Consider the following 56,203-nt stretch of genomic DNA (forward strand, 5'->3'; position numbering starts at 1 on the left):
GAATAAATTATTGATGCAGAAGTAGAACAGCCAGTTACTATGGCCATAGTAACTGGCTGTTCTACTTCTGTATCAATAATTTATTCTTGCAACAACTCTTTTAAAACACAGGTGCTATGCATGTGAAAATTTCATATTTTACAGTCACTGATTGGGTTGACAACTGACAAGGTATTTAAAAAGAAGACAGTAGCATAGGATTTGGAAAAAATCTACTACATTTTTTTTTTTTTTTTTTTTTTTAAAGAGAGGCTGGGCCTGGTTGGCCCACGAGAGGATAGCATATGGATGCTTTGCCTACCTCTGGGGTATGGCAGTCCTGTGGGAGGATGCCAGCGGAATCAAGATGTGTAATCACGGATGATGGTAAGTGTTGTGGGGTGTGTTATAGATAAACGGTTAGGTGGTGGTTGAGTGTGGAAGAGAGGGGCGAAACAAGACGGCGTTAAAGTAGTCGCTATGTTACACCTGTCTGGTCCAACTCCTCCGGCACCACTAAGCGTTTAGTGTGGTTTGTAAAGTTGACAATGGTGGAGATGTGTTGGTTGTCGAATATGTCATTGACAGAGAGGTAGTAGTCCCGGAAATATTGACCTCTTATTTGGGCAATAGCCGGGCACTGTCCGAGAAAGTGTGAGACAGTCTCCTCTCCGTCGCCGCATTTTGGACAAGCACTTGTGTCTGATTTGTGGATGGTGTGTAGGTGTTTGTTGAGGCCACAATGTCCCGTGATGAGGTGCACTGCAGTTCTGTAATTTTGTCTGTTGTTGCTGAGTGTAGTGTTGAGATTTTTGATGATGTTGATGTTTTTATGTCCAAGTGTCAGTTTAGTGTGTCTGGGACCATTAGTAATCCATGATTCTTGATTAAGTTTTGTGACTTTGTCGTTGATCAGGCGTTTGATGTAAGATTGTGGAATTGGGCAATTCAAAGTGGATTCACTGGTTGTGCCATTTTTGGCCAGCTCGTCTGCTTTTTCATTACCCCACAATCCGATGTGTGCTGCTATCCATCTGATCTCTAAGGTGTTAGTGGATCCGAGTGTATTGAGGGTGTCGTAGCAGTCTCTAGTGGTTCTACTCCTCGTTGAAGGTGAGGATATAGCTTGAATAGAGGAGAGACTGTCTGACCATATGATGATATGTGTGTTTGTGTAAGTTGATAGATATTTACAAGCTTCGATGATGGCAGTGAGTTCAGTTTGATAAACGGTGCAATAATCAGGAAGCTTGACTGATCTTTCATCTAGTGTAGTGTTGTTGTTGTCTGTGGTGATAATATAACCAGCCCCGCTACCTGAGTCTGTGCGTGACCCGTCTGTGTAGCAGGTGATGGTTTCACTGGGGATGTTGTCGATGGTGTTTTGGAGTGAGCCTCTATATTCAATGTTGTCAGCTCAGGAGTGGTGACCGTGAAGCGTCGTTCAAGCATCATGGTTGGTATAGATAGGTCTCTCTCTGCTTTGGGGTGGTATGTTGAGGTCTACCATGAATTGTTTGTTGATAGTGGTGTGAGTTGTGATGGTACCTTTTCTGGGGGCGATAGTTTCGAGGGTTAGGCTTCCATATGCTTGAAGCCTGGCTGTGCCCTTTGCTGCTTCAACCTCTCAGGAAAAGTATGATATCTGGAGTGTTAGTGAGGTGGTTCAGTGCGATGAAGGGAGTACTAGGCATGGCACCAGACATCATTCTCAATGCCAATGCCTGAACTCGTTTGAACTTCCTCGCGTTGTGTCTGTTTGGGTTGCCCTAATCCATATACTACAGCAGTATGATAGAATAGGTCTGATGACAGCGGTTGTACATCCATTTGCATGTTTTAGGGCCTCATACCCCAAGTGGGGCCGACAGCTCTTCTACATTGCATAAGGGATGCCGTAGGCTTTTTTGGTGGTATTGGTGATATGTTCATTGAAATTGAGCTTGCTGTCGAGGGTCACTCCTAGGAATTTGGCAGATTTGGATAGACCTATAGTGGTGTTACCCACCACCACAGGTCTAAGTGTCCATTTCTTATTCCAGGTAAACATGACTATTTGTGTTTTGAGTGCGCTTATGGATAGATCTTTGGTTTGGCACCATTTTTCTATTGTGTTGATGGTTTTGCGTGTTCTGTTCCAGATGATGTCTAAATCATTCCCCTCCGCTAGAGAAAGCAGATCATCTGCAAAAGCTTGCAGATAACCTGGTATGTCTCTTGCGGTGTAGGCCAGGAGATCATCGACTACCAGGTTCCAAAGGAAAGGGGAAAGGATGCCACCTTGGGGGCACCCTCTCCGGATCCGAACCCTTTTCGACTTATCCTTATGATTTAATGTGATGAATCTGTTAGTTACCATGTTGATGATCCATTGTGCTGTGGCCGGGTCCACTTTCGTGGTCTTGATAGCGTCAGAAATAGCCTTGAAAGAGACATTATCAAAAGCTCCCTCTATATCTAGAAAGACTCCTAAGACATATCCCTTCTTAGCTATCCTGCGCTCGATGGTGTGAGTAACTTTATGAAGGGCTGCTTCGGTTGAACATCCCTTTTTAAAGCCAAATTGTCGTTTGTTGATGTCTTTAGCGATATTAAGGTCGTGTTGCATATGCCACAGTACTACCTTCTCCTGTAGTTTTAACATCACAGGAGAAAGGGTGATAGTGCGAAATGATTTTGGTTGGTTGTAGTCAGTTTTTCCAGGCTTTGGGAGAAAGATTCCAAGGGATTCTTTCCACAAAGTTGGAATGTGTGGGTTTCATGATTTTTTGTCATAATGGTTCTGGTGATGTCTTTGATGTGTGTCCAAGCTTTCTGTATGATGATAGGTTTGAGGGTGTCGGGTCCAGCAGCTTTTAACGGATCAAAGGATTTAAGAGCCTCCTCGATTCTGTCTGGGCTGTAGATGGTATTGAGTAAGGTGGTGGTGATTGGTAGAGGTCCAGGTGGAGGCACTGGCGGGTCAGTGACACTATCCTTGAAGTGGGTTTGTGTCATGACCTCCAGTGTCTCCTCTGCATTTTTGGTGATGTCTCCGTTTGGTTTGTAAACGGCTTCTAGTGTGTGCTTGTTGTCGTTGCAGGATTTCAGAATCTTGTTCATCCTTCCGGATTCCTTAACAGACTCTGTTTCCTGACAAAAAGTTCTCCAGGCATTACGCTGGGAGTTGGATATAAGTCTGTTGTATTGTTTGTTGCTCTCTCTAAGAGCGAGCCACAGGGCATCAGTTTTCTTTTTTCGGGCTGTAATCAGTTTTTGTCTTATTCCCCTCTGTGCTTCCTCTACTTCTCGAGTTAGCCAGGGGGGTTTGCGGACGGAACTTGAGATGTAAGTAATGGGGCATGCCTCCTCGAAGGCTTCCTTAAGTGCAGTATTGATGATGTCTATATTGTGATCAATTTCGGTCGTAGTGTTGATTTGTGTGTTGTTAAGGTTGGGGTTATTCGATAGGATCTCATCAAATCTGTCCCAGTCAGTGTTTTTGACTAGTCGGATCTGTTTGGGTTCCTTCTTTGGCCCTGTAGTTATGTCGAACATAATATAGCGATGGTCAGAGTTGGAGTAGAGGTCACTAACATGCCAATTGCTAATGAGGTCTCCTCCCAACTGGTTTGTTATTGTAAGATCGATAATTGAATTGTGGCCTCGAGAGTTGAGGAAGGTTGGGGATGATCCTTTGTTGGCACATGACAGCCCTAGGGAGGAGAGAAAGTCAAGTAGCTCCTCTCCCCTCGTATTGCATGTCTTGTTCCCCCAAAGGGTGTGATGGGAATTCGTGTCCGACCCTATAATGAGCGGGATGTTGTTATCATTGGCATATTTTGCTAGAGGTGATGTTTCTTGTGGCGGTACCGGTCCGTTTATATCCATGTATGAAGCTGCCAGAATGAGTTCTGTCGAGCTGAGTTGGATTTTAACGGCCACTTGATCGGGTGTTGTGAATTGTGTAAGTTCCCAACATTTAGCTGTCAGGTTTTTGTGCAGTACAATTGCGGCACGGGGTCTTTTATCCCCGATTTTGTAGTAGAAGTTGGACAGATCTTTATTTATAGGTGGTATGATATTTTTGTTATTCGAGTACGGTTCAGTAGCAAGAATGACTGGATTTTTCCTGCCATGTATGTTGGCTAGGAGGGTTTTCCATGCATTAAACTTGCGTTTGAGGTTAATCTGAGTAATAGAATAAGAATCCAAGCAATTCTTACCATTTTTGTGAGTAGTCTTTTGACACAGTCTGCCCCTCTGTGTCTTATTGTGTCGTTTTTTGTTTTTGTTTTTGTTGTTGTTAGTGTTGTTGTTGTTGTTGTTTTGTTGAGTGTTGATGTTTGTGTTGCTATGGGTGGTGTTATTAGGGGGGATATTGTTGGTCTGGGGAACAGTAGTTGAAGCGACTGATACTCCTCCATCATGCAAGGTCCTAGGACCTGTTACGACGGAAGGTGCGGTTGCGGGGGGCCTCCCTGAGGCGCACGGCAGCGGTCAGCGTGCACAGGAGATGACCTGTCTTCATGAGGTATTCTTCACCCTGAGGTGAGACATCAACCCATAAACGCATCCGCCGTCGCGCCGCCGCAGTGCCACCTTCAGCCGCCTCCACCTTAACTGTTTCCCAAGCGTGCGATACATATCGGATCGAGTCCAACGGCAAGCCGTAGTGGACGTTCCGAGATATAAGCCCGCGAACCAAAGTTACTGGGTCCAACCCGTCCGCAGCGTGTTCCAATCCAGAGAGCTGGAATGGAACAGGAAATTGGTATCGGTTCCACACATCAGTCTCAGTCACGTTCCACCCCTCTCTACGAAGGGTTTCTGCGATCGTGATGGCCGATGGCTTATCCTCCACCTCTATCCTTGCCCCGTCGATGGTTGGTTGCAGTAGAGTGATTTTGAGTGGTTGTGAGACCACGAACAGGAGACGTGTGATGTGATCACATGCGTCACTGAGTGCCTCCGCCTTGGTTACGATCAGGGTGAGTAATGGATCACCCTTCCTGAAAACCTCGTCGGGGTCTGTCAGTTTCACAGCTTCTGTTTCGCAGTCTGAGGTGTCTGTTTCCTTTTGTCTTTCGGATTTGGACTTCTGCTTCCTCCTCCTCTTCTCAGCCCCGCTTTTCTGTACTGGTAGAATTGCGGCGGAGGTTTCAGGCTGTTCCGGCTTCCGAGTTTTGTCCATCCCCGAGGATCCCGACCCGGTGTTATCTTGGATCGGCATCGACTCAGGTTTGGACTCAACTGCGGGAGCTTTCGCATCCGTCACCTCCATTGGGCTGACTTCGGATGGGGCAGCAGTCGCCTCCGCGGGAGAACTGAGGGAGACCGCCGGAACATCACTTTCGTCCTCGAAGAGATCCTGATCGTGGAGCCCTCTGTTGCCAGAGGCTACTGAATCACGTCCAGAATTTCTTCTCTGTCTGTGAAGTTCCCGGTTTCTCCGTCTCAGATCCTCAACGGCGTCACCTTTAATGTTGCTGTATTTGAGCTGTTGTCTGATTGTGTGGTCCGTGCTTGTAGAGTTTTCACTAATATACGACTTTCGTCGTATATTTGAGTTGTCTATTTGGGGTGATTTCAATAAATCGTCGGAATTGTTAGAGGGACAGACTGATGTGCTGTCCTCCAATACTTCAAGACGAAGAAGTTCATTCGTCGTCGTGCTTGAGATCGATTCACTCTCTGTGGGGGTAATTGGGTTGTTTTCTTTGTTTGTGATAATATGTTGCGTTCGTGTAGATTGCGCGTTTCCGCGCGAAAACATTGGTACTTTGATTGTAGATTTGGTGATTGTCGTTAGGATTGTATTGCGCCAAATTCTCTGGGAAGGAAATGGCTTACCTGCGGTTTCCGTGATGTTGTTGATTTGCTGTGTTTCACCGGAGTTGGACATTTTTGTGACTTGTCTTGCTACGATAGATTTGTGGTTAATGATTTTGGTGTGTAATAAGGGTTGTTTGTTGTTGTTGTTACAGTATATTACTTTATAGGGTTCGTGGACGGTGCACAAAGTGCATGAGTCAGACCCAAGAGTCCGTACACATACATTCGTGTTTGCCGAAGCACACTCTATCCACGATCTATAAAGCAAATGGGTGATCAGTGAGGGTGTATCATGAGTTTTAACACTTTCTGCGAAATGTAGAAAGATGCTGAGAAATACTACGACGACAGTGTTGAAATGCCGCCCAATAAAACAGGGAAAATGGGTGCTAATGATCGGCATTAAGGGCCCGACCTGAAGCGCACACCCTAAACTTCAAAAACCCTATAGCTCATGGTGAATGAAAGCTGTGAGTGCTCAGGGAGGAAGGGTCAGGTGAGTTAAATAGCCAAAAGAAGTGCACGTGCGACTTATGTCCAGTGATGCCCAGCTGGACAGTACGGCTTAGTTTCGGCAGGTCGAGTGATGCCGAGTAAGCCCCCTTACCACGTCAAGGTCACTTAACTGACTCCAGGCTGCAGTTCCAATCAATCCGAGAATGAAAGACACCAACAAGAAGTGGATTGAAAGGAATTACAGTCAGAAAAATCAGAGTAAGCGGGCGGAGTCTTCACGAATGCTCTGGTGCTCAGGACTGACTCCGCCGCCGTACTTTTAATCCCAGCAATTCACGGCGTCAAGGAGGCCCACAGACGAGAGGCGGGCGTCCAAACCCCCCGTGCCTGCCCCGAGAAACGGGTCCAAGGCCCGAAAGCATGACAAGAGCCAGGATCGCAATGCTAACTGTCGATTCAAAGTTCCCATCCGTCCCGACTGCAAACAACTTTACTTGCTTAAGCTGGTCGGTAAGAATAGTAACCGTCCCTCCAGCCAGCATCACTCACCCGTCCCCGCCACACCCCCGTGCCAACCCCCAGATCCCAGACCATACCACGAGGGGCCCGAAGCCACACCTATCCCGCCCAAGACCCACCCAGCCGCCCGAAAAACCGGGAAGCTGCCTGGCTAATGCTCTGGGCCAGAACAAAAGGGGGAATCTACTACATGTACCAATTATTATTGCATCAGATATTTACCCTCTTTTCAATTGGTGGATAACGCATTTACAATTGGTTTTATTATACTTTTGGAGGACTTTTATAGGTTTCATCACCTTTTGAACAAGAAGAATGAGGACTTCTCACAACTTAGCCAGTCGATTCCTGAAAAGCGTCGAGCAGTATTTCGAATTAGGCTCTTGTTCTCACTCTAGAATCACAAAACTGAGTGGAAATTTTCAATATAATATGATATTCTATCTTTGGAGGTAGCTAGAGGGAGCTGTGTTAGAGTGAAGCTGCTCATTTCTGCTGCATGGATGAATAGCCATAATGATAAAAGTAAACACTAATTACATTAATACCCTAATTTACTGAAAACCCTGATTTACTGAACCTCTTCTCTTTTAAATTATCAAAGAATTAATCAAAACAGATTATGATAAGGGAATACAAATTTTAAGGAATACAAATTTTAATTTTGATCTTTATTACAGATTATACATATCATAGATATCCATAAATGCCGCGCGCAAGCTGATTTCCTCAATTTGGATTAATGATTTCATTCTATAAAATTTTAAAAACAAAATAAGTGCTCATTGCAGGGCATGCTTGTCTCAACCTATTGGGCGAAGGAGGTATGTGCGCCATACAAGGGCACTCGCACCCCTGTGCTGCGCCATACAAATGGTCCACAAAACCCCACATCAGGCACAAAGCTCTGTGAAATCCGGGCGGGAGCCTATGCGAACCTGGGAATATGACACCTTATAAAGCTCTAACTTGATACGAGGAAGATTTAGATTTTTGATAAATGTCAGTTAATCCTAATTTAAACAATTATGGCCCCTTATTGTGTCAAATGTGACCTATCAATAAAGTTATGCTCTTTGTTGAGGTGATGAGATAAAGATAACGGATTTCACCGGTTTAAATTAAGAATCATACAGCTTCACGCAATCAGCAACAGCAAGGCAGTACACTGGGTGAACAAAATACAGTGTAGTAAAATAAAATAGTTGCATTTACACAATTGTTTGAAGGTTAACATAATGAGGGATTGAACCCACAGCCTTATTCCATACGATGTTTAAGAAGCTTCCATCCAAGGATTTTCAACTGTTTCAGATACAACATCTTCCAAACGTGATCTGTGAACAGAAAACTACCTCATTCCCAACTATAGGAACTAGAATTCCTATACCATCGAGCTACACCAAGCATAGTTACTGATACAGTTGCGAAGGCCTGGATGAAACTGCATAGATGATGGGATGAAATATACTTCATACAGCTGTTATTATGCATCACATTTGATTCATTCTACTGTTGTTCAAATATCCGCCGAAAACTGTCTCTATCACAAATACACAAAATAGCGTGAAAAAAGTATTGCACTTTGTTGTAGCAAGCTGATATATCAATGATTGATGTACAATTAAATGTTGATCAACAAGACCAAACACTGCACATTTAAAAAGTCAGCAGGTAAATGTGGCTTTAGATAGCATGCAGCGCTCGATTTTTGGGACACATAATTCAAATATATTATATAAAGTGCGCGGCGCACGTTCTTCTTGCTCCTGATCTTTCACACAAAGTGAAAACAGAAAAGGCTGAAACCAGGTTTTCAATCAAATGTTGCCAATTTCTGCCAAACCTTGTCAAACTCAAAATAAATTAAATTCAGGTAACATCAAACATTAAAAAAAACTTGGCTTGATTTGACTTAACGGGTGATACTCGTAAAATATGTTTCAAATATTTGATATTAGGAAATATCAGGACCGTCGACTGCGCGACGAGTCCAACTCGGCGCGCGTCCTGGTAGGTTATCAGCTATATTTATAAACCTACAAATATTTATGAAAATTATTTTATTAACAATTAAACTGTTACTTTAATTTGTTTTGTCATACGTTGTAAAGTTAATTTTTATTTTATCATGATTACCAAACGTTTTGATTTTATTTGGTCTAATGACTAAGCGGAGCTTAGTTCCTTGTTGCGCGATGCATTACTGGGTTGTAGGTTTACAACCTACCAGGACGCGCGCCGAGTTGGACTCGTCGACGGTCCAATATATGGAACAGATATTTTACGAGTATCACCCGTTAAATCTTTTCGTTCAGTTCAGTATTACACTAATTGCATACGTTGCTCTTTTCTTACTCTCTTATCTTAGTGCTTATCTCTGTTGATTGTAACGTGCAGCTACAGTGGTTTGTGTATCACCGTGTTACACGACCATGACCATCCCGCCCAGCGAGTATGGTGAAAAGGAGATCAACATGTTAAGGGGTGACTCAGTTGAACTTCTCAACAAGGCTATGAACGAGATGGAGATCACAGCAATTGGGCAACTATCCCCTTCGCGCGTGAAGAAGATGAACAAGGACACTGCGTGTGACTTGTTGTACGATGCATTAATATATTTGGAGGAGTTCACTGGTGTCGTATCCACGGACTACAAGATAGCCTCAAATTCAGTTAAACATCATATGTTCGAGACACAGGAGACCATCATTAAGTTGCAGTCAGAACTACTAGCCTGCAAAAATGAACAGTTGGAATCGTTGCAGACGTCAGTTAAATCGTCAGTCGGAGAGTCTGTCAAGGCTGAATTCCAATCCTTCAGCTCGGTATTACAGGCGAATTGTCCAGAATCTCAGAAGCCTGTCAGTTCTGAAATGATCAAGAAAGCTGTGAAAACTGTGGTACAGGAGGAAGACCGAAACAAAAATCTGATGATTTTTGGTTTATCGGAGCAGGACAATGAGGAGCTCAGCACCGTGGTCAGTGAAGTGTTCTCAGCAATCGGAGAGAAACCCAGAATCGAAGCTAGTAGAGTCGGAAAGCTCAACCCTGGCAAGGCTGTGAGACCAGTTAAAGTGACTGCGGCAAGTGCAACAATTGTTAATCAGATTCTCGCTAAATCGAGAAACCTGCGAGCAACGGAAAAGTTTAAAACTGTTTTTATCAGCCCAGATCGATCTCCAGAACAGAGAGCCAAGCAAAGAGAACTCGTCAGTGACATGAAAAGACTGGTAACTGAGCAGCCTGATAAGCTACACTTTATCATGTATCAGAAACGGTGCTATAAAGAGTACTGATAAGACTAATAAGACTGCAGAATGAGCTTGAGTGTTTTTAATAATTGATTATTATTAGTGTATTCAAGTTTTTGTTGTGTGGAGGATGTTTTAACTCACTCCTGTGTGCCCAGTCTTGCACTGTCAGTATTTCTCGACACTTCGAGCACACAAAACTGTCAGTTTTCGCGACAATTGTCAGATTTCGTTTTCAGTTCTGTCAATTTCAAGCGCTACTAGCTCTACTACTAGTAGTCTACTTCAGCTCACATTAAAGGGAGTTTTCGTCGTGCGTGTAGCGCCCTTCAAGTTTAACTTGGACGGATAGGATTTATAAAACTTCTGATTATAATATTTATACTATATTGTATTTTGTATTTATGTATTTTAGTAAATGGTCATTAGAACCACCGGCACCGTCCGGGCCCAAACAACAAATTACTGGGCCGCGCACTCCATTATGTTCTCGCTTACTGGGCCGCGCTCAGCCTGCACTGTCATTCCGCTGAATCTCTATGTTAATGAACATGATAGCCTGAGGTCCCCAGGTAAGCTTCTCGCTAGATCGGCGAAATGCGCTACTGCGGCCTCGCCGAGCTGCGATGAATTGACATCGTCAATTAACTTAGCTCCTTACATAGGCGCGAAGCAGCCCACATTCACATAGCCATGTGTTTGTACGTATGTTTACAACCTACCAGGACGCGCGCCGAGTTGGACTCGTCGACAGTCCTAATATATCATATATGGACGGTCCTAGTAACATATATGGAACAAATATTTTACGAGTATCACCCGTTAATGGTTAACCATGTTTCTACGCGTATTGCGTGACGCGATTGTTTCACAAGCAACAAGTATAATCTTGTGCCGCCTTTGGCGGTCGCGCGCTACTGCAAGCGAAAGGGTTCTGGATATAGCAACAGCTCACACCCGGTTAAGAAAATAGTTGATCAAGCTGACCAATGACCATTTGACACACGCTGCAACCCCTTTTCGCGTGCACGAGAGGTAATAGGTATACAACGTGTCCAGCAAATGACCATGCATTCGCATGTTTGGGTACAAATCAAATTTAACGGGTGATGCTCGTACAATATTTGTTTCAGATATTAGACCGTCGACGAGTCCAACTCGGCGTGCGCCTTAGGTAGGTTATAACCCTACAAAGTACAAACTACAAATGACAAGTACGTATGATTGAAACCTGATTTCAGCCCTACCTGTGACGTCACAGTTGTGTTTAATTGTTTGTAAAAAGGAGCTGAGCTGTGCTCGTTTTTGTAGCGGTATTGGAAGTTCTAGAGTAGGAGTCTATAATTATTATATAAATCTGCCCGCAAGTCTTGAGGAATGAATAGTTTTTAAATGAACTTGCTTGATGATCATGCAGATCGATTTAGTTTGACTGCAGACTAGTTAACAATTAAAACAAAATGCTGATGAAAATAACTATTTAAATCTGATAACTAGAAGTTTATGGAATACTCACAAATCTCACAATTAATTCTTTTTCCCTCTTGTTATGTAACAAAAAATAAGATCACGAAAACTAACTGACAACAAATACGTTTTTCATTCGGTAACTCAAACCACACATCCTCAACTCCGTAGTTTAGTTACACATTGTTAATAAACAAACACTTCACTGAAACCAAATAATCATTACAAACCTAACTCCTATAACGCTTATCAAGATCTCAAATTTTCCTGTAACTATATATTTTGAATTATAAAAAGCAATACCATGAGTGAAATCATTTTAGAAATTGAAATTGTTTTAGAAAGAACAAAACAAATCAGACGTGAAAATAAAGTAAAACTAAAAAAGCAGATCCAAATTTTTTTTCTTTTAAGCAATCAAATTAAATTAACGTATTCACCACTCAAGGAAAAAAAATCTTTGAAGTTTATTACCAAATTCACTGTAATCAACTCAAACAGTCTCTTATATCAACCAATAAGCCAAGTTGAACAAAGATTTGCTAATCACACAAACCAACAATTACATTATCATATTATTATCCTCAAAACAATAAATTAAATTATCAAAAAATAAAACTCGTCCAGAAAAATGGTTACGTGCTTTCGCCAGGTGACCTGCCTCTGGTGTCACCCATGATATTGTAAGCCAACCTATTAATAACACCAGTACTGGTCCTACTTATTTCAGTATTCGTACTGTTAGCTCGATGTCGTTCTGAGGAGGAGCTCGTCCCAGAGCCATTTCTGTCCCTCATAATGGGCAATGTCTGATTACTAGTCTGATTATTATTATTATTCGTCAGAATGGAATTGTTTGTCATGTTAGTTATACCACTGAACATGCTCAGTTCCGATCTCATAGATCGGTTTTCCCCAAAGTCGCTGACAGAGTCACTCAGGGCGAGCGAGTCCCCGCGGGAGTATTCTGACCAAAGGTCGGAGTCTCGGTAAGCAGAGAGGTCTACTCGTGATAAGGCTGGGGAGGGCAGGGGTCGGGATAGGAACGTTAGAATGTCTTTAGTTTTATGCTCCAGATTTTCTATTACTCCAGATAGATTATCACTGACTCTGTGAAAGACAACGTGTATTAGCATTTAGCATATTCGTGAGAGGAAACATAGTGAAGAAACAAGATATTCAAATTTACCTAATTTTATTTTTCAATTTTCAAATATGTAAGTTTTAACCTATGAGATGGTTATGAAATTAAAAGTTGAAACAGTGCCAATAAAAAATGTTAAAATTAGACTTACGGTTCGTCTTTACTCGATTCAGTTTCAATCTTTCCTCGTAGCGGCGTGATCGAGTCCAAGATCCCTGAAAAACAGGTCATGTAAATAATGACGCTTCCTGTTTTATTCAATTATTAATTATAAATCATTGACTCAAACAAAAGCAGAGATGTATCGCGATTTCACACCAGAGACTAATAAGATGAAATGCATCTGTAGTGATTATTATAATTTGCGATTCTAAAGTTCTAACCTTCGACGGCGGTAGTTAATGTTTCTCGATCTTTCTGACAAGAGTAGAGTTGACCTTGCATTTCCTGAAATTGGTGAACTTAAAAATTCGGGAATACGCAATTTTTCAACACATTTTACGTATGTAATTTACTATTACTAGTTACCAGAAATACACGCAAAGAAGAATGGAAGTAAGAAACACAAGAAGTAAGAACTCACCCTCAATCGTTTAGATTTTTCTCCAAACTTGATGGCAACTTTCTCCTTGCCATTAATGGTCTCTTGTACCAAACTTTTCCTTGTGTTCAGCTCATTCACCAGTTTCTGTTTAATGTTTTTGTACTGTTTCATTAGTTTAGCCAGATCAGCCGTCTTCTTCTCCACAGTTCCACACTGCATATTGTAACGTGCTGATATTTCCTGTATTGACTTCTCCAGCGCATCTGCTCTAGAAGTAGCGACTTGTAAACGAGCCTGATATGTCTCCACCTCACTGACAAGCTTCTCCTTTGAGTTCCGCATGTGAACCATTTCGTCTTTCAGTTCGGTAACTTGTGGTGTCACAGCCGATCCTGATTTGAATGAGGACAACTGTTCTAGAAGGTTACTTTTCTCATTATCAGCATCGGCAACTTTTTTGGAGAAATCATCCGATATGGTTCTGATGTGCGCCTCAAGAGACGAGGTGTGAGATTGTAGTTTTTGGCACATTTCGTTAAGATACTGGTCTCGCTGCTGGAAAACCGAAACACTGTCGTGAAGTTGTTTATAGTTGTCAGTGAGTTGGGTGTTGTTTTTCACTAACAGGCCGTTATTGTCTCGCAGCATTTGGTTGTCTACCAGGGCTTGTTCAAGATCAACTTTTAGTTCAGATATTTTAGAGTTAGCAACTTTGTTATCTTCTGATGAGAAGTTGTTGAGTTTTCCCTCAAGATCAGCATTGCTAGCAATAAGCTTTTTGAAATCAACTTCCAGCTGGGTCATGACGCTAACTTTCTCAGAGAGCTGTCCTTCAGCCTCTTCCAGTTGCTTCTTGAGATCATGAATCTGTCCTTTCTTGACAGAGAGATCTCGTTCAACAGCTGAAATTTCCATGCATTTCTGCTCGTAGTTAGCTGTTACTTCACCAATACTGTCTTCAGAATTTAGAAGAGACTGTTCAAGCGTCTTGTTCAGCTCTTTCAGAGAGGTTAACTTCGTCTGAAGAACGTTTGTGTCTTGTTTGTTCTGCTCAGACACACTCTTTTGTAGCACATTCCGATCTAAGTTAGACATACTCAGATTTGCGGCTAGTTCTTGATTTTTGCTGTCCAAATGTTGAACATTACTTGACAAGGAGTCACAGAGGGTCTGAAGATCTTGCTTATCTTTCAACAAATCGCCCATTTTTGCTTCGATTTTTTCTTTATGGGTCGAAATGGATTGGAGCCTTTCCTTGGTTTCGGACATATTTAGAGAAAAGTTTTCAAGTTCAGCTTTGAGAGATGAATTCGTGTCTGCCGATTGCTGTAATCGTTCATTGATATCACTAATTTGACCATAAAGAATACCAACCTCCTCATTTTTAGAACCTAATTCTGCCTGAACAGATACAAGGTTATTTTGTAGAGTTTTGATCTCATTTCTCAGAACGCTTCTCTCAGAATCAAATAGAGCAGTAATTTGCTGCTCCTGATTATCAATGGTTAATTGGTAGTCTCTCTGTAAGGTGTCAAGTTCACCTCTCATCTCTTCTATGACGTCATCTTTTTGTCGGATGGCATTCAGAAGCTCTTCATCCTTATCAGGCGAATTAGCCGCATCTAATCTTCGTTTAAATGAATTGATCTCATCCTCCAAGTGATGGATGGTCGAATCTTTATTACTCAACTGCTCGGAAACAGATTCGAATTCAGTTTCCGTAACATTCATCTTTCCAGATAACAGCTCATACTCTTGTTGAAGACTAGCGAGGTCAGTAGAGAGCGACACTATCTGACTTTTATAACCATCCATTTCTTCGACCACAGATGATAGTTTGTTAGACTCTATCTTTATATCCTCTTCAAGGCCAGACTTGTCAGCTCGAAGTAGATTCCAGCTCACTTTCTCGTTTTAGCAATTCATTTTGTAGATCAGCAGACGATTGGTGGAAGTGTTTGATCTGGCTATCAAAGTTATGTTGAATTCGTATCTTTTCAGAATCCTTCTCAGTTATCAAAAGCTCCAGTTCCTTGATCTTTCCTTCTTTGGCAGCCAGGTTATTGATGGTAGATTGAAACTGGTTGGTGACGTCAGACAGTTCAATTTCCTTCTTTGCGAGAATGCTCTTCGCACTTGAAAGCTCCTGATAGTTCTCTTCGAACTTTTTGTGAAGCAGTTCCACTGTGTGCTCATGTTCGCTGCGATCTCGTTCTAGGAACTCAACCTTTCGACGCAACTCGTCGTTTGTCTTGTCTGTGTTATCTAATGATTCCTTCACTGACTTCAAAAGAACAGTTTCCTCTTTAAGTTCAGCTGTCTGGCTTTTAAGTGTCTCAAGTTCAGCTTCTGTAAGCTGCAATGATTTTGATAGCCCGACAAGCTTGTCAGTGATAGCAGAAAACCGATCAGGAACTTGTTCTCTGACACTACTAAATTCCACCAAGTTCTGGTCTCCTATCGACCGGATGAACATTTCAATTTGTGATTGAAGTGATTCCAATTTAGTGTTGGACAGATGGACATCCGAGACTAGTTTTGGAAGAATCTCTCTGATCCTCTCAAAGTCGAGTCCGAGGTCTTCGAAGAGTCTATGATGTTGAACATGCGTAGATCTAAGCTCTGTTATCTCCGAATCTTTGGATTCAATTTCGGAAAATTTCGCCGACAGATCACCAACCATACAATCGTGCTTAGTCATAAGGTCATTTATTACAGCTTCCTTTTCACTGCAATCAGCTTCTCTCTCTGCGCATTCTTTTTCAAGCATGGAGATCCTATCGGAACATTCGACCAGTTTGTTGTCTACTGCATCCTTAGCATTCCTAAACAAGACCAGCTCAGATTCGACAGCATTTGTACGGTCAAGACCTGACTGAAGATTCTCAATCCGTTGGGACTGATCGAGGATCGATTGTTTGAGAGAAGTATTTTCGTCTTTAAGAGTAGTCATAAATTCACGTTCGACTTCAAAATGTTCAACCTCCGACATAAGTTCGTTTCTTTCGTTAGCCAGGGCAGTATTTTGCTCTGCTAATGTAGCTTGAGCTATTGTGAGATCATTGATTTGAGCTTGGAGTTGCTCAGAAACTTCAGTCCCTTTATTCTGGGAGTCTTTCTTCAGTTTCTCTATTTGAATCTTCGTATCTTTGTAGGCTTTCATAATACCTTTCGTTTTTCTGGCGATTGCCTCCTTTTCTTCAGTGGTCTTCGTAAGATGGCTTTGGGTCTGATTAAGATCTTCTTGTAAGGCTTCGTATTTTTGAGATATTTCTGTAGAGGTTTGGTTGAGCTTCTCAACTACCGACTGATTCTCAGCAAGTTGTTCGCTCAGAGTTGAAACATACACCTCACGTTGTTCACCGTACTGTGTCCAGTCTGCAAGCATTTTCTCGTACCTTTCAACAGTGTTCTTTGATTCTTCAACACTATCTTGGAGTTTTGCCAATTCTTCTTCAAGAACGTCCTTGCCTTTCGAAAGTTGCTCATTCTCTTTTTCCGAATTAGTGATCTTTTCATTTAAGCTACTTATCTTACTATTGAGAACCCCTAAAGCCTCTTCATTTCCAGAATAAGCGTCGCCTAGTTGCTTCTCTAAAGATTCAATAAATTGCTCCTTTTCAGATAAGCTGGTTGTCAGATTATTAAGTTCCTTTAACTGTTCTCCCATATCTCTGCACTGTTGGTCTTTTTCTTCCAATAGAGATTTTGTTTTATCAAGCTTTTGTGTTATTTCCTGATGCATTTTTCTTTTTCTTCGACATTCAGCCTAAGTTGAGCCATCTCCTCGCTTGTTTGCCCATCAAATTCTTTTAATTCTGTCTTCAAAACACTGTTATCTGCAGCTATCTGATTTCTGTCTTCTTGTAGAGATAATAGTTCTGTATTCAATTCAGAAATTTGGCTTTCCATATTACTTTGAGCCTCCAAAGAAATCTTTAGCTTATTGTTGGAATCTTCAACTTCCTTATTGAGGTTAATCTCTTTTTCAGCCAATTCTTCCAATTTCTGGCTGGACACCTGTTTTTCTGACATTAAACTTTCCATTTCAGAGCTTAGAGATTCTATTTTCGACTGCCCTTCCACGTTCTGATTTTTCAAGTTTGCCAATTCGTCGTCAAGCTTGTTTTTCTCTGTAGAAAGCGTCTCAATTTCACCACTCAGCTTATCAATCTCATCTTGAAGATCAGCAGATTTACTACCAGCTTCTTCAGTAAGAGTAGCAACTTGGGTCTGAAGGTCTGTCATTATCTGTTGCTGTGTCTCGTTATAGTACGCCCACTGCTCAAGGTTATAGCCTGCTTCATGAAGTCGCTCAGCGTTCTCTGCATTGGTAGCCGTTAGTTCTTCCACCTGTTTTTCTAACTCCTCTTTAGTACTTTGCGCAGATTCCAGCTCCTTTTCGAGTTGTTCACGCTTAGCACAGAGATCAAGAGACGCTGCTGACGATTCACCCTGAAGACTTTCGATCTGTCTCTGCAAATCTGAGATGGAGTTCTGAGACGATGAAAGTTCATTCTCTAGTTCCTGTTTCCGAGTGTTAGCTGATTCGAGTTCTATCGACTTAGAAGATTTCAGTTCATCAAGGGAAATCTTGGTCTCCTCGATTATATCCTGGAGAGATTTAAGGGAGGCATCTTTGTCAGTAATCTCAGTGTCGAATCCAGCCTTCATCGTAGTGAAAGCTGACTCTGCTTCGTCTTTTTCTTTCTTAAGGTTTTGAATGGCTTCCTTATTCGCCACCAATTCTGACTTTAGGTTTTCCTCAATCAGCGCTTTTTCAGCGATAGCAAGCTCGAGTCTTTCTTTTTCTGCTTCTAGTTTCTGTACTGCAATATTGACAGAAGTCAGTGTCTCTTCGACAACGGCATTATCTTGACAAATTGAATTGAGTCTTTCGATTTCAAGATCTTTCTCCCGGACCACCTCCATATTTGATTCCATGATCAAATTCTGCTCCTCTTTCAGAGATTCAATAAGCTCGCTGTTACTCATGATTTCTTCCTCCAAGGAATTGCACCTGTTTTCCAAAGAAGCTATAGTTGCAGGACAACCTTGGTGATCACTGAGAATATCATTCAATTGGTTATGGACCTTCTCCAGCTGAATACTTGTCTTAGTCTTTTCGTCGGTTGCAATGTTTAACTGCTCCTGTAAGGAATCAACTGAAAATTGAGACTCTTCTAACTGGTTTCGGACAAGAGAGTGTTCCTCCTGAAGATGTTTCAGCTTAGAGGAAAGCGCAGATTTGGTTGACTCAACGGATGAACTAGCTGATTCTAATTGAGATAGTAATTGGGTATTGGTATCTTGAAGGGCTTCAAGTTGAGCCTTGCATGCTTCAAATTCAGAAAGAGTCCTGTTTGATGAATCCAGTTCCTCCCTTAAAGTGTGCTCGCTTTCTTTTATCTTCGATTCCAGGTGTAAGATGAGAGAAAGTAATTTGTCTTTCTCAGAAGAAATGACAGATTTTGACTCAAGACACTCGTCATACATCTCTTTCACTTCAACAAGCTGGTCAAGTACCTCGAACTTTTCCCGTTCGGACACAGATAATCTCTCAGATAAATCCTGATTTGCATTGGCATACTGATTCAGCTGCTCGTTCAAATTCTCATTCAAGTTTTTCATACTGTCTAGTTCAGGGTTATTGGAGCCCTGGTCCCGAAGTTGGACATGAGCACTCTCCAACAAATTCATATAGTTCTGGTTCTGCTCTTCCAAATCCTCGATCTTAGCCCAGCAATTTGTAAGCTCGTTACTCAAAGTAGCATTATCACATTTTAACTGATCTGCATCCTCCTCTAACTCGTGCATGGTGGACTTGTAGGTCTGCTCAATCCGGGCAGACTCGTCTGTCACTTCGATAAGAGCTTCTTTCATCTTCTTGTTGAGATCTCTCAGATGGCCCAGTTCGTCGTTCTGTTGTGCGAACTTATCCCGGATTGCATCGTTCCTTGCGTCGTCTTCAGCAGCAGCATTGATGTGTTCACATAGCAGATCATCTTTATTACGAAGATCCTCCTGCAATAATTGCATCTGATCCTCAAGATCTTGCAAGTTACGATTTAAGTGATCGACTTCATCAATAGCGTCATCCTTTATTCTTATATGATTTTGATATTCAATCATGATCTGTTCGTATTTTTCAGAGCTCTGTTTTAGCCGACCCTCTATCTCTTCCACGTACTTAGGATCAATCTTCACAGTCTGACTCTCAATCTTCTTGCCGGCAGAAAGATTTCTTAGCTGAGCTGTTATATTTGAGAGCTCAGTTTCAATTGCAAGGATCTTTTCTTTGACTCTATCATGAGCCCGACTTTTATCAGCTTCCCTCTTGGCATCCTTCACTCTCGACTCCAACTTCTTAGCTTTTGTCTTGATAAGGAAAGCTAGTTTGTTCTTCTTCATAAGTTCAGCTTGTAATGACTCCACATCATTGGGCATGTCTCTGTGTATGGAGCTGACTGACATGAAGCTTGTATCATGTGACATAATAGAGGTGTGCGACACTTCCGACATTGCGTCTTGTTCTTGAACTGGCAGCTTGCCGCTCATCAGTCTAACTGTTTCAGCTTCAGTAAGGCTAGCTTGAGCCGTCAACTGCTTCTCTCTTTCTAACCATTCTTCTTTCTCTTTCTGCATCCGTCTTACAAGCTCATCGTACTCCACGTGCTCTCTTTGAAGTTCAACCAATCTAGATTCACAGTCCTGTTTAGTTTCGGCTAGAAGTTGCTTACTTAGTGCAAGCTGCTCACCGAGGGTCGAAATGAAGTCGTCTTTAGAAACACAACTATCTTCAAACAAACGCAACTCGTTATACAAATGTACAACCTCACCTTGAAGCGAGCTGATTGTACTTTCCTGAGCGGCAATTATATCTGCTGATTGGCTGTCAGATCCACGTGACACTGCCGCGTGGTCAGATGAAGAATGTACGTTAGCGGAATTAGTGTCCGTAATAGCTGAGCTGTCATCAACACATTCCACTCCAGCATGTACAGCAGATTGTACTGACACTGAGATTTCTGGCACTTCTTCTACTGTCATCTCGATACATTCAATCGGTGTAGGCGGTTTGTCGTTAGCTTGTATTTGGACGGCTAACTTTTCCTGTGCGCTGGAAAGTTGTCTTTGCAACTCTGCTACTTGAACTTCTAATGATTTGCACTTGTTATCTGTCTCTCCTTTAATCATTTTGAATTTCTTGATTATTCCCATGGACTTCTTGCATTCGTTCGTCTTCGCAGCTAATGCTTCCTTTAACATGTTATCGTGAGTGGGTACGGTCATGTTTACAGACTGATCGAGCTCGCTTTCTTTTTCAAGCAAGGATTTTTCTAGGGAATCTTTTTCCTCAGCTAAATAGGAGACCTGAGAAGTGAGGGTATCGAGAGTCTGCTCCAATTCTTCACACTTAACATTCAGCTCGCTAATAGAGGCATCTTTATCTTGGCAGTCAGTCATCATCAGCTCCAACTTATCTGTCAACTTCTTTATTTCTAGCTGCTTGCAGTCCAAGGATTCTGTCAGGTTAGAAACGTCCCATTGTAGACATTTGTTCTTCTCCATGTACTCTTCTATCTCAACTTGAAGAGTTGAAACTTTGTTGGAATTGCTTGAATTCATGTTGCTAAGAGACTGTTGAGTCGAGTTTATATCATCATTAAGAGAGGTAACTGTCTCTTTCAGTTTAGTGATCTCCCCATCCTTAGATATAAGAACTGATTTCAGGTCCCGTAAAGACGATACTTCATTCGTCAAAGATTCGATTTCGTTATTTCTTTGGACTATCAGATCTGAAACCTCATCATAATTCCTCTGCAGAGATTCTTTTCCTTCTTTTGTGTTCTTATTCTCATCTGTCAAGCTTTCCTGAAGTCTTTTAAGATCCTCCACTTCTAACGAAAGTTCATTGATAACACTCATATTCTTTTCGTCTTTGGATTTCATATCCTGCAACTGGTCGGCGTTATTTTGAGCTAAGTTTATCATTCGAGAGGCTGCAGTACTAAAAACACAGATATCGAAATCATTATCGATAATCTGACACTGATAGATAGCCTGGTACTGATGAATAAATGTTTCCACTTCACTGCTGATAGAGCTTTGTTCGGTCAGAGAAGTTTCGAGAAGAATAGATTGTTCCTTTAAAGTAGAGATATCGGTAGTGAGTAGTTCATTGTCACGCTCAAGAGTAGTAATTTGCTTTGTCATTGACGTGTTAGCTTCTTGAAGTGCTATGACTGCCGCGTCCCCGGACTGTGATGCAATTTTCTTTAGCATCATATCTTTATCTTTCACCTGCTTTTTCATCTTATCTATGATCTTCTTACCAGTGGTCTTAAACTTTTGAACCTCTTGCTCCAGAAATTCAATTCTCTCATCTTTCTGAGCTGATAGCACAACGATTTTGTCGAGTTCTATTTTTAGTTCAGGGAAGATAGTGTTCACATCGCAGCGAAGCAATGTTTCTACCTCTGACTTGATGGACAAATAGTTCTGCTGCAGCTTTTTGATACTGGATACAATTAATGATATCTTAGAGTTAACTGCAGGATTATTGTCATTATCAGAAGACAATATCTGAAGAGTCTGGTTCCTGATTTCCTCGACACACTCCGACCATTGCGTAGCTATATTGTTGAGGTCAGACTGCACGTCAACTTTCAGACTCTCCTTGGAAAGTTTCAACTCCTGTAACGCCGAGCTCAGATCGCGAATAGAGTGTTGGATATGTGATCCTTGCATGGATTGTTTTTGTGTAGCTTCAGCAAGGGTGGCTTGAAGTTCATCATTATCAGCTTCGTATCCTTTGATAGTTTGACAGAGGCCATTGATCTGTTTTTGATACTCGGACTCCTTATCGCCCAGAACATCGCACTTATCTTTCAGCTCATTGATGAGATCTTGAAGGTTTACATTAACTCCGCGCTGTTCCGATAAAGTGTGCTCCAGTTCGCTCACTGCATCACGTTTGGCTTGCAGTGACTCTCTCAGAACGTCGATCTCGTTAAGGGCATTATTCAATTGCTGCTCCTTCAGATTGTACTTCGCCTGGATGGCATGAAGTTGTACCCCTTCTCCATCGCCTTCATTCTCCAGCTGAGAAATGAGAGCAATGTGCTCCTGATTCACTCGCTCGTACTTCTCACGAAGATACATATTGTCACGCTCCAAGTCTTTTATTTCAGAGTTGAGATCTTCAACGTTACTGGTGAGTTGACCTAATTCTTCACAGTTCAAAGCTTTTTGGTCCTTGTAGTTTGCGGACATGTTCAACATTTCAGCTTCATATTCTTTCTCAATTCGATTGATATCTTCAGTCTTTTTAGAGTTATCATTTTGAAGAGTTGAAATCTGACTGTTTAGTTCGTCAATATTCATCTGTAAGTTGACGTTTTGGTCCCGCTCATCTACCAGTTGTTTATTCAAATCAGTTATCTTCTGATTTGACTCTTTGACATTGCTTTCCACATAACTGTCGAATCTAGGAGCAGGCGAAGTAGGAGTCATGGGTCGAGTTGTCAACTCACTAACTTTCCTATTTAGACCAGATATTTCCTCTTCCTTAATCTTCAAGATCCTCTGAGCGATATTGAGCTGCTCCTCAAGACCTGACACGAAAGAATCACTGAAATCAATAACATCCTTGACTTCTTGACGAACTTGGCTTTTCTCAATCTCACTGTACAACTCAGCCACTTTTTCCCTGTAACTGGATTCCTTTTCTTGTCTCAAGCTGATATCTTCACGAAGTCCGGAGATGAGTTCCTCTCGAGCCCGGATACAGTCTCTGAGACGCTCAACTTCAGATTGGAGGTGCTCAACTTCAGTGTTGTCTGGTGGGGTGGAGCATTGCACTCGGTACTGGTCCTGAAGTAGCTCTGCTGTGGTGATTAACTCGTGTAGCTCTGAGTGCTCGCCCTGAAGATATCAGGTTAAAAGCAAAACCCAGAATAGCAAGTAAGTTTGATAATTCCAGTCATAAACTAGAACATCTAGAGAAAAGATTAATCTCTTTAAACAGAAAGGGAAACAGAAAGTATAAACTGAAAGTGAAACAGAAAGTATAACTGCCATCCAAGTAAACATACCACAGAACGACCCTCATCTTCTTCAGTGACACTTGGCAGACGTCTTGACCCGTCCTGAAACAAAAATACTAATCAGATTAAGTCAAAAGAAGCCTCAGTCCTAAAATTTAAATGTACTGCGTGCTGTACATTTTCTGTACGTTATTATACAAAACTTTAAGGGGTTATAAAGAAGTTCACAAGCAATAAAAGCAACACAATTGTAAGGTAAACAGTCCAAGAGGTAAAGCTTCAAGAGTTATTAACATTATGAGCAGATTTAACAGGTTAAATGTAACACGTTGAATTGCCAAAATTGTGTTTTCCTGACGGAATGAGTGGTAGAAATTCATTGAAAAGCAGCGTGATTTTTAGGAAACCAGCCAAAATTAGTCATGCATGAGACTCTACATAAGATGAACAGCGTACGTTTCAAAATGCTATACTGTCGTCGATAGTTAAATGTGAGGTGAACTCAGCACAGCGGAGAGTAACCATAACAATTGAGGTAAGTTCACAGGGTAGCCTCGAATAAGTCATTTTCAGTACTTCACAGCTATCAGCCTGACTTACCAGGGCCACAAATTTAGCCGTGTGTGAAACATTGACATACGTTGCTAACTCAACGTAAAAAGCACGCATAGCAGCAAAAACATCATGTTCAATTTGTTTTAAGGGTTCCTCTTGTTCGCCAAGTAACTCCATTTCCTGGGACGATATTATACAAGTCCAGGTAGCTGGTCGAAATAACCATCATACTATTCTTAATACCGGATTCGAATACGTTACGCTGGCAAAGCGCGCGTTAAACGTCATCAAAATTCACCACACACCGCGCCGCAACGGAGCACCTTTCGTCACATTAATGTCAAAATTTTGCTAGTAAATAGGTGCGACTAAACGTAACGCGCTGGACGAGGGCGGGGTTTGACCCTATTGCCTGGCAACTGTACTGAACCAGTCACCAAATCCTTTAGAAGGAGGCAAAGTCATCCGATAGTCAACTGATTCGAAGACCATGATGAAGACCTTAACAATTTATAACATAAGGCATGTAAAACAAACCAACGCGGATCCGAGTCAGTCACAATTGTGTTTATAAACTCTCCACGACCCACGTGTACGTGTGCAGAAAACGAAACACAATTATTGATTTGTTTAATGAAGTCATTGAATATTGTGTTTACTAGAGATTATATTCTATTCTAATCTAATCTACACAACATTCAATGTTGGCAGAAATGTCCATGCGAAAGTATGAAGTTACCTTTATAAAAAACAAAGGTATTAAATGAATTTTCCCACTTACATTTCTGAATTATTCATGAATCATGTGCTACTCTCTATCTGTAGTTAGGGTGATAGAATAGATTCTAAAAGAGCTGTTTATGAAATGATAATATACTGCCTCTATTGGGTGGTTCTAATACGGCTTGGTAATTCCGTTCTTCAATCTGCTGAGTACTTATTGCTAAATCCTAAAGAAGCCCTAAATAAACGGTGTGTTTTCCATAGTGTGGTGCAATATGTAACGTCTAGATAGGGCCAGACACTGGATCACGTACTGCAGACTGCAGTTTACAATACATACCAGGAGCAAAGACCGTGTTACGATCTGCAGTTTCTCACTCGGAGACGGTACATACAGTATTACTTACGCATTTGCTTCAAATCAAGACCAGGAGGAAATGTATAATAAGCAGCAATGTTTTGCTGACGATAGTAATCAGTAATGGCACCATCTTATGGTATAAAGTGAGGCGTGGGATTTAGTCGTGGTGGGACATGTTCTACACATAACCCTGCCACCTTTCAAATAGCCTAGAACCATGACTCCGCAATATTATTAATACAAGTTTAAACAAAACATACGTCACGAAGAGGGTGACTACTCCGTCTCTTTCGTCCAAAAGAAGTTATTCTCATCTCAACCACTGACAAGTGAAAAGAGATTCTAGCCTCTTGTCCAAAGTTTATACAACATATGATCCAGGTACATAACGAGCAGCGGAACGTAAACAAAATACTGATCCGTAAAGAGGAAATAGAATTGTGGGCCTCAGTAATTAGGTTATATCACAGCAATATACAGACAATATATTTATTATTCTTGAATACGATGACGGTGAACAATCCTTGGAGATTTTCCAAGGTATATTTACATTCATGTTTAGCTACTTAAATGCTTAACTTCTTGAGTTAAGTGCACAGCTGTAACTATATTGAAATTGTGCTATTTCAATAATGAGATATTTTAAGTGTGTGTTAGGAAGCTCTGAACTACTTATATCTCATGTTTCAAGTACAATGTAATCTTGACTCTTGAGCTAACGAACAGTACAAAGTGATAAAACAATTAATAGTACATCAGTGTTCAAACATTCTTAACAGCTAAACTGGAATACGGACAATAAACCGAGAAAATCAAAAATAAAACAGTGAGTTACAACAGTGCACTAAAACTTACTTCCCCGGAGATAGACTCTGCTATACTCTGTTCCAGAGCATGTAAAATAGAGCTCCTGCTGTAAGCTGGTTTCCATGGTGATGTACCGCTGTTGCCTGGTGTTGTAATGCTAACATTGGATCGAGGCTGGGGAGCGTTTCGGAGCCTTCGTATGTATCCAGCAAACATGTACTAACATCATCTGACACTAGAACTAGAGCACCAGGAATGTTAGTTCAGATAATACACCAGACAGAGGAATGTTAGTTCTAACTCTCGGTATTAAAATTAAATCCAAGCAAAGGCAAAAAGGGGCAAATAGTCGGGGTTAAACAAACTACAAACGGAACTAAAAGTCACCAAGCTGAATCGTACAATTTCAAAAACCAATACAAATACCAGCACACAAAATCAAATATAAAAGCGATGAAAATAAACACAACTTAAATAAAAGCTACGAATACAACAATCCAGGATCAATACTGGCGAGTGAGCGTTCTCTCATCACGTTCTCTAATACAAGAGAGAGAGATACGGAGCACTCTCAACTGAACTAGTCACTGAACCAGGGGAGATGATATAAGGAAGCCTGCAACGTGTCGTGTTGAGTCCTCAGCACTGTTGAGGGGTGGTTTGACACTTAGTAATATTACAGGGCCGACTTTTTTAAATGTTCTGATGATGTACGTGGTGAGGAAGCTTCAGTTCGCTAACTGCAGCTAGCTAGTTAACTGCAGCTAGCTAGTTAACTGCAGCTAGCTAGTTAACTGCAGCTCGCTCACTATGTAGTTTATCAGAACATGTTAAAAGCTGGGTGGGCGGGTACAATGTTAGCTATGTGCTGGTCGCTGGAATCTGGATGTCTGGCTGCAGATGTGACACATGAAATCGTCAGGCTGTTAATTATGGAGTACTTAAAAACGTAATTTCAAGCAATTATCGCTTCACAGATAGTTTAAACGACACGAGAGTTGTGAATAAGCGAAGGGAGTGTCCGGACAATTAGAATAAACAAAACAGCAAAAAAACAAACAAAAACAAAGACACAAACAACAGTTGGAACAAAGGCTGGTCCATTTGTATTGTCTACAAAGCAAATGGAGCAGAAGATCTAAATTAGCGAGCAAACTAATTACAGTGGAAATTGGTGCTAATTAACAGACCGGAAAGACAGGTCTTGGTCCAGGAGCATTGGTCAGTGGTCACATTGCAGTGTACAATGAGATAACTAATACCAGGATTTAATGTTATACAAGAAATATGTACATGCAGGGTTTATATGACATATCAGGAATTAGTGATTACTGCAGTAATCAGTCTGATCCAGGTGGTTAAAGTGAGCTCCAACAGATAGTGAGTCTGGATTCTATGGAACCTATCAGGTTTTAAACCAGAAACCATGTAAATATTTACGATAACGCTATCCTTCAACTCCTCAAATGCAAGGTTTGTATTTGTAGAGTGGAAAATGTACAAATTTACACGGCTAAAGCTGCAAAATGGTCGAGTGTAGAACTGACAAATTGAATTAATATTTACAATAAAAACAGCTGTCAAGACTGACTTAACAACAATTAACTGAAACCCCCGTGACATGTCACATGACTCACAGAGATACTATCAGATCTATATAAAAGTTAGCATTTCAATTGGCTACATCAGACTTCATTTATAGGTACAGTACTATCTAGTGCTGTAAGAATTACGAAACATCTCCTCTCTACAAATGACCGGTACCACTCAAATAGAGATTACGCGTTGTATCTACATGATCTACTGTTGTATGTAACGCATGTTCCAGTAGTTACTAAAAACAAACACAACCAAAGCAAAGTACACGTTACCGGATCTTAAAGCAATCTAATTATCCGCAGAAGCAGTAAAAATAGTGAGTAATAACCAGTATGTAGTGGGTGTCAGATTCAGTAATGGTTGCAACTTCTGCAGCGAATTATGCAATACTTGTAATTAATAATATATCATGAAATACAGCTACAACGGTGAATAAACTGAGGCAAATCAGTCGGATCAATAGTCAATACTAATGTTTCGATCCAAGTGGTAATTTAGACGATCCAGGGGAGCAACCTCAAAGAACCAAGGCAATCTATATACTCACTTCTGAACCGCCGACGTGGCACAAAGATTTTCAGCGTGGTTAGCCAATTATACCATATTTGGACATGAGACATGACTGACTGAAACCCCCGACGAAGATCGCATAATACAGTACATGAAACCGGCTAACTTAATTAATATCCTGGTGAATGACGGTCTTCTGATAATTATGAAATCAGGTTACAAAGAGTTCTTACACACGTTGCGGGGGCTGGTGGTCAGGTGCTAAAAGGTACGTGTAACAATACACCCTGATAAACCTAAGTCATCATCATTAACACTTTCTAGTACAATGTAACGTTAAAGTTATTATAATGACCACTGCAGCGTATACAATAGCGCCGTATTAAAAGTATTAAAAGTATTTCACGCGTAGCAACATCTCTCCCGTACTGTACCGCATTTTATTCCAAAAAAACATGACACGCGTTATAAAAACCAAAAGCAAAACAACATAAACCATGCACAAAACATCATCATGCACCAGAACAAGCATGGTACCTGGGCAATTAGTTGGCGCCACACGGCCACAGTGTCAGAACACAGCCGCTGCCACTCGCACAGGGTGCGGTGTGCGGTGCGCAGCTTCTCTTGTAGCTCCTCCACGTCCTCCACATCCGGCGCAAAGTGCGACGCGGACATGGGCGGGATCTGTAGGATAGGGTGGGTCACCCTGAGAGTGGGGGTGTGGAATGTGGGTGTGGTCATAAGTCAGGTGGGTGGGATCTGGTGAGCTGGAACTGATTTACTGATGTGATGGCTATTATATCTACTGGCGCGCGCAAACAATTATCACAAATAATTTCGTTAAGAGCAGGAAATTTATTGGGTCGTTTACCTTGAAACACTGGAATGATCTGAGGAACATTTGAGAAATGAAAAGTCTGGTAATATCTACGTATCAAAGTGATTCTAACAATATCGATCGTTCCTCATATATATAAAAATTACATCTATTTGCGGTTACTATTTAGATTGACCAGCCCCAATTTTACTAACAAAAGTACCCTAGCGAATTTAAATATTTAATTATTTTCAGGCCCTTAAAACAAAAGTATAAATAAAGATGCATTATTTCTGAGAGTATTTATCCTTATAGGGTCAAGAAGAATAAGCCCCTCATATCAACGTCACAGTAATAGATCGACCCTCCGAATATTGGGGAATATTGGGCAATATTTTCTTTTGATGAAAAGATGCTTGAATATATTTGTATGGAAATGTCGTAATGTTGAAGCAACACGATATTTGAAGGACCCTGGAGTCGGCATGTTGCAATATCATAAAATGTAAATGTTATTATAGAGACCGCTTGTTGTTTTGGTTATATGGGTTATGCATGGTCGCTTTTAACTTTAAGCCTACTTATCCTGTTTCTCAAGAAACAAAACTAAACAATAAACTAGCCTCTTTCTGTTAAACTGATTTTCTAGTCCTAGTGTTTCACAGTACTGACATAGCCGGAAGTTGCCCTAATATTGTGTGGTTAATATACTCAAGTACCCTCAGTGCTTAGGGAATGTAAGAGTGAACATGAATGAAAATGCTTTTTTCAAATAGACCAAACTTATTTTGAATCAGCAGAAAAATGCTAGAGATCAGCTCATTGAACGAAAATCACATTAAACCAGAAACTTACCTCGTCATGAAGGACGCCAGGTTCGTCACCACAAGCTAACCTCCGAGCGGTCTCAGATTCTTTCAACTCTTCCACGTGTTTCCTTGCCTCAGCAAGCTCTGAATAAGTTTAACGTTTGAACACGTTCTAATAAAATATGGTTCAACCACTATCGCGATAAGTGGCAAAAACGGGATTTTTGGAGGATAACTGTTCAACCTAACTTTAGCAAAATAATAATACTGATATAATACAAACCTTTTTGAAGGAAGGATACTTTAGGAAGAAGACTGTTCTTATCTTTAATCTCCTCCAACAGAGAGGTGACTTTATCAGCCTCCTCCCCACCCTTACCCTTGATCTGTTCTTGAAGAAGAGATACTATCATCATAGCGTCCTCTAGTTCATGTTCCTTCTCTCGGAGTTCTACTAGGAGACTGTCTTTAGACGAGGACATTCTCTCCGTCAACAGCTCTATCTCTTCTCTGGGGAGGGGGTAAATGTGAGGTTATTGTGGAATGCCGGGGGGGGGGGGGGGGGGGGGGGGGGGGCGGGGGGCCGGGGGGCACGTCTTAGTTTTGAGATAATAGGATCAAACTGATAAAGATAAAACAGATATTTCATGTTTAAGATTACCTGGCCTTGTCTCTAGCAGCCATGAGGTCGCTGATTTTGGTGATCAACATTCCGTTCTCCACTTTAATCCTCTCTATCTCCTCGTCCATTGTTTCTGTCTCCTAGAATAACACACGCGGTCAGAGTTACAGCAAATTTAAATTGTTATTAATTCAGTTTTAGTTCTGTCGAGGTGTAAAAATACTGGAACCAACAAATTTCAAGATGGAAAAAAGTTACAAGGATAACATTCTGAAAACATACTTTAACTTCGAATAGATTTCCCTGTAACTTCTTCTGTTTCTCCCCGAGGAAGGCAGCAAGCTGTTCCTGCAAATTGTCAACTTCGCCAGTGAGATCAGCTACATTAGTACGCTCTGATGTCAACTCTGCTGTTTTATCTTGCATTGCTTCTTGGAGCTCTTTTATATTATCTGAAGAATATATCAATAGTATTGTGGTAACCAGAAAATGAGTGGTAATTCTTTTGATATATTTTTAAGTCGTATAAAAGCCATTGATAATATAGAAAATAAAGAAATGAAAACTGAGATCTGAAAACTTAGACTAATATAACAGAGTAAGAGATGTGTACCTAGCAGGTGGAATTTCTCCTGGTTGTTTTCTTTAAGAGTATCAAGTTGGTCTCGCAAGATATCCTTGTGAGCAGCCTCTGAAGCAACTTTGGACAGCAGTAACCTGTTTTCTTCTTCCAATCTGGGATATTATCTAATTTAAACAGAGTAATATTAATTATATCCACGGTCAAAATAGCGCAATATTACTTAGTAACACAATTCTTGACACATGTCACACAATCACGTATTATCACACGACAAGGCACAAGAATGTGGGCGTCTAAGAAGTGTCTTATATTTCAGTGTAACATTAACTTTTATTACCCAGATATAATGCTAACCGTCATCTTATTACACTAATTGTACGAGTAGCACTATTTTCCTATTCTAATAGCCAGTAATTGCTCTGCATGTGACAATATTCAGCCAATAATGATGCATTTAAACTGCGTTACTGTGCCAATAATGCATCATTACTGGCTAAAGATTCAGACATTTTCTCACACGTCAAGCTACAAGCATATCAAGAAATATCACTTATTCTCTTGGCAGCATTTGGTTGGAAACTTTACAGGTTACAAAATAAGTAAGCTGGAAATTCAGAACTCATAGATACTAGTAACCAGATCATCAGTCATAACAACAGTTGAAATAATAGATTAAGTAATATTTCAAAACTACACCGTACTAACTAGTAGTACTACTGTACACAACATATTTAAACTGTACAAATAAGGTACCTGGTGATGAGGTCCTGAGTCTCGCCCCCCACCTCACTCGTTCCCTTCTCCGTTTTGAGGTGGTGAATCTCTGCACGTGCGTCTGTCAACTCGCACCTCAGCTCTTCCAACTGGTATTTAAGAGTGAAATACAAGGGAGACAACATACAACACACTACATCACTGGTCACTACAACAGCGATCAAACTACACTACGTAACTCAAACTATCTGCCAGACTTGTGTTACTGCGCTTTGTCCGAACACCACGTGTTCATTGTGCGTACAAGGTGTGTGGTTAATTTGGTTTTGTATGTGTATACACTACTGCTGAGGTTATTGTACTGTTATTAGTTATTAAGTGCACCGCACCAACAGCTGTGCACTGTGTGACTGCGTGTAGTGCAGAATACCTTGTATTATTACTAGTCTTATACTTGAGATTAGAAGACTGAGACTGTCATATGAGCATGTTGAATTATATGCGTGTAATGAAAACCTAGAGTAATATTTGTCATTAAATATGGTAAAATGGCGTTACTATGGCAACTATTTTTTAATATGATGGTTGATCGTCAGCTGGTGTAAGGTTACACTAGAAATAGCTCACAGACTAAGTTTCTAAGTTTTTAAGTTTCTAAGTTATTTGTAACATACTCCCATGTTTTCACAAACCACACAGAAATGAAGCTGACAAACTTACTTCACTCAAGATGTTCTTCTCTTTGCGCTTCAGTGAAGTGCACAGATCAGTAAGTCTGGAGATTTGGCTCTCGTAAAACTCGTCACATGTTGGACTGTTTGGGGGCTGGAGGAGAAAATAGTTAGTACAAACTCGAGAGCCTATAGCTTAAAACTCAAGCAACAATTGTAGGTATTCAAATATAATGAATAGTAGCAGTTATGACAAAAACCCCATCAGACCAGTTGCTTTAGTGAGTCGATCAAAATGAAGACGGAAATCTATGATCAATATTATGATTAACGAAGTAAGATAAAATATCAAATAGTGTCATTGTGAGCATCTCAATAAAATACCCACCAAATCTTGGTCATTCTGTTTCTCTTTCATCTCGTCAATAATAGTCTGTAGTTTAGTAATTGTCGTGGATTTCTCCGATAATGAAAAAGATATCTCTGAGATAACATCCTCGATCTGGTCCGGATCGTTCAGGGATATTTTAGCTAGCTTGTTTCGGATCTTCTCAACATCTTCTGAGGTTCGGTTCTGAAAATTTACTGAACTGTGATTTCGTGCCTAAATGTATAATAGCGGTTGTGTCCTTGAATTCTAAATTTAGTATAATGTATAACTTGACTAATTTGGATAATTTGCAGATAGATTTAACTATGAAAGATGCTTGGCACACAGTATGCCTCAATATTGTCCTAGTTTGAGCCCGCCAAAGTTTCATCCACCCAATACTATGTAGTTATCGTATCACGTGACTTTTAATAAGGAAGTAAAGGCTGACACAATGTTAGTTGGCTTGTGAAACCCAGTTTGCCGCTCAACCTGGTTGTGTAATTGGCAAGCATCAAGCAGTACAGTACAAGTGTACAACTGCACAAAAGAAGCGGTAACGAGATAGAATAAAATGGTCTTGATGTGATATTACTAAACACAAACTACACACGTCTGAAGAGCAATTGTGGAGTGTTAGTGTGGTCGTTGAAGCTTCACTTGTACTATTCCTCTTCTTTCTTAAAGAAAAAGCTCTTCTCAACTTTCCAAGTCCAGTCATTCTTCAGCAAACATGTCAAACGACAACATTTTAAGCCCACTGTACAGTGTACAATATTCGAGCTACAACTATAGTTGTAGTGTATGTAGTGAAACGTAAACAAAGAACAAAACGGCAACACAGAAATGTCCAAATGATAAATGTATTAACCGTATCAGAGCTAGAGTTAAGAGGTTGAATGGCTAAACGAATGAGTTAAGACTTTGAATTCCTACGCTGACTAAATCAAAGATGCAATGCCTTTGAGTCTAGTTTACCTAGCTGCCTTCTAGTGGGTGAAAGTTACTGTAAATAGTCGTGAAGCGGAGTTAATGTATCTGTACCTGCCTTTGACTACTAAGTGTACGTTTACAACATACGACAGGTAGTACATGAAATTAAACTGAATTAACCTGGTTTTATGATTATGTTCATATTATGTATGCAAGCCTTTATCTCATCTAAATATGTTTGTACTAGTGACCTGCAGCTTTTCCTTTCAAACGTCAGGGCATTTCACCTTATGTTATGGTATGCCCTGGCCTGTATTTATATATTATATATTATATAATGTTGCAGTTCTAGCACTAGTGATTATAAAGATTAATAAGATCACTATCCGACTATTTATTAGGGTGTATACTCTATGACCATGAAAGGACCACAAAAAACAGAGTATCATGTAGATTGTAGAACAGTAAAATATCTTTAACAAGATAGGAATTAAAACTTGCTACATTGCCGGGTATTTGTTTTTATTAAAACAAGCCATAAACATATTTCACATACCTCTGATGTAGAAACATTTGCTGTGCTCAAATTAAAGATCTCCTGATCCCTCTCCTCTATCGTCTGTCGAGCAGATTTGAGTTCCTCCTGGGTTGTGCTGAGAATGTCCCGGTAACTGTCCAGTTCGCTCTGTAGTTGCTCATCGTTAGTGTGGCCTACAAACCCAGCAACATTGCTTGCAACTCCAGCAACGTTGTTTGCAACTCCCGATAACCGACCCCACATTCTCTATGTCTCGATTTCATGTCTTGCTGTTCCATATACCATGACTGATAAGGGATATTAATTTAGTCGCATGAATGTATTTCAAAACTAACACTATGATATAAATTTCAGTCTGGGAAGAATCTTGTGGGATATTTTTAAAACTAAAGAATAAAATTCAAATGAAGAAAATGGATTTGGCCAAGGAACCCCACTTCACTGATCTAAATATAATTTACTGTACTTCTAAAATTCTGAGCCACTTGTTGCATATTAACAATCTAATCATAAAATAATTGAATCTAAATAATTGAACTAAATGAAAAATATAAATATTTAAAAGTAAAAAATTCATAGGATAGTAAAAAAATAAATATAGCATTCTATGAAAGTTCAATGGTCATATTCAAGCTTTTAAAAATCAAGCTAATTATTTAACAACAATTTTCCTAAATGTTAGATTTATTCTCAAACTAGAGCACTTCTTGCGGGTAGGTAAGCCGTGATACCAAAACTCATTAGTTTTTCCCTCCATCAGTAACAACATCCCATTTTCTAACAAAATCGTCTCATTAGGTATACCAGCTTCAGGGTCCTGGTGCTTCAAAATAAAATCACGAGCTGCACCAAGAGATATACTGGCAATTGGAACTGATGTATCTAATTCTTTTTCGTCATCTTTGTGGAATCCCATCCGATCATTCCCATCTGCATAACGATTTACAAGGACAAAGTTGTAAGAAAATGATGTAAGTCCCTCAACTCTCTTCTTTATCAGAGTCAGTGTCTCAGTCCATGGTTTTGCTGCAACAGTTACCCCACTGTAAGTATATTCAACACCTGCCTCACCATATGCTGCATGCTTACGAGGAATATTGTGCCATTTTCCAAATACCTTGACTCTCGACATATCACCAGTAAGAAATGTAATCTCTTTTTCAAGATTGTTCAGATACTCATCGCACAGATTTATGGAAAAAATGACTGCATGTCGGATTTGTAAGTTGTCTCTGTAGATAGTATTCCAAACTAGTTTCTTGATCGCATCTTGAGGTGGATCTTTCCTTGACCGTTTCGATTCCTTCTCAAAACAAGTTAACAGAAGTTGCCGCTTTTTAGACATGACTATTGGCATTTATCTGTTAAAGCATGTTTAGAATTAATCCTCCTGCTTTTGACAGTGATTGGACAAAGCTAAAAGTTGAACAACATGACACCTATGTGGGACTTCAATGAAACAGTTACAATACATAAAATAGAGCATCTTTACTTGAACCAAAAGTGCTACTACCTGTACGCTAAAACAGCACAGCATATCAAATTTAAAATAGCTACAGTATATCACAGCATATCACTACTATCTGACACGAATGGATAGAAATTTGCTGACATAAACAATGCATGTGTGTGGCATTCTTTTTAAATCTTTTTCACTCAGTCGACTGAGTTTGAAATGGCCTTAAGTATTGTGATGCTGAGTCATTGATTTATCTAACCTGCAGTAGCATCCCAACCATTGCCCTTAAAACATACTGGAAGAGAGTCGCCCTGGCGCAATCTTGTGTATCGTTTATAATGCAAGGGGAGGTTTAACCTTTCTTTTCAACCGTCTTTTTCCTGCCAAATACTAGGGAAACCACGCAAACTACACATGGCCAAGAGAAATCTTAGTATCACAACAAAACTCTGTGGAAAGGGAGTAACTGAGCTTGTTAGCTGCCAGGACCGTTCACTTTTCTGATATGGCTATGCATCTGACAAGAGGAAGCTCTTTTGGACACCTTAGGCTCTCCCCAATGGGACAAATATCGGGCTTGACGACTCCAAACAACCAATTTAAATCGAAACTTTGACATGCACCGATAGCAAATAAAGTAAAATAAAGTATTGCCACGTAATATGTCTAACCATGAACATTCGCAATATACTTCCATTTTCATTTGATAGGAAAGTAAATGGGGCCACAACAACACAACAAATGAGGCCAAAACAACACAACAACAACATCGATAAAAAAAGGATTATCGATAAACAAAAGACAGTTACAGGTCAAAATAGAAAACTCCACGGATGAGTAGTCACGAGAATTGCAAGAAAAATTGAAATCATGCTAGGATCTCAGCTTTAAACAATTTAAGAATAGCGCTCGATTTATTTAGGTGATTATATACCTTCAGAAGATATGACACTATTATATGTGCGCGGCGCGATTTTCATATGCTTACTGGCAGATCAAATAGTTATTTTATTTAGCTTATAATAAATTTTATGCAAAACATTTATTCCATCTTATCCAATATATCATATAATACTATAATACTATAATTTTTGATTTTCTTTTATTCTATTTAAATTTAGTAAATGTTTTGATATTATTTAACATGTTAATACAATCTATTTTTAGTACTATTTAAAAAAAATCGACATGAGTCTTTTATTATATGTTAAAAAAGTTAACGGATGTTACTCGTCTAAATTTCTTCGAAGTAGCGCCCCCGCTTTTTTCTCGATGGCAAGTTCACATAGCCATGTGTCTACGCTTACTGCGTGACGCGCTTGTTTCTCAGCGGGCGCGCGCTACTGCAAGCGAGAGGGCTCTGGTTAGAGCAAATGGCAAGTGCTACGAAGTTATAGCGCGCGCCGGGCCAGACCATTAATTAACAATGGTCAAGTAAAAAATTCAACAAAAATTTTCATTTAAAAATAAACATTCAATTAATTAAATGACTTAACTTTAATTATTAGACGCAAATAAAATATTTCATTAATTGAAAAGGATGAAAAATAAGAGCTAAAAAAGAGTGCAATGCATTTATACTCATGGGTTGCACCACGCTTAAAAATAGTTTCATTGCATTAATATATATATATGACGATGCCAACCCTCCAGATCGTTGCGAATTAGCAAAACAACGAATTTCGATACGAAGTGAGAATAATATTAATAGTTTGCGCGGCGCGTCGAAGCGGCGAAGTCCCCTAAAAATTAAGTTTTTGTAGCGCGATGCACTACTGGGTCGCGCCGCGCATCAAATAATTCTTCTCGCAACCACGGTAGATCGGCAAAATGCACCACTGTGCCTCACCAAGCTGTGAAGGATTGACATCGTGAATCAAATTATGTTTTTATTTACTGGGCCGCGCTCAGCCTGTCATTCCGCCAAATCTATATCTATATATATGTTAATGAACATAATAGCCTGGGGTCCTCAGGTAAGTTTTTATTAGTGTAATCCTTGTATCACGTTGCGACCCCCACGGTCGTTTCACTATGGTTTCACTATCGTCATAACGATACAGGGGGAGCCGCGCACTCGTCCGCGGCGGGTCATACTTGTCATACGTTGTATGACCCGCCTTACCTGAGGACCCCAGGCTATTTATTTGCTAATTATGTTCATTAACATATATAGCGAATAAAGATTTGGCGGAATGACAGGCTGAGCGCGGCCCGGTAAGACCCGCCGCGCACGAAGTACGCGGCTCCCCCTGTATCGTCACCATAGTGAAACGACCGTGGGGGTCGCAACGTGATACAAGGTCATATTGACCATTGTTAATGATCTGGCCCGGCGCGCGCTACTTCGTAGCACTTGCCATCGGGCCAACATTTCGAGAAGAAAGCGGCGCGCGCTACTTCGAAGAAATTTAGACGAGTAACATCCGTCAAAAGGTCATACAACGTATGACAATGTAATCCAATTTTGTCAATCCTGTATAAAAAAGAATTCACTAATTTGTTGGCGTAACAAAATTAAAAATGGGGTTATGAAAGATAATAATTTTACATCACTGCGTTTAATTATTATAATTGTTTCGTGTTTGCTTATTTGACATATGCGCTACAAGAGCCGCGCGTTGAGTTAGATTGTAAAATCTGATTATTCGATAATTGTAAAATTGCATAAACGCGCTTATTTGCGCGTTTTACAGGGTTCACTTACGCCAGGTAAAGTTTAGAGTGAAAGTTATTATATTAATTATTTTGATTTAATCGTTATTTCGAGGACTTCGCCGCTTCGACGCGCCGTGCAAACTAGCATTCTTGCTTCGCATCGTCTTCGCTTCGCATCGTCGATTGTTGCTCTGCGAAGCAGAGCAATGATCTCGATGGGTTGACACTGTCAATCAAATCATTATTCCCATGGTCATTTAAAATTATGATATTTGTAATACAGAACAGTTTTAACAGCAAGTTTTACTGTACTTGAAGACTAAAACTCAAATGTCCCAATACAAGATAAATCCGTGAAATAGAACTTTGTGAGAAAACTACTAAAATAATCACTAGACCTCCTCACATCACAAAACTATATTTTCTGACTAAGAATGTATTGTGAGAGACAGAGAGAGTTCGGTTACTGATGGGTTATTTGCATAGCTTCGAAGTGAACTGAATTTTATTTAGATCAAACCTTCAAACATGGATTCCAAACTATACTGTCCTCGAAGTATGCATACCCCTTATTTGATTCAGTTTCTCTTGCAGAGACAATTTTATCCTGGTGTCGAGACCAGTGTTCGCTAATTGATTCCTCAGAAAATTGTACATTTGAATGCTGGTCCAATTTTGATCCTAGAATTAAATAGAAACGTTGAATCTCTTATTTTTGACTCTTTATTCAAGCTACTTGTAAAGGATCTGTTTATGATTGCAGACATTTGTGGGCCTCCCTAGTCCATATTTTAAAGTAAAGTTTTCGATCATCTGTATCTCATTCGGATGGTAAAATCAAAAATTCTAACAATCAAGCTGGCAGCTAGTACAGAAAAGAATTTGTAAATGTGTTATCTCTGTAGCAATTGACATAACCAAAGATATAATGTCGACAAGAATTTATTAATTTAATTCTCATTTCGATGTTGAAAACAGTGTCACCTAGTCTAGGGAGTAGCTAAGGATCCATTGGATCTATGCGATCTCGACTCAGCCGAATGATAGGAAACTTAATTGAGGGTTGAATGAGGAGGGGTACCTGTTAAAAGTTCAAGAAACTTCCTAGGATACCCCTTCAGTGCATACTGTAAAAATAGTACTTTTAACTATTAAGTATTATTAACAGTGCATTAAAAGCCTGATTCATTGTGTGCCTTATTTATTGCACCCTGATTTACTGTGCCCTGATTTATTGCACTACTTTTGGCATAACCGGATTTACAGCAAAAGGCTGCCATTTCCTTCCTCCAAAATGGGGCTTTGCATACAAATTGTGATTTATTGAGCTGTTTCATCTCCTAAACTCTAATGTAAATCGAGGTCTACCGAGTTAGTAGTAAGTAGTACTATTGGAAAAATAGACTGCAATTTGTTTATATAATTTATAAACGCGTATATTATTGCCCACGTTAATTAAGGGGCCTGTTAATAATTTATTAAATTATTAGCTATTTTAGATTTAATAATAATAATCAAGTACAGTAAAACCTTGATTTACCAGGAAGTTTGGGGAAAGGAAACAACTGTGTTAGATCAGGGTTAAAGGTAAATTGGGTTTTAATTTTACTTATTGTATGTTAAGACCTCATTTGGGGGAAGAAATGTCAGCAGGAAATCGCGGTTTGTGGTAAATCAGGCTTTCACTGTAGTTGGTAGTTTCAACTAGTAGTTGGTATGTACCTTAAAGATCTGATAAATTCAGTTTAAATAGACTATGGTTCGTATTATATAACTGAAATTTCAATATTAGATAGGAGCTATCATGGAGGGTAGGTTAAAGATGCTCCAAGAGAACACCAAGAATATCAGAAATCTCTGTATTCTGGCTCACGTGGATCATGGAAAAACTACCATTGCAGATTCTTTGATAGCTAGTAATGGTATCATATCACAAAGACTCGCTGGAAAGGTTGGTGAACTTTAATCATAATATTTTAACATTGTGCAATTAATTGTCCAATAATTGGAAATCCAAATCCAAAATTTATTGGTAATCTCAGAGTTAGCAAAAGCTTTGAAAGCAAGGAAATAAATTATATTAAAGTTAAATGACATTTGTTTAATTTTGTAATTAACAATAAATTCATTCTCCATTATTCTTCGTTACAACACAATTTATTCACAGCTGAGATACCTTGATAACCTGAACCAAGAAAAGGCCAGAGGAATAACTATGAAATCCAGTGCAATCTCTCTTCATCATAGGAATAGTAAGTTTCGAGCAAATTAGCATGTCGCAGTGTTAACTGTTTTAGGAGTAAAAGAGCTTAAGTTCCACTGCTGAGTTCCAATATCCTGATTCCTGGGACCAATTTATTAAAGTTTGAAAACTTATTTACATTATCTACAGTGTGACTTTACATCACTACTGTTCTCAAGTAGTAAACTATCAGTAATATGCATTATTAGCGTATGACATAAGAATAACAAGTAACAGCTAGTTGTCGCTCTCTAAGTACACTGATGATTTAACTTTCCTTACATTCAGGTGGTGAAGATTATTTACTGAATCTCATAGACAGTCCTGGTCATGTAGATTTTAGTGGAGAGGTTTCAACAGCTGTGCGGCTCTGTGATGGAGCCTATATTGTAGTTGATGTGGTGGAAGTAAGCTTATAAATATATATATATCTGTAATGCATATAGTAGTCAGTTACCGTATCAAGTTACTGTATTACTAGTGTTACGTTAAACGTCAACATCTCGCAAATAGATTTCCTGTTCCAAGAATGATATTATGAATTTAAATAATTAACAATTAATTATTAACATGTAGCAGTAATTAGCAATTAATTATTAACATGTAGCAGTAATGATTTCTCTCTCCAGGGAGTTTGCCCACAAACAGTAACAGTATTACAACAAGCTTGGGCAGAATGTATAAAACCTTGTCTGATCCTCAACAAGTGCGACAGACTTATCACTGAAATGAAGTTTTCTCCGGACGAGGCGTACGTGCACTTACAGAGACTTTTAGAGCAGATAAACAGTAAAGTTGGGGAGTTGCACTCGTCCTCTGTCATGAAGAAGGAACATCAGGAGGTTTGTCTTAGAAATTCATCAGTTTTGTCACTTACAGCGAAAATAGTTCTCGCCATCATATATGTTATTATTTCAAAAATGTCTGACCTCAATGACGAGAATCGTGAGATTTATTCTTTTATAGTTTCACAAAAATTTTTGATGATTAAATGAAAATCACACCTAATTGATGAATTATCTCGTTCTTATTTTCAGTATATGAAATCCAGACTGCCAACTGAAGCTGAACCAGAAAGTATGTGAGTCATTCTTCTTACGGTTTTAGACCTGTTTGGAAATTATACCTTTTTCCTGACTTTCATTTTCTTCACCCAAGCAAACCATGATCTATTTAAGGTGACTCTGTGTACGACTGGTCCAGCGGGTTAGACCTCGACGAGAACGATGATTCCAATATTTACTTTTCACCGGAGCTGGGGAATGTAGCCTTCGCTAGTGCTAGTGACGGCTGGGCATTCAGGTAAATATAAACCAAACCATATTGGAGTAATCCTCCAATATATCCAGTCCATAACACGTGCTTAGTTTTCCAGAGAGAGAGAGAGAGAGAGAGAGTTTTCCAGCTTACTACTGAACTCCATGTTGTCTTTTAGTCGGCTAATCGTTGTAATACTCGACTAACAGTAGTTGTAACAGTCCCCACGTACACCAATTATAGTTATTCCTCAAACTTGAAATTCTAAAATTACTAAATTACGTTCATTCAGTGAGTCACCCAATACCACCACACAAAATGTTTGTGTAAATTACTACTCTAACGTTGAGAATTCTTCCAGAATCTCTACATTTGCTACACAGTACCAGCGTAAAATGGGGATAAAGAGATCAGTGCTCATGAAAACACTGTGGGGTGATTATTATCTGAACAACAAAGCTAAACAGATATCTAAAGGAGCCTATGCCAAGGGAAAGAGACCTCTATTTGTAACTTTCATCTTAGATAGTATATGGAATGTTTACAGAGCGGTGTTATTACAGAGGTATAGTTTTGTTATTTAATCAGGTTCTTACACTTATGAGAACAGTTCAGGTTTATAATTTAACGTAACTGAGCTTTACAAACTTCCAATTGAATGCTTCAATTTAGTGCACTAAAACTATTTTTAGGAACAAAGAAAGAATAGATCAGATAGTAACCTCTTTAAAACTGAAGATAGCACCCCGCGATGCACGGAGCACTGATTACAGAGTTCAGTTATTTGCTGTGTGCAGCGCCTGGATGCCTATGGCTGCCACTGTTCTGGGTAAGTCACCTTATTCCCAGTTTTTGACCGCGTCATTTTTGTACTTTCGATAAAGCAAATTGAATTTTATACACGGACAAAAATAATATTATTTTCACTTGAGTTTAGAAGTAAAATTACCCAATTCTAAACCTGTACCTGACGTTGACTGTTGATACATTAATTAACGGGTTGTACTGGGCCGCCAGTTGTATTACTTCAACTGATAACAAATATTACATTGGTATCTAGACCTACATTGTACACAACTACATGAGATAATAATATATAATATTAGTACATTATAGTATATATATATATACAGTATATAGTTTATAGTATATATAGTAGTATAGGATGTGATCTGATAATAATTAGTGTAATAAAGAGACACTTGTAAGATAGGTGTACTCAACTCCTTGTCAACAACTACACTGTACATTACTACACTACACGGAGTATTACATCACATCTCCCCCACACTCTCTTCTACCAGTCACCTTACCATTTTATTATTTTTATCGCATGCTCTGTCTTGTAGTGAAATTAATATAAACGCAACGGAAACTCAAAAGTTCTAGTGTAGAATGTCGGTTTAGATATTACGTTCACTGGAAGACTGTAGTCTTGTATTACTGACATTGAAGTGTTCGTATTTCATCATTACTATGCGTTTTAACAACAGGGTGATGTCAGCAGGATGTATAAGAATGTTTGAAAGGGTGGATTTAGTTGGCTGTGCTGTACTCCGTCAAAATACTTAATGCAATATGTATGAGCAAGGGTGTACCAGCATAACAAAAGGAATAGCTTGAACTAAACTATAGTCTTTCGACTGTAGCAGTACTTAAGGTTTCAGCAGGGTGGATTTAGAATGTAGTACAGTGTTGTCAAGATCACTGAGATCACTATTTGAATTGCTTGCGGAGGGCCCCAGATAAAATCTGAGAGTTCCACTCTATCTGACAGCTCCATGATGAAATGTTCGCAGAGTTATGAATATGGATATGTTTCAGACATGGCGTGTGAAGTGTTACCAGCACCAAACGAACTAACCTCTGAGAAAATACAAAACCTACTCTGTTCCGGTGTTACTAGTATAGAGCAACTACCCCCAGAGACTCAGGATCTTAAAACTGGTTTGTTGAAACTTGTATTTCATTTCAAATATCAGAAGTGTTAAGATTTTCAGGACCTTAGTCCTTACAACTTGTAATATTTTTAATTGTTCATGACTGAAACCATATATCAAAACAGAGACCATATTATTATATCAGGACAGCTAAGGATGTTTTGTTCATGCTTGTTCAAGTATAATGGATGAGAATGATTTTTGATAGAATTGATGCATTTTTTTGAAGATAAAGTTCTTGACAGGATCTCCAAACTTCAGCGTTTAGGAATTGTAGTGGTGACGACAATGACCCCGTCATAGTATACGTTAGCAAAATGTTCAGTGTCTTACCTGGTGCTATATCAACCAATAAACACAGGTAACCATAAATACCCTCATTTAGAGGCCTCAAAATATTTGAATTTAAGAAGATTTAAATAAACTTATTTCGTCGTACTTGTAAATGTATAAACTGCACCCAGTGTAATTAGCCCTAGAACATGATTTACATTGATAATTAACTGAAATGTTACCCTCCTTAGACCCCTTACTGATGATGAGATTGAGCGAAGAAGAGATGCTGCCAGAATAAGGAACCAACAGAAACTTACTGTCAACTTCAACCCCGAAACTATCGGTATTAATAATATAATTTTCTTAAGATTGTAAATAATATCTTGCAGATGTATTTCAGAGTTTAAACACTGCACCTAGTGCTGTTCCATATTGTTGGTTATATCTGATAACTTATCATGCGACTTTCCTCAGAGCTGGGACCAAGACGAGATACTGTTGAGGAAGAGAAGGAACCTGATAAGGAGCAGTTTATAGCTTTCTGTAGAATTTACAGTGGAAGGATTGAACCAGGAAAACAGGTAACTCTATCGAAACCCAGACTTTAGTAGCTGTTTAACGATGTGAACATCCTATCACAAAATGTACTTTACATTTTACCAAATTCTGACAAATCATCAACATTGGTTTGATTAGCTCCATTAAATAATCAGGTGTTTGTGCTGGGCCCACGACACGACCCGCGCACGATAGCTGCGCAGGAGCGCTCCACTATGGGCGTAAATGTGCACGTGGGCAAGGTAGCTCTGGGAGCTTGTTACTTGTTGATGGGTGGAGATCTAGAGGTGGTTCCTTCTGTCGCTGCAGGTTATTTAGCAATTCTTCATCAACTTTCATTTTAATTTATACATTTAGGGTATGAATTTACTTGTCATATATTAAATAAAATGTTGACAGCATTTCCTTTTCTTAACATAGTTGTGATCTGAGTATTTTGTGATAATCTGCTAATTACCATTTTCACCTTTAACATATCCAGGTAACATATGCGGCATTGGCGGACTGAAAGATCTAATCCAGAAAAGCGCCACAATATCAGATTCCTTATTCTGTCCACCCTTCCACGGGATGTCCCACTGGCAGACCCCTGTACTCAGGGTGGCTGTTGAACCCACAAACCCGGCAGAGATCCCCGCTCTTATTATGGGTACGTTAAACCATTAGACGATTTGTTTTGTTTGCTTGTAAGATACTTGTAACATAATGATGTTTTTTGTGATCTGCAATTCTTTACAATGAGTATAAACCTATCACCCCGTGTTGAGATCACGTAAGTTGTTGGAATAATTGTGCAGCCACGCAGCTCAGATATTTAAGTCTCCATTGTTTTAATGATTGTGGAAATAAGTAAAATACCCGGCATACCTATGATCTGCCTGTAATGCTGATTTATCCGCGGTATAGTATTTTAAGCGATCTCATTGATCCAGGCAGTATAGAGTTAGAGTGCAATTAGTGGATATGCAGACAGCCCACACTAACTCTGTTTGCTGTAATTAATGAATTAGTGTATTTTACCCTGCTTAACATATGACAAGTGAGGAGTTACTTACGTGAAACATAACTTATAGAGGAAACTCTTGTGAAGAAACTTCGTAAGTTTTTGGTTGACTAAAGTAATAAAAACTAAGGGCTGCAGTCTGTTTTCGGTGATTGATAAAAGTTTTGCTTGTGGGTCCTAGTTATTATACCGTTAGGATGCATGTTTCAATATTGTATGGTTTTCTGTTTTATGAAATAAGGACTGCCAAAATAAACAATTAGCTATGACTCTGTAATCGCAAGAGAGGCAAGGCTAAAGATTTCAACAAGAGTTCCTGGATAAGCTAAACTTATGACTAAAGACATCTTTCTCTCATACTATACCATATCTTTCTCCAATACACATAATGTATACTTAGGTTAAGTGATATCATATCACTTGAGTTGTACTACTGACTCACTTATTTGGCACTGTGCCATGTCGGGGGTGATTTCACACTGTCTAAGTAAGAATTCAGCACTGTAATGTCACTGTAATGTCACTGTAATGTCACTGTAATGTTAACACCACCATTACAGGAATGAAGCTGCTGAACCAATCAGATCCTTGTGTAGAGACCACAGTACTGGATACCGGAGAACTGGTGCTCTGTACTTCTGGAGAAGTTCATCTGGACAGATGTATTGAGGATCTTAAAACCAGGTACTTGCGCACTTATTATGGGTTTTATAATACTAACAGCTATTCTCTTTGGTTGTATAATAGTGTTATGGATTAGGTTTTCAGAAGCTATGATGTGTGTGATCTATTTCCAAACTACTTGTTATTTGTCTGTCACAAAGTTGTGCACCATTTAAATGATGTTGAATATTTGATATTATACACAAATCACAATATATTTCAGGTTCAGTAAAATAGATATCAAAGTCTCCCCACCGTTAGTAAGTTTCAGAGAAACTATAGTTATCCCTCCCAAGCTCGACAAAGTTAATGAGGTACGTGGTAGAACTTAATTTATTCATTACTGTCTAGCTTTTTTGCTCTGAAATTCAAAACTTTATCCTCAAATTAAAATGAGTGATCTCAGTTGGCATATTATCAGATTTAAATTTTTTTCTTACGAATGTTCGGGAAGTTTTGAAGAGCATAAAAACATCTATCCACCAGGCAATAATTGAAGAGATGTCAGACTCTTCCAACAGCAAAGCCCACACGATCCAAACGGCCAACAAATCCATCAGTTTCACAGTACAAGCCTTTCCTCTATCAGAGGAGTTTGTTAATTTCATATCAGAGAATAGAAACGCCCTGAAATGTCTGGTTAACTCTACCCTGTTTGCTGGCTCTACTAATCATACTCCCGCGCCCATAGACGAACATACAGGTTATAATCTACAAATGAGACAATAGACATGGTGTAATATATACATAGCATGGTCCCTATTATTTCCTACCTGTAGCCTATACATTTGTACATTTATACATTTTAATATTGTTTTTTTATACATTTTTTGTATAACACTGATGGTAAATAATATTTATATTTGTACGAAAAGCTATTTCCACATTAAAGCAGATATCTAATTGTGTCTAATACTAAGTTTTTATCCAGATTTTAAGATCGAAGAGTTCAAGCTATTTCTTGAGGAGCACCTAGAGGATATACCAGTTGAGAATTGTATCGAGAAGATAATTTGTTTTGGTCCCAGTCAGATCGGTCCGAACATTCTGATCAACAATATTCCACGGTTTGTACTATTTCCTATTGTACTGATTGTAACGCTGATCAACAATATTCCACGGTTTGTACTTTCCTATTGTACTGATTGTAACGCTGATCTGATATCAAAATCTTCTACCATTACCCAGCTAAATACGGATAAAACCCAAGATGTTATAAATAAAGTTGGTTATAAATTAATAAAGTTTCAAGTATTTTACAGATACTTTACAGATACTTTACAAATATAATAAAGTTTGTACTTTATTAAATTAATAAAGTTTCAAGTATTTTACAACCCCACTCTCAGGTACGACAGGCCGGTTATCTGGCCCGGGAGTGACAGTGAGAATCTGGATATGAGTTGTCTCTGGGACTACGAGAGCAGCGTTATACGTGGCTTTGATCTGGCCGTCTCTAGGTGGGTACAATTAGTTACAATTAGTTACAATTAATTACTCATTAGTTACTCATTAGTTACAATTAGTTACTCATAGTTGGTTTGTAGAAATGTTACTTAACTAATATGTTACTTAACTGTTAGTATTTGATCTGATATTTCTCTCAATTCTAGAACGCCGTTTATAATAAGAAATGAGTTTGAGCCATTTTTATATGAAATTTGACAATTTAGTTTTTCTTTACACGCACATGATGGTAAACTTTCTAAATCCCAACAAAAATACATGCAACAATTGTTTAATGTTCGTGTGACTATCACTTTCAATCCAGACAAGTTAAAAGTAGTGCAACTAATTATCTTAAGAATTTGTTGTTTCTTAAGTTAATAAAACTAGACTTGTAAGATTTACCACCGTACGTTAGTAACTACTAACTGGTCTATTAATGTGTTCCAGTCGACCTGTTTAGTAGACTGTAAAGTTTCCTAATTCGCTCGTTAAACACAAAATATGTGGTTTCCTTTTATTAATAATTTAACTGCTGAAGTCTACAATTGCTATTTACGGAATATGAAATGGAACAGTTTCAATGAGAAATATACAGCATTTACATACCTATTGTTAAGCTCACATGTAAATATCTGCATGACATTGTTAATAACTCTGCCCATGCGTCCTATTGGCAGTATATTAGTGGTAGCAGCATATTATCATGGCATTATAACCTCTATCCAATAATATTATTGGTTTATAAGTATTGACTAGCTAATATCTCCCAACAGCGGACCACTGTGCGAGGAGCCGATGGCAGCTACACTGTTTGTACTACAAGAGTGGATAGGATCCTGGCAGTCAGATACCACCGAATCTGTTGGTATGTGACTTTCTGATCAATCTATAGAGGAAATTGAAGAGACTTGTTTTGATTCGTCGAAGGGGCAGGGTTTACGAATAATTGCGAAATTGGCTTTAATTAAAGTATATGTTTTCCAGCCGGAAGCGGCGATAATTACCCTCATGAAGTCACTAATTCCTCTCATAATCTAAAGAGTAATGAATAATTACATTATGTGTTATATGTATAATGTAAATGTTCCCTTTCATGTGACAGCGTATAACCAAGTTGAATATATCCTCTAAAAGCTAAGATAAACGTTCTATTCAGGTCAGCCAATAGCCGGCCAGATCGTCTCAGCGGTAAAAGAAGGCTGCAGACAAGCTTTCTTGAAAAAACCATGTCGACTTATGATAGCTATGTACAAGTGCGAAGTACAGGTAATAGTTAAAATTTTATAAAATACTCTGACATTTTCGTTATCGTTTTTATATAGACAGTTCTGTTTAAGCTGATTAAAAATGTACCAACACTTAGCAATGTATTTCAATTTGTTCAGCTCGCTAATATTCTCTGTACTTAATTCATACGGTACAATAAGATCCCATCTTAAAACTTAAAATTCTATGTATCTCTCGTCTCCCGCTGTATAAATGTTGGAATATTATCTAGTATGTAGTCTATAAATGTTCAGTGGGTGGTCTAAACCGGGTAGATATTTATAACTTAGTAATTATTATAATATATTTGTCATCAGGCAACAGCAGAGGTGCTAGGCAGAGTGTATGGAGTTTTGGCAAAGCGCCAGGGAAGAGTTATAAGTGAAGAACTAAAAGAGGGCTCCGGGACATTTGTCATTGCGGCGGTTCTGCCTGTTGCGGAGAGTTTGGGATTCGCTGATGAAATTAGGAAGAAGACGTCTGGATTTGCCATGCCGCAACTTGTGTTTAGTCATTGGGAGGTGATTAACGTCAACAATTTAATTTAAAGTAAATTTATCTTGATTAAAGATACTCATGAGTCATGACTTGCTTTTTTCCTCATCAGTGTTGAAGTATTACTAATTCCCTTTTCTTTTCTAGACTTTACAAGAAGACCCGTTTTGGGTTCCGACGACTGAAGAAGAGCTGGCACATTTTGGAGAATTGGGTGATTCAGGTAAAAAGAATTGTTCTAACACTATCAAGTTCACTTGTCATTTTTTCATTGCATAAAAATCAATCCAACCTAATACTGGACTAATTTTTCAGACCTTGCTTATTATTCTGCCATGTGTAAAGGTTCTGCGAAGCGACCAACTTCGCTGGTTTTGGATAAGAAACCGTCAACACTACCATGTATGACGCAATATCGACACAGATAATGTGGCAAAACCCGAAAATCCCGAAAGCATATTTGGCACGCGCAGTGACAAATTAATGATGAAATTCAAATTGTTAGCATTTAAAACGCGCAATAATGGCGCACCACATGAATTGATCCACTAATTCTAGGAAAACCACGTGTTTTCCTATCCTTCACCCTCAAATTCCGATTTCTGATTAGCTAGATTATAAATCTCACTATAGATTTATCCCTAGGGTCTAGCACTGAATTTTACGATTTTCATTAGCATTCACTAACATAATGTAAACAGGTAACCTGGCTCACGACTATATGATGAGTGCGAGAAAGAGAAAAGGACTCTCCACTGACGAACAGATTGTGGTTTCTGGAGAAAAGCAGCGAACTCTTAAGAAAAACAAGTGAAACTCCAAAAATTGGGGGAAGACTTTTATTTGTATATGAATATTAGTTACATCAATCTGTTTACAAAAGGATCCACGACAAATTCGTATTTCTTAATCACCTAAAGGGTTTCCAACAATAATGTCTTCTACGAGCAGATTGCTTTCTTGTGCCCTTATTCACACATTTGCGGGTTTCTCAATTTCTAATCCTCGCAACCGTTCATCACTGTTGGTTTAGCGAATCAGAAGTCTTCCACCCTTTCCAGGCATAACTGTTCAGAATTCCTGACTGTTCAATGGCTCCGATTCTCTTGGATTCTGCTGGCGGTTTCGTCATTTTACTCAATCTGTCCACGATCTCTTGAACCTATAAAGTGTTTAATATTACAGCATGTGATCGTTCTATGGGAAAGTGAAATGATCTTATTTTCTGACAACATGTAGCGGTAAAATCTCATGCTCTGCGATTTATAAACCTAATCATGTTAGTCTGCGACACGAATATTTAAGAGACAATTTATCCTACTGTAAACATTCCAACTTACCTCTTCTTTTTCTTTAGCTCCTCCAGGTCGCTCTATATCGGGGATGTTCTTATGCGAGACTCTCGACTGAAAAATTTAACTTTAGCGACTAATAGTGCACCGCAAAGTAATACACTGTACAAGCAGACTTTAAACTATCTGTATTGCCAATACAGCTAGTTAAAAGTCTGCTTGTGATGATTGTGTCCTCTGCTTACGGTAGTCAAGTAGCCAATACTTGTTAAACTTTCTCGGCACTGCTCGTTAGATATATGCTAAATCATCGGCCGTGTATTTTTATCACAAGCTGTTGCTATTATTATCAACTAACATATGCATAAAAACATTACGCATATAAAGGTGCTAAAAGCATTGGGTGTGAGTCTCGGTCCTTGGATGAGTCTGACTAAATACACAATAGCGCTACATTTCTAAGATGATTAGGGTTGCATTGTTTGTCCTATCTTTGTTCCTCCAGGTTGATTTTACACAGGAGCGTGTAAACACAGATTCGAATGATGTAACAATGAATCTGGACCGGGTCATTGAAGACCTTCGACTAAAACTCAATCCTATTGGATTTTTAGAAGACAAGCTGGTTGGGAATCTAAAAGGAGGTCTACGCTAGCTCCTAAGGTTTACAACATTTATCTGATAGAAAACAATCTTAAATACAGTCCCGAGGAGCAAAAGATGAGGTACAAAATATTTGAAAATGCTTTGAAAAAGGTTCTTTTCGAGAACAATGGGACTTGGAAGAAAGGAATAAACAAGTTTTCTGACAAGTCTGAGGTGGAACGGGAAGCGTATCTCGGATATAACCGCTCAAGACCGCTATCCTCAGAGGTCAGTGGTAGAGGTAAACCTGGAATGGTTGGAGTTAGTATGATAGTTGGAGGTCGGAGCCGTTTGGGCTGGCCGCTCTACCCTACATCCAAAACTGTGGACTGGAGGGAGAGAGGTGCTATGACCATCCCTCTCGACCAAGGAGATTGTGGAATTTGTTGGGCCTTTGCATCCACTTCCGTTTTAGAGTCTCTATATTTCATCAAGACGGGAGTACTGAGGTCCATGTCTGTGCAGCAGGTTGCCGATTGTACCAACTCTTCTAATGGATGTGTTGGAGGTTGGTTTGGTGACGTGTACTCTTATCTCATGAACTCAAACAAGCTCGCTTCCAGCAACTCTTACCCGCTAGATCTACCAAAAAAGGGAGCGAGATTCACCATTAATCGAGGGTGTGATAATAAAAAACTAAAGGTATCAAAAGACGCCATAAAAGTTGCCTATTTGAGCCAGTATGAGTCCGGAATAACAGAAGAGAGTATAATTGGAGCCTTGTCAAGACAACCACTAACCGCAGGGATATATTCACCTCCTTCTCTCTTCTCCTACAAGTCTGGTCTGTTTCTTGAGAAGAATTGTCCTAGTTCAATGGAGACGAATAACCACGCCGTTGTCCTGGCTGGTTACTCTCCTTCTACCTTTCTTGTTAAAAACTCGTGGGGTGAAAGTTGGGGTGAAAAGGGCTAATTCAGATTAAAACGAGTAGGATCCAACTGCGGTGTGACCACCGACGTTGTGTGGCCAACTCTCCACACCTACCAGGAGAGGGACCCAGACTCAAGCTTCACTCCCTGTAAGGACACACAGCCCTGGTGTCGGAACTTTGCCGTAACAGCATGTCCCTTCTCTGCTCCCTTCAGAGAGACATGTCCCTACTCCTGCTCCGTATGCTCTTGTAGGGATCTTGCGGAGGGCTGTTCAGATAAACTCCACCAGTGTAGCACGCACTCTACAGTTAAATGGGCATGTAGGAGATCGTGTGAATTGTGTCAATGTCCTCCTGGTACCTCACTCTGTAGAACACAATGTGTGCCGTACTGGCACCAGGGCTACAAACCTCAGCAGTGTGATAACAAACCTCTAAAGAACTCCGAGTTCGAGGATTAAACGATTTGGTGGTTATACGAGCTGTACAGATTAATAAAACTAAAGCTAATGCTTTCATAATTCATAAGTATCATTATATTAACACGATTAAAGTTTAACATTATTCCTATCATAATTCGGTTTGTCATCGGTTTGCTATTTTTGCTACACTTATCTTTAAGAGCCCTGTTGTTGGTATAAAAGCTATCAAACAAAAGAGAAAATGACAAACCTTGGTTTCGGTGGTATGAAGTCTCTCAGTCAACTCCTGAACTTGACCTCCTTCCAATTTCTGAGTGCCAAGGGGAAAGGGAGGTTCGACTATAGTTCCCCAGTTAGAATTTAATCGTGGATCCTTTGCTGCTGTTTGTGCTGCCATTTTGCAACGTATTTGATTTAAGAAAAGATTTGTCGATACGGACAACGAATGTAAAGATAAAACTAAAACTTAATGGCTGCAAGTATAGCACTGCCGTTATTAACGCGACTTACATGGACCATTTTAAAAACTTTTTAGCAAACTGGGAATAATGCTTGCTGAAAATCATTTTGTGATTTCGTTACTTGTTGCTAGGTATTTGTATTGCATGTAATGCGGGTGTACTAACAACAATTTTTAACCGAGAGTTGTTTAGATTATGATTGCTATTTGCTTATTAAATGTTTTATATTTTATTATGAACCGTTTAAATAACTGTATCTTAATTTGTATACATTATTAACTAAAATAAGTTTTTAAAGCTTCCGTTACCGCGATTGTGTATTGTGCCATCCATAGTGAACTCACTAGTTATAGTTGGTCACTGTAAAAAATTCTGTCAAAACAGTGAAATTTCGATCCAGGTAACCTTTTTCTGGGATTTTCCATTTTTCGAAAGTGTCTCAAGATATTAAGCTGCCAGTACTTCAATCGTGTCCAAATTGTCATCCACAGTGAACTTACTAGTTGGTCACTGGACAAAAATCCGTCAGAACTATGTAATTTCGGTCCAGAAATCCTTATACGCATCTGAAAATCGGACATTTTTGTGATTTTCCGTTTTTCAAAGCTTTCTGCGGAAATCTAGCTTCAATATGCATCGGGCCTTCCTCCGTCCACAATGAACTGACTAATTAATCACTGAACAAAAATTCTGTCAAAACAGTAAAATTTTAGTCGAGGAAAGCTTACATTTTTTTCTAATTTTATAGCTTTCTCCAGAAATCTAGCTTCTTGTACCTCAATCGTTTCTTGAGCAATCCACAGTGAACTCACTAATTGGCCACAAAATGGTGGATTGAAAAATCAGAAATTTTTTGAAAGACTAATAAAGTTGATAAGTACTATTATATAATATAAATTATAAACAGAAGGAATTAATTTAATGTAGTCCGAGGAGTTGGTCTCAATTTCCTCCCGTCCTAAGATGGGAATTATCTTGTCGTATAAGGACACGCTCACTGAATGCTGAAGTTTGAGGATATTGGTAAATTTCTAAAATAGCGTTTTTGACGATAGTGACTTAATTTTAGCATCAATCAATCTAGCGTGTTCATAAGTTCTGAACTTTAGCCACATGACCCATACTCCCATATGCACTGCTCAGAAAATTGATTGCTTTTAGGTACTATATTACCTGGGGACCTCAGGCTATCATGTTCATAAACATAGAGATTAGGCGGAATGACAGGCTGAGCGCGGCCCAGTAAGGTACTATGCTACTATAATGTAAAAAATGTCACATTTTTGTGACATTGTTTACCATAGCTGCCCAATTAGCATTTTTTGGTCTAAAATATAGTAGATTAGGTCAATCTAACAATTATGATACAACGTAGGCCTAAATTGGGCAGTGATCGAACGGCTTTAAGGCAATATTTCGTAAACTTTGTCACACTCAGAATACGAGACCTCTTTTCTACTGTGAGGTGTCCTCAAAACCCTTTCAACTCATTATTTGATGGTTCTTCTGCCAATCATAGCCCTAAAATATTTTCTTTTGAAAGTTAGCAAATACATGCACTTGGCTATTGGAAAATGATGCAAATTCTGCATCTGTCACATTATATGGAATTTGAAATTCTGGGTGAATTTCCGAAATCATTTATATCTGATTTTGGTTTGGAAGGCGGGAAAACTCTTATATATAAGGACGATACATGGATACAGTTGATTCAAGTATAGGGCAGTTGATGTAAACATCGTCACAAAATGATACGACATCGTAAATAGGTTAAATTTTTTTAAAACAATGATTATAGAATGAAAGGAGTCGGTCTCACTTTCTTCCCGTCCTAAGAGTAAGATGGGATTTATCTTGTTGTATAAAGTATATAATTTCCAGACTTATATTTTTGTAACTCTACAGGATTGATGATTAATCACTATACACTCGACTGTCACGTGACTTTTTCAACTCGTTCTCTAGCTGGCCCTGAACGACTATTCGAAACCCTAACTCTCTAATCCGATGCCAACCCTAACCCTAACCCAATCTCTAACAAAAGCATATGCTGAAACCCTAACCCTAACGATAAATTAAACCAACTTCCTTATACGGTCATATCACGTGATCGAGACAGTTTTTCGGGAACCGGTCACTGCGGCGGAAGTCACTGCGGCGGTGGACGGTACAGCGGAGGACGGTACAGCGGAGGACGGTACGGCGGTAGTTTCCAAAAAGGTTGGACGGTACGGCGGATCACATGACACCCACTTTACTTTGGACAGTACGGCGGTACTACTACTAGAAACTGTACCTAAGACAGAACTTACACATTCAACTTGTTTCTAATATATATAAGTTTTGTTCTAGATTCGCATTATAAGTTTTATTTTTTATTTTCTCTTTATCATTGTATAATTCTTGTTAGTTTAGTTGTTCATTTTTTTTATTCAGGGCTTTGCAGACAATGTAAATCGAGAATATTGAGTTGTTGAAAATCAAAAAGTTAATATAACTTGACACACTCAATAGCAATAATATCTAAATCCCACAAATCATTATCAAGAAGTTACAGCAATCAATAGTTCACATAACACTTCTGAGCAGATCCAGGTAAGTCAAGACATCATCTTCGTAAGAGTGGTAGTTCTTAACGATGCGGTGAATCCTCCTGTCCTTGTCGCTGTGAGCTTTCTTCCTCTTCGGTGGGTTCTCTCCGACCAGGTAGGCTGCGCGCTTCCCATCTGTTGAACTCTGCTCCATCTGAAGTGCTGTGATGAAGTTGTAGATGGTGGGGTTGGAGTGTCCAAGGATAGTGGAGAACTTCTTGTTCCAGGACTCCTTGCATCTGTCGTTCTTCTTCACGCACCTCCAAGCCTGTCGTCCATCCAGAGTCAGCTTTCCATCTTTGGAGTAGCGGAAACCACGGTGTAGAAGGTTTTGACTCTTAGCAGTTCTCCCTCTGACCACCTTCACCGTATCTTCATCGAACATCGTTGTAGCTGTTGTACTCAAGTTGTAGTGTTGCAGTACTGGAGAGTGGAGATGGTGGTGCTAATGAGATAATCTCCTCAACTTTGATCCGCTTTATATACTGTTTGCCTCTATCATTATCTACGTTTCACTGAGTAACCTCTCTTCTTGGCTACGGTTGATCAGATTCCTGGATGCGATCCCTCGTGACGTGTTCTCATGCCCTTGTTATTACCCATTGCATCTCGGCGCAGTGATATGAGATCTCACCGTAACAAGCTCATCGTGCACTCGCTTAACCACCGTTGTGCAGACCAGACGCGATCTGATACGAACCAGAAAGTGGAACAAGAACTGCTCTTAGTAATCACAATGTATATGTTAAACTTTATCCAATTTAATTTTAATTAAATTTAATTTCGAAGTAACAAAGAGGAAAATTGAACT

At 39.4% G+C, this 56,203-nt stretch overlaps 6 protein-coding genes across 9 annotated transcripts; 1 reads left to right on the forward strand and 5 right to left on the reverse strand.

Annotated features, from left to right (window-relative positions):
• Window positions 1–2,622: 2,622 nt before the first annotated feature.
• On the reverse strand, window positions 2,623–3,516 carry LOC134815513 (uncharacterized). Its single transcript, XM_063824053.1, has one exon. It carries the CDS (start codon window positions 3,514–3,516, stop codon window positions 2,623–2,625), a length of 894 nt encoding a protein of 297 aa, XP_063680123.1.
• A 7,971-nt stretch (window positions 3,517–11,487) lies between these two features.
• Window positions 11,488–16,847, reverse strand: LOC134815639 (uncharacterized). The gene is given in 5 exon segments (XM_063824189.1): window positions 11,488–12,599; window positions 12,785–12,848; window positions 13,017–13,080; window positions 13,217–15,082; window positions 15,084–16,847. Coding segments are annotated over 5 exon segments (4,233 nt in total). The 3' UTR covers window positions 11,488–12,124.
• Window positions 16,848–16,892: 45 nt separating this feature from the next.
• On the reverse strand, window positions 16,893–34,130 carry LOC134815637 (golgin subfamily B member 1-like). 4 transcript variants are annotated; one of them, XM_063824185.1, is made up of 13 exons: window positions 33,860–34,130; window positions 32,389–32,574; window positions 32,050–32,154; window positions 31,369–31,478; window positions 30,646–30,767; window positions 30,315–30,484; window positions 30,072–30,172; window positions 29,694–29,920; window positions 29,457–29,554; window positions 28,319–28,468; window positions 23,827–23,961; window positions 23,275–23,328; window positions 16,907–23,104 (listed from the first exon to the last, which is right to left on the reverse strand). In XM_063824185.1, exons 1-13 carry the CDS (start codon window positions 34,082–34,084, stop codon window positions 16,907–16,909), a joined length of 7,881 nt encoding a protein of 2,626 aa, XP_063680255.1. In that variant the 5' UTR covers window positions 34,085–34,130. The 4 variants fall into 4 exon arrangements, with proteins under 4 accessions (XP_063680258.1, XP_063680255.1, XP_063680256.1 ...); XM_063824186.1 differs by lacking the exon at window positions 23,827–23,961; XM_063824187.1 differs by lacking the exons at window positions 23,827–23,961; window positions 28,319–28,468.
• A 338-nt stretch (window positions 34,131–34,468) lies between these two features.
• On the reverse strand, window positions 34,469–35,198 carry LOC134815994 (DNA oxidative demethylase ALKBH2-like). Its single transcript, XM_063824647.1, has one exon. The coding sequence runs from the start codon at window positions 35,196–35,198 to the stop codon at window positions 34,494–34,496; it is 705 nt and encodes a 234-aa protein (XP_063680717.1). The 3' UTR covers window positions 34,469–34,493.
• A 4,527-nt stretch (window positions 35,199–39,725) lies between these two features.
• On the forward strand, window positions 39,726–52,922 carry LOC134815166 (elongation factor-like GTPase 1). The gene is made up of 24 exons (XM_063823672.1): window positions 39,726–39,909; window positions 40,126–40,210; window positions 40,489–40,607; window positions 40,830–41,042; window positions 41,238–41,277; window positions 41,379–41,502; window positions 41,819–42,022; window positions 42,150–42,286; window positions 43,282–43,404; window positions 43,659–43,758; window positions 43,922–44,016; window positions 44,148–44,254; window positions 44,387–44,540; window positions 44,713–44,880; window positions 45,795–45,918; window positions 46,121–46,211; window positions 46,384–46,600; window positions 46,829–46,964; window positions 47,247–47,357; window positions 48,120–48,211; window positions 48,503–48,612; window positions 48,930–49,133; window positions 49,255–49,330; window positions 49,809–52,922. Exons 1-24 carry the CDS (start codon window positions 39,763–39,765, stop codon window positions 49,919–49,921), a joined length of 3,090 nt encoding a protein of 1,029 aa, XP_063679742.1. The 5' UTR covers window positions 39,726–39,762; the 3' UTR covers window positions 49,922–52,922.
• On the reverse strand, window positions 49,933–52,823 carry LOC134815167 (uncharacterized). Its single transcript, XM_063823673.1, has 3 exons — window positions 52,591–52,823; window positions 50,448–50,513; window positions 49,933–50,269 (listed from the first exon to the last, which is right to left on the reverse strand). The coding sequence occupies exons 1-3, from the start codon at window positions 52,735–52,737 to the stop codon at window positions 50,126–50,128; spliced, it is 357 nt and encodes a 118-aa protein (XP_063679743.1). The 5' UTR covers window positions 52,738–52,823; the 3' UTR covers window positions 49,933–50,125.
• Window positions 52,923–56,203: the final 3,281 nt, after the last annotated feature.

This window comes from Bolinopsis microptera, chromosome 5 (genome assembly GCF_026151205.1).
Source record: "Bolinopsis microptera isolate Bmic1 chromosome 5, MBARI_Bmic_1.0, whole genome shotgun sequence".
Classification (NCBI taxonomy): Eukaryota; Metazoa; Ctenophora; class Tentaculata; order Lobata; family Bolinopsidae; genus Bolinopsis; species Bolinopsis microptera.

Coding starts and splice junctions, on each gene's coding strand:
- LOC134815637 (XM_063824185.1), bottom strand. CDS start 34,084: ATGTGGGGTCGGTTATCGGGAGTTGCAAACAACGTTGCTGGAGTTGCA. Junction 32,575..33,859: donor CAAATGTTTCTACATCAGAG/GTATGTGAAATA, acceptor GTAAATTTTCAG/AACCGAACCTCAGAAGATGT. Junction 23,962..28,318: donor GGCGCCAACTAATTGCCCAG/GTACCATGCTTG, acceptor ATATCGTCCCAG/GAAATGGAGTTACTTGGCGA.
- LOC134815167 (XM_063823673.1), bottom strand. CDS start 52,737: ATGGCAGCACAAACAGCAGCAAAGGATCCACGATTAAATTCTAACTGG. Junction 50,514..52,590: donor TTCATACCACCGAAACCAAG/GTTTGTCATTTT, acceptor TAAATTTTTCAG/TCGAGAGTCTCGCATAAGAA. Junction 50,270..50,447: donor GAGCTAAAGAAAAAGAAGAG/GTAAGTTGGAAT, acceptor AACACTTTATAG/GTTCAAGAGATCGTGGACAG.
- LOC134815513 (XM_063824053.1), bottom strand. CDS start 3,516: ATGTTCGACATAACTACAGGGCCAAAGAAGGAACCCAAACAGATCCGA.
- LOC134815994 (XM_063824647.1), bottom strand. CDS start 35,198: ATGCCAATAGTCATGTCTAAAAAGCGGCAACTTCTGTTAACTTGTTTT.
- LOC134815166 (XM_063823672.1), top strand. CDS start 39,763: ATGGAGGGTAGGTTAAAGATGCTCCAAGAGAACACCAAGAATATCAGA. Junction 40,211..40,488: donor CTCTCTTCATCATAGGAATA/GTAAGTTTCGAG, acceptor CCTTACATTCAG/GTGGTGAAGATTATTTACTG. Junction 41,278..41,378: donor AACTGAAGCTGAACCAGAAA/GTATGTGAGTCA, acceptor GATCTATTTAAG/GTGACTCTGTGTACGACTGG.